The sequence below is a fragment of the Eriocheir sinensis genome, chromosome 62 (assembly GCF_024679095.1).
Source record: "Eriocheir sinensis breed Jianghai 21 chromosome 62, ASM2467909v1, whole genome shotgun sequence".
Classification (NCBI taxonomy): domain Eukaryota; kingdom Metazoa; phylum Arthropoda; class Malacostraca; order Decapoda; family Varunidae; genus Eriocheir; species Eriocheir sinensis.
In genome coordinates, this window is record NC_066570.1 from 10821683 (window position 1) to 10893771 (window position 72089).

The following is a 72089-nucleotide window of genomic DNA, read 5'->3' on the forward strand; positions in this document are numbered from 1 at the left end:
TTCCTTACCGAAACACAGGTTTCTGAGGCTACTGACAGCAATCTCTACTCTGTTCCCTCCTACTATCTCTATCCTTAAATTTCAATCCAAAGCTGGATGTTGCGCCTACGTGCGCAACGACATCACTTGCTATTGTGCCCACAACCTTGACTCTTCTGAATTTTCTACCATCTGGCTAAGACTTCATTGTCATTCTGTTACTTAATACATCTGTTCTGTTCATCTCTCACCTAACTCTACTAACTTGTAATTTTTTTTTACTATTTGAACTCTAAAGTGGAGCACATCTTGACCCACTCCCCCTTCGCTGAAATCTCCATCCTAGGAGATTTCAATGTTAACAATAATCTTTGGCTTTCATCCTCTTTCACTGATCATCCTGGTGAACAAGCCTACAACTTTGCTATCCTCAACGACTTAGAGCAGTTGGTCCAGCACCCTACACGTATTCCCGACCGTCTTGGAGACCGGCCCAACATTCTTGACCTCTTCCTTATCTCAAACCCTTCTGCTTATTCTGTCAAACTGTTCTCTCCGTTGGGCTCCTCCGATCACAATCTTATTTCAGCATCCTGTTCTATCGCTCCTGTACACCCTCTGGACCCACCGAAGAGGCGATGCTTCTGGCATTTTGCTTCAGCTCGGTGGGACGACCTGAGGATGTACTTTTCCGATTTCCCGTGGAATGATTATTGCTTCCAGGATAGAGACCCCTCTGTGTGCGCTTAGCGCATCACAGAGGTGATTGTCTCTGGAATGGAGGCATACATTCCTCGTTCTTTCTCTTCTCCTCACACTAAAAAGCGTTGGTTTAATCACGCTTGTTCTCGTGCTGTCAATGATAGAGAGGCAGCTCATAAAAGGTACCAGAGCCTTCAAACTAATGCTAATTATGAACTTTACATTTCTGCCCGGAGTCATGCCAAATTTATTCTCCGACTAACCAAAAACTCTTTCATTAATAGAAAATGCCAAAACCTTGCTTTCTCTAACTCTTCCCGTGACTTCTGGCATCTAGCCAAAAACATATCCTCCAACTTCACTTCTTCATCTTTCCCTCCACTCCTTAGTCCTGACGGCAACACTGCCGTCTCATCTATCTCTAAGGCTGAACTCTTCTCTCAAACTTTTTCTAAAAACTCCACTCTGGACGATTCTGGGCATATTCCTCCTACTCATCCCCCCTCTGACTCCTTTATGCCTGTTATAAAGATTCTTCAAAATGATGTTTTCTATGCCCTCTCTGGCCTCAATCCTCAGAGGGCTTATGGACCTGATGGAGTGCCTCCTATTGTCCTTAAAAACTGTGCCTCCGTGCTGTCACCTTGCCTGGTCAAACTCTTTCGCCTCTGCCTGTCAACATCTACCTTTCCTTCCTGCTGGAAGTATGCCTTCATACAGCCTGTGCCTAAGAAGAGTGACCGTTCCAATCCCTCAAACTACCGTCCTATAGCTTTACTTTCTTGTCTATCTAAAGCTTTTGAATCAATCCTTAACCGGACGATTCAAAAGCACCTTTCCACTGCTGACCTATCTGATCGCCAGTATGGGTTCTGCAAGGGGCGTTCGACTGGTGATCTCCTAGCCTTCTTAACTAACTCTTGGTCATCCTCTCTTAGCCGTTTCGGTGAAACCTTTGCTATTGCGCTGGACATATCAAAAGCTTTTGATAGGGTCTGGCACGAATCTTTGCTTTCCAAAGTACCCTCCTACGGTTTCTATCCTTCACTCTGTACCTTTATCTCCAGTTTCCTTTCTGACCGTTCTATTTCTGCTGTGGTAGACGGTCACTGTTCTTCCCCAAAACCTATTAACAGTGGTGTCCCAGAGGGTTCTGTCCTATCTCCCACTCTCTTTCTGTTGTTCATTGATGTTCTTCTTTGCAAAACTAACTGTCCTATCCATTCCTACGCCGATGGTTCCACTCTGCATTACTCAACTTCTTTTAATAAAAGACCCACCCTACAGGAACTTAACGACTCAAGGCTGGAGGCTGCAGAACGCTTAGCCTCAGACCTTACTATTATTTCCGATTGGAGCAAGAGGAACCTGGTGTCCTTCAACGCCTCAAAAACACAGTTTCTCCACCTATCCACTCGACACAATCTTCCAGACAACTATCCCCTATTCTTTGACAACACCCAGCTATCACCTTCCTCAACACTAAACATCCTCGGTCTATCCTTAACTCAAAATCTCAACTGGAAACTTCATATCTTATCTCTTACTAAATCAGCTTCCTCGAGGCTGGGCGTTCTGTACCGCCTCCGCCAGTTCTTCTACCCCGCACAGTTGCTGTACATTTACAGGGGCCTTGTGCGCCCTCGTATGGAGTATGCATCTCATGTGTGTGTGTGTGTGTGGGGGGGGGGGGTCCACTCACACAGCTCTCCTTGACAGAGTGGAATCAAAGGCTCTTCGTTCCATCAGCTCTCCTCCTCATACTGATAGTCTTCTACCTCTCAAATTCCGCCGCCATGTTGCTTCTCTTTCCATCTTCTGTCGATATTTCCATGCTGACTGCTCTTCTGAACTTGCTAACTGCATGCCTCCCCCTCCGCGGCCTCGCTGCACAAGACTTGCTACTCATGCTCATCCCTATACTGTCCAAACCCCTTATGCAAGAGTTAACCAGCATCTTCACTCTTTCATCCCTCACGCTGGCAAACTCTGCAACAATCTTCCTTCATCTGTATATCCTCCTGCCTATGACTTGAACTCTTTCAAGAGGAGGTATCAGGACACCGCTCCGCCCGAAACTGACCTCTGATTACGAACACCCCTGTAACCTTTGTTCTGGAGCAGTAAGTAGCATGCGTTTTTTTTATTTTTCATTACGCCCTTGTACTGTCTCCATAGCTGTAAAAAAAAAGAATATATATATATATATATAGATATATATATATATATATATATATTTATATATATATTTATATATATATATTTATATATTTATATATATATATATTTACGTCGTGGCCTATTGCGCCGGTAGGCTTCTTCCCGGTGGATCCTGAATTCCTGGTGGTCGGTTTAAGGCTTCATCCCGGTGGGGCCTGTTGGTTGGCCCAGCCCGTTCTGGCGCAGGCGAGTGTTTATAGTAGCGCCATCTTGCATTAGCTCATGCTGCCCTCCCGGAGTCATCTTTAATCCTAGAATCTAGAGTTCGGGTCCATAGGTAGTCTTCTGGACAGCATGTGGGTAGTTTTAAGCCACTCGGCGGCGGCTGAAAAATCCCAGCTTGGTGGCACCGGGCGGGGATTGAACTCGTGTCGTCCTGAAAGCGGGGCCGTCACGCTATCCATTTAGCCACCACTAGAGAGAGAGAGAGAGAGAGAGAGAGAGAGAGAGAGAGAGAGAGAGAGAGAGAGAGAGAGAGAGATCCACGTGTTTATGTGGGCGGAGTCCATAGTCCGTTTCAATAAGATATTACAGGCGGCCATACCTTATCTTTTTTTTCAGTTGAATTTGATTAGCTCTGTGGCAGCCAGTCACCGCGCAGAACCCGTCAGTTTGCTTCCGCCTTTGCCGCTTCTTAGTTTTCTAATAATATCTGCAATACTACAAGGCCTACCTGTTTTTTCTTAGTAGCATTACCATCCTTGAGTCATTATCTATAACATTAATTATGTAACAGAAGACGACTATTTTTTTTTTTTTCGTATATATCATGTGATGAATGAAGACATTTTTTTTTTTTTGTCGATAAAAGTAGTTTATGCTTGTCTATATCCAAATTAACAGCCCACCCGGAAATTTGGTGTTTTATGAGAGTATGTTGAGCGTTTCCTGGCAGCGCGCAAACCTATGGTCGTGAACCTGAAATGAGCTCTGAAAACAACAATTTTTGTAAACAAAAAATCGCTCAAAGAACGTTTTACGAACGTTCGTGAATGCTTCAAACAAACCTTAAACATACCTTTCCGAATGCTTCAAACAAACCTTAAACATACCTTTCCGAATGCTTCAAACAAACCTTAAACATACCTTTCCGAATGCTTCAAACAAACCTTAAACATACCTTTCTTCTAATAACCAATATATATATATATATATATATATATATATATATATATATATATATATATATATATATATATATATATATATATATATATATATATATGTACTGGGTATTGAGAGCAAGTGATCACAGAATGCTGTAGTATATGGCGGGGATCAGGTGGCAAGACAGGGTGTCCAATGTAGACGTAGCTAACAGATGTGGAGTAGAGGATCTGGAAACTGTGAGCTAGATGGATGAGCAGTCTTCTTTTACACTCTTTCACAGCCTGTGTTCACCTAACAGTACAACAGTGACCTGATATCAGTGAGCCATTATGGACAAATACCACTTTGTATATACATGCATCTATGCAATATTCTGTACATCTATGTTGAATGATACTTGTATTTAAACATACAATTTATTAATCATGATACATTTATGAAAATAATCCTTTTTATTGTACAATAATAAATAGCTAAATAAACTGGGCAAAAAACAATGTTATATTTTTGTTTCTTTATTTTACATGTAAAGGAAACAGGCTAAGGACAAACACATGAGGGAAGGAATATCTCACTAAGGGCTGCTCCCATAAAAAAAAAAAAAAAAAAAAAAAAAAAATTCAAGTGCAACAAAAAAATTAAATAGTGTGTGTTTGTGTGAGAGAGAGAGAGAGAGAGAGAGAGAGAGAGAGAGAGAGAGAGAGAGAGAGAGAGAGAGAGAGAGAGATAGAGTAGACTATTTCCTCTATAATGAAGGAAGAAAGAACAGAGACAGCGGGATGGATGTGAGAGGGAGGCAGGGAGGGGAGGCCGCAGCTCCCGTGTCCCAGAGCCGAGGTGGTGGTGAGACAATGCACTCACTAGCTAGCCACTTGGCAACTCGAGAAGAGGAACTCCTCATATACATATATATTATTCCCACATATACACATATATTATTTCTATATCATTATTTTTGTTATTTTCTGTTAGAATTGATTGTTGCTGTCAATTACAAATGAGCGCAAGACACATTTACGTTATTACACAATAATAACATTGAAAGTCAAATAGGATACCGTATCATATCCGACCTACATCATAAAAACAATCGTACAATATCCGGAAAGAAATAACTCATGTATCTGAGTCATCAGATATTTCTAATATATCCAGTAGACACTGATTCTTCACTGCTACTGCCAGCCACTCTTCCCCCTGAATGATCAATTGCCAGTTGGGCTCCTCCATTCTCAACATTGGTATGTAACTGTAGGTTATGGCGCCCACCTACCCCAAACTTTTGTCTGTGTTGTTTAGCTGATGCTCTGGTGCTGGTGTTTTTGAAGTAGATCGACAGAGCAGCTGTTGCTTCTTTTGGATCTACTGATAGGGTCTTACAAGCAGTTAGATGAATAATGTCCATGACTTGAGGCATCATACTGCTCCTGGACATCTTTGTCCCCGATCTTCCTGTGGCACAAACATCTTGCCAAATCCAATCACCAGCAAGTCTCTGCATGGACACTCAAATTATGTATAATGCAGAGATCTTGCTGCCATGTTTTGGCTTTGGCGCCAACTCCATTAGGATCTTCAGCAAGGTGGCACGGTTCTTCTCCCCATTTTGGTGTTCCTCTGAGAACTACTGTTCCTGCTCAAGTAGCTGTTGATAGAGCAAATATTTATGATTTTTTTTTTAAATATTGTCTCCTGTATTTATAATTAAATTACAAACAAAACTGAGGATATGCCTTGAAGGAACTCTTGGTGATGCTTTCATCCTTTAACAATCTGATGGTTAAGGTAGTTTGAATATGGCAGTGTTGTATTTTACTTAAACAAGTGCTCTTCTGGGGGTAATTCTTGGCAACAACAGTACAGCGCAATTTCTGCAAGTTCAATCTGCTCATCCATTTAATTATCTATAATAGAGAGCAGCTAAATCTTGCAACACATTAGGAGTAAGAACACACCAGAATGTTATATAAAATACACTAACGTGTATTTACATTATTTATTAACGTTACTGTTGTATTTTTTTATACGATTTTACATTGTTCTATTTATTGTTTTTGTATATAATATTTTTTATACATATTTATTATTTAATAGTATTTTGTATATATATTTTATACAAATTTACGTTAATTTAAAGTGTATTTGTTTATATGTTTTATTCAAATTTACATTTATTTTATTATTATATTTTGTATATGTATTCCAATACAAATTTACCCTAATTTTATGTATTTTGTATATTTATTTTTATTCAAATTTAATTTATTTTTTGTGTAGTTTTTATATATAGTTTTTATACAAATTTACGTTATTTTATGTATTTTATACATGTATTTTCATACAAATACACATTCTTATTGATATTCTCTTTGTTTATTTTGTCACGAATTTACATTATTTAATGTGCCTTGTTTTATATATATTTCTATAGCCAATCTACCGTTTATTTTAAGTGTATTCATATATATTTTGAAACAAATCTTCATGTATTACTATGTGTATTTTGTTTACTCACTATTTCCATTACAAATTGCACTTATTTGTATGTTTATTTTAATATCTATTTTCCATTGAAAATTCAAAATTATTTTATGTGTATATTGCCATTTATTTGTATATGGACGTTCTTTTATATTTTATTTTCTATATATTTTTCATTCAAATTACATTATTTTATCAAGTATTTTGTTCATTTTTTTTCGATACAATTTGGGTTATTTCATGTGTATTTTCTATACATATACATATAGAGTAATTTCTGTGAAAATATATATTGAAAATACATATAAAATTATATGTAAATAAGTATAAAATATATATATCAAATACACCTAAAAAATGAAAATTCAATATAAATTTACCTTATTGTATATTGCATTTTGTATATTTATTTTCAATACAAATTTAAATATTTTATGTGTATTTTGGTATATTCTTCTTTTTATAAGAAATGCGCTATTTTGCTTGGGAATTTCATACTTTATTTATACTAAACTTACATTATTTTACTTTCATGAAATTTTCTATTTTATGAGTATTCGTATATATATTTTGATACAAATTTACGTATTATTGATGTGTATTTTTTGTATCTATTTCAATACAGATTTACCTTCTATTGTATGCTTCTGTATTTTGTATATTTATTTTTAATACAAATAAAATTTTTTATGTATATTTTGTATAAATATATTTCTATATAAAAAATGCATTTATTTTATGGGTATTTTAAATGCATCTTTATTTTCACTTTCAAATTTACATTATTTATTAATATTCTGTGTATTTATTTTGACATGATTTTACATTATTCTATTTGTGTTTTTTGTATATTTTTTATTCAAATTTACGTTATTTTAAGTGTATTTGTTTATATTTTCATTCAATTTACATTATTTTTATATATATTTTGTGCCTTGTATTTCCAATACTAAATTTACCTAATTTATGTATTGTATTTTGTATATTTATTTTCATACAAATATAAATTATTTTTATGTATTTTGTACATAACATAGTTTTATACAAATTTATATTTATCTTATGTTATATTTTAGAATATATATTTTATACAAATACACATTCTTTTATCAAATATTTTATTTATTTATTTTGACACATTTACAATATTTAATGTGTATTTTGTATATATATATTTATACTAATTTAAATCATATCATTTGTATTTTTTACATTTATAAAAAATGATTTATTTTATAAATTATTTGCATCTTTATTTTTCATACAAATTTACATTATTTTATTTACATTCTATGTATTTTATTATGATACGATTTTGCATTATTCCTATTTGTGTTTGTACCTATGTAACATACATATTGCAATAGAATAAATCTATAAATAATGTAAATTTGTATGAAAATTAAGATGCAAAATACCCATAAACAACTTTTATTTTATAAAAATATATACGAAAACACATAAAATATCTGATTTGTGACAAAATAAAGTATACAAAATGCACACACAATAATGTAAATTTGCTTATTGAAATAGATGCGCATTTTACCATACATATAAAACAATCATAAATTTGTTCAAAATATATAAGGAATACACCTAAAATAACATGGTAAATATACATTCAATTCCAAATTTAGCTTATTTTATCTGTATTTTTGTATATCTATTTTCTATATAGATTTAATAACTTCTGTATTGTATTTTTTGTATATAGTTTTATAAAAAATTTACGTTATTTTATGTGTATTTTTGTATATTTATATTTATACAAATACACATTCTTTAGTATTTAGTTTATTTGTTTTGATACTGAATTTGCATTATTTTGTATGTGTATTTTGTATACATTTTCTTATACGTATTTACTTCATTTTATGTATATTTGTATATATATTTTGCTTTGATACAAATCTACATTATTTTATGTGTATTCGTATATATATTTTCAAAACAAATTTACATTTAACTTTATATGTATTTTGCATATCTATTTCAATAGATTTACCTTATTGTATGTGTATTTTACATATATTTATTTTAATACAAATTAATTTTTTTCATGTGTGTTATTTTGGTATATATATTTTTATAAAAAATAGAATACGTTATTGTGTGTATTTTGCATCTTTATTTTCCTACAAATTTACATTGTTTTGTTAATATTCAATGTATTTTATTTTTGATACGATTTTACATTATTCTATTTGTGTTTTGTATATATTTTTTATACATATTTGTTATTTAATATATTTTGTATATTTTATTTACAAATTTACGTTATTTTATGCGCATCTGTTAAAATATTTTTGATACAGAAATTTACATTATTTTATGTATTTTGTATATATATTTTTAATACAAATTTGGTTATTTATATATTGTTTTGTATATCTATTCTCATTCGTATCAAAATAAATAAACAAAATAGCAATAAAATAATGTAAAATTTGTATGAGATAACATATACAAATACACATAAAATAACATAAATTTCTAAAAAAAATATATGTACAAAATGCACATAAAATAAAAAGTAAATTATAAAAATATATACAAACTACGATAGAAAAAAATAATCGTCGCGTACATAAAATAAACTAAATTTGGCAGCAAAACCTATATGCAAAAATGCCTAAAAATTTTAAAATTTGTATGAAAAGAAATATACAAAATACACGTAAAATTAAATGAAATTGTGATAGCTTATACAAAATACACATAAAATAATGTAATTTGAATGAAAAATATATAAACAAATACTTAAAATAACGTAAATTTACTTATAAATATGTATACTGAGATGCACATTAAATAAATGATAAATGTGTATAAAAAATATATACAAAAAGAAAGGCTAGAATAATGTAAATCTATCATGGTATAAATACACAGAATATCAATAAAATAATGTAAATTTATTATGAAAAGAAAATTTTAAAATTCCATAAAATAGCGCATTTTTATAAAAATATAACATACCAAAATACAAATAAAATATTTGAAATTGTATTGAAATAAATATATAAAATGCATATACAGTAAAGGTAAATAACTGTATTGAAAAGAGATATTCAAAATACTATATAAAACAAAAGGTTAATTTGTTTCAAAATATATATACCAATACATATAAAATAACGTAAATGGTTCTATAGAAATATAACAAAATACTCATATTATGTAGGCTTTAACAAGTATAAAGCATATATAGCCTACAAAATACATATCTAGGTAAATTCGTGTCAAAACAAATAAACAAAATATCCATGAAAAGAATGTGTATTTACATGAAAATATATAATTGATATTTAATTTGTATGAAATTTATATGGAAGATACACTTTAATTAATATAAATATGTAAAAAAAATATATACAAAAAACAAATAGAATAATGTGAAATCATGAAACAAAATAAATACACACTGAGAATATTAATAAAAATAATGTAAATTTGTAAAAATAAAGATGCAAAATTCCATCAAATGTGCACATTTCTTATAAAAATATATATATACCAAAAATACACATAAAATATTTAAATTTGTATTGAAATAAATATACAAAATGCACATACAATTAAGGTAAACTTGTATTGAAAAGAGATATGCAAAAATACATATAAAAACAATGTAAATTTGTTTCAAAATATATATACGAATACACATAAAATAACGTAATTTCTATAAAATATATATACAAAATACACATAAAATTAAGTAAATACATTATAAATATAGATATACAAAATACACATATAATAATGTAAATTATTTTAAAAAAAAATAAACATAATATAAATAAAATAATGTAAATTTGTATGAGAAATAAAAAAATGCAAAATACCCATAAAATAAAGCATATTTTTATAAAATACATATACAAAATACACATAGCATAATTAAATTTGTATTAAAATTAATATACAAATGTATATATAATAAAAGGTAAATTTGTATTGAAAAAATATGCAAAATACCAATAAAACAGTGTAAATTTATTTCAAATCTATATACGAATACTCATATAAATCAACGGTAGATTTTCTATAGAAATATATATACAAATACACATCAATGATGTAAACACATATAAAATATATATATATATATATATATATATATATATATATATATATATATAGTATATATATATATAGTATATATATATAGTATATATATATATATAGTATATATATATATACTATATATATATACTATATATATATATATACTATATATATATACATTAAATATTAACGTCAAAATAAATAAAACAAAATATCAATAAAGTCTGCATTTGTATGTGAAATAGATATACAATATACACTTTATTTTATGCATGTATTCGTATATATATTTTGAAATAAATTTACACTATTTTATTTATTATTTGCGTTTTTTCAATACAAATTTACCTTTTTGAATGTGCATTAATATATGAAATTTTAATACAAATTTAATTTATTCTATATTGTATTTTTGTATATGTATTTAAAAAAATATGCTTTATCTTATGGGTATTTTACGTCTTTATTTCATACAAATTTAAATAATTTCTCTAAATATTCTGTGTACTTATTTTGATACGATTTTACATTATTCTATGTATAACAAAAAAAAATATATACAAAAATACACAAAAATAGTCTAAATTTGTTTGAAAATAGATATGCAAAATATGTATATTTTGTATATATATTTCAATTCAAATGTAACATTTATTATATATTTTAGCATATGTTTTCATAAACCATTCATTACTTCTGTGTTATATAGTTTTATATAAATTTACGTTATTGCTTATGTATTTTGTACAATATTTATATTATACACATTCTGTTATTGGTATTTTGTTTATTATTTTGATACGAATTACATACTAAACTTTCATATTTACATTTTTCTTATACGCTTACTTCAACTATGTGTATTTGTATACATATATTTACTTTAATATACGTTATATAGAAATATTTATTTCTCTTTTGAAAACAAATTTGATTGTTTAATATTATTTACATATCTATTCAATACAACATTACTATTATATCAATGCATTTATGTATATATAAATATTTATACAGCCTCTCATTATTTCTCAAATTTTTTGTCAACTACTAAATTCTAACCATAAAATATGCGTTATTTGTTTATTAACATACAATATTCTATTTGTATTTTGTATACTTTTTATACATATTATATTATTTAATATGTATTTTCTATATATATTTCATACAAATTTACGTTATTTAAAATAATTCATTTATATATTTTCATTCAAATTACATTATTTTACTGTGTATTTGAGATATATTTCAATCAGAAATTTACTTCAGTTTGTCCTTATTTTGTCATATCTCTTATACAAATTTAAATTATACAATTTTTGTGTATTTTTTTAATAAAGGTTTATACAAATTTACAATATTTTTATGTGTATTTTGTATATATCTATTTTCATACAAATACACATTCTTTTATTGATATTTTGTTTATTTATTTTGATGCAGAATTTATTATTTAAATATTGTATTGTGTATATATATTTTTGTACGTATTTACGTCATTTTCATGTGTATTTTTATATACTATTTCTACGTATACGTTATACATTTATGTGTATTCGTATATATATTTTTAAACTCAATATATGCATTGTTTATCATATTTTATATTTTTCAATACAAATTTCCCTTATTGGCGTGCATTACATTTGCTATATTAATTTTTATTACCATTTAGTTAAATATAATGTATTCTTGTATATGTATTTTAAAAAATATAACTTTATTTTAATGGGTATTTTGCATCTTTATTTTTCATACAAAATTACCATTTATTGATAATTACTGTGTGTATTTATTTTTGATACGATTTTACATTTATTCATTATATTTTGTATACCTATTTTATATAAATGTACGTTATTTTATGTCAATTTGTTTTTCATTTCACTACAAATTTTTCATTATTTTGCTGTGTATTTTGTACATATATATTTAAATACGTTAACTAATTATATGTATTATTTTGTATCTATTTTCATACAAATTGAAATTTATTTTTTGTTTTGTATATATATTTTATTCAAATTTCCGTATTACATATGTGTATTTTGTATTATTTATTTTCCTGCAAATATACGTTCTCTTTTATCAGAATTTTGAACTGTTTCATTTTATTTTAAATGCAATTTTCTCATTTTTGATTGTATTTGATATATGCTATTTTATGTATTTACATAATTTTATATGTATTTTGAAAATATATTTCATGAAATTTATATATGTATATACAAAAACTTACAAAAATAATTTAAATTGTGATATGAATATAAATGTAAAATACACATAAATTAGGTAATTTATTGTTAATACATTTTTTTTTTTTTTTTTTTTTTTTTTTTTTTACATTTACGGCCTATTGCGTCAGTGAAAAGCTTCCTCCAGTGGATCCTGATGGTCGGTCAAAAGGCTGCTTTCCGGTAGAGTCTTGATGGTCTGGCCCAGCCCGTTACTAGCGCAGGCGAGTGTTTATAATTGGCGCCATCTTGCATTGACTCTTTGCCCTCCCAGAGCTCATCTTTTGATCCTAGAATCTAGATGTCCGGGTTGATGGGTGGTCTTCTGGACAGCATGTGTGGGTAGTTTTAAGCCACTCGGCGGCTGAAAAATCCCAGCTTGGTGGCGCAGGGCAGGGATTGACGACTCGCGTCCTCCTGAACACGAGGGGTAATTGCTTTGACGACTCAGCCACCGCCTCCCCATAAAATACACACTTAAAATAATGTAAATTTGAATGAAATTATATAAACAAATACACTTAAAATGAGCGTTAATTTGTATAAAATATATATAAAAATACATTAAATAATGAGAAATATGTATAAAAAAAATATATACAAAACACAAATAGTATAATATAAAATCGTATCAAAATATATACACAGAATATTAATAAAATAATGTACATTTGTACTTAAAAAGACTAAGATGCAAAATACCTATAAAATAACGCATTTTTATAAAATTATATATATGCCAAAATACACATAAAATATTTGAATTTGTATTAAAATAAATATACAAAATGCACATACAATAAATAAATTTGTATTGAACATAGATATGCAAAAAACATATAAAACAATGTAATTGTTTCAAAATATATATATACAGAATACACATAAAATAACGTAGATTTCTATAAATATATATATATACAAAATACAAATAAAATTAAGTAAATACGAATCAAAAATGTATACAAAATACATATAAAATAATGTAAATTCGTATAAATATAAATAAACAAAATACCAATAAGAGAATGTGTATTTGTATAAATATAAATATACAAAATGCACATAAAATAACGTAAATTTGTATAAAACTATATACAAAAAATACATAGAAATAATTAAATTTGCATGAAAATAGATATACAAAATACACACAAAATAAGCTAAATTTGAATTGAAATATATATACAAAATACATAAAATAAAGTAAATTCGTTTCAAAATATTTTTAACAAATACACATATAATAACGTAAATTTGTAAAAAAAATATATAAACAAAATACACATTAAGTAATGTAAATACGTATAAAAAAATATTTACAAAATACACCAATAATCTAGTCATTCGTATCAAAATAAATAAACAAAAAACTAATTAAATAATGTAAATTTGGATGAGAAAACATATACAAAATACACATAAAATAACGTTTTAAGTTTCTATAAAAATATATGTACAAAAATGCACATAAAATTAGTTTGCATAAAAAAATATATACAAAACACACATAAGATAATGTAAATGAGTATAAAAATATGTATACAAAATACCTGAAATAATCTAAATTCGTATCGATTTAAATTAAAATAACAATAAAATAATGTAATTTTGGATGAAAATATATAGAAAACACACATAAAATAACTAAATACAAATACAAATATACACATTAAATAATTTTAAAATTGAATGAAATAAATATACAAAATAAACATAAAATAAGGTAAATTTGTAATAGAAATATATGTAAGAATACATAAAAAATAATATAAATTTGTATGAAAATATATATACAAATACATAAAATAACATGAATTTGTATAAAATGTTTTAAAATATATACGAATACACACAATAAAATAACGTGAATTTTTATTGTAAGAAAATGTATATATAAAACACATAACATGTAAATAGTTTAAAATACGTAGAAAATATATATACAAAATACACATAAAATAATGTAAATTCGTAAAAATTAAATACACAAAATTCCAATAAAAGAATGTATATTTGTAGGAAAATATATATACAAAAATAAATAAAATAACTAGAACTTGTATAAAATATATACAAAAATACTCAAAAATAATTTAAATTTGTTTGAAAATAGATATGCAAAATACACATAAAGTTAGACAAATTTGTATTGAATACATATACAAAACTCACATAAATAATGTAAATTTGTATGAAAATATATAAACAAATACATATAAAAATTCCACGTAAATTTGGATAAAATATATATACAAAATTTACATTAAATATTTTAAATATGTATAAAATATATTATATTATATATATTTTTATTGATATTTTACGTTATTTATGTGTATTTTATATGTTTTCTCATAGAAATTTACATTATTTTATTGGTATTTTGTCTATTTATTTTGATACGAATTACATAAATTATTTATTATTTTGTACATTTTTTTATACGTATTTACATTATTTAATGTGTATTTTGTTTATATATTTTTATACAAATTTACGTTATTATATTTGATACAGAAATTTACATTATTTTATGTATTTTTGTATATATTTCAATTCAAATTAGCTTATTTTATGTATTTTGTATATCTATTGTTAATACAAAATCAAATATTTTATGTTTTTTCGTATATATTTTGCATAAAAATGCGTTATTTTATGGGTATTTTGCATCTTAATTTTATACAAATTTACATTATTTTATTAATATTTTCTGTATTTATTTTGATACGATTTTACATTATTTATTTGTGTTTTGTATATATTTTTTTTATACATATTTACATTATTTAATGTGTTTTTTGTATATATATTTGAAACAAATTTACTTTATTTTAAGTCTATATGTTTATATATTTTCATTCAAATTTACATTATTTTATGTGTATTTTGTATATGTATTTCAATACAAATATCCCTAATTTATATGTTTTTTGTATATTTATTTTCATACAAGTTTAAATTATTTTTGTGTATTTTTTGTTTATAGTTTTATACAAATTTAGAGTTATTTATGTGTATTTGTATATCTATTTTCTCATACAAATACACATTCTTTTCATGATATTTTGTTTATTTATTTGACACGAATTAACATTATTTAAATGTGAATTTTGTATATATATTTTTATACATGTATTTACATTATTTCAAGTGTATTTTGTATATAAATTTCTATAGAAATCTGCGTTATTTTATGTGTATTCGTATATATATTTTGAAACAAATTTACATTGTTTTATGTGTATTTTGTATATTTTTTCAATACAAATTACCTTTATGTATGTGTATTTTGTATATTAATTTTAATACAAATTTGATTAATCTATGTGTATTTTTGTATATGTATTTTTATAAAAATATGTAATTGGATTAAATTTGTATTTAAATACATGTACAAAATACACATAAATAATGTAAATTTGTATGAAATGTAAAACAAATTCACATAAAATAACGTACATTATGTATAAAATAGATATACAAAAAATAATTTTATATGTATTTTGTATATTTATTTTCATACAAATTCTAAATTATTTTGTGTATTTTTGTATATAGTTTTATACAAACTTAGAGTTATTTTATGAGTATTTTGTATATCTATTTTCACAAATACACATTCTTTTATTGATATTTACATTTATTTGTTTTGACGAAATTTAAATTATTTAATTTGTATTTTGTATATATATTTTTATACGTATTTGCATCATTTCATGTGTTATTTTGTATATATCTTTCTATAGAAATCTACGTTATATTATGTGTATTCGTATATCGATTTTTAAACAAATTTACACTTTTACTTGTGTATTTTGCATATTTTCAATACAAATTTACCTTATTGTATATGCATTTTGTATATTAATTTTAATACAAATTTAATTATTCTATGTGTATTTTTTGTATATGTATTTTATAAAATATACTTTATTTGTAAATTATTTTGCATCTTTATTTTCATACAAATTTACGTTATTTTATTGATATTCTGCTCATTCATTTTGATACGATTTGACATTATTCCATATGTATTTTGTATATATTTTGCAAACAAATTTACGTTATTTTATATGTATTTGTTTATATATTCTGACACAAATTTACAATATTATATAGGTATTTTGTATATATATTTCAAAGAAAATTTACCTATTTTTATGTGTATTTTGAATATCTATTTTCATACAAACTCAAATTATTTTTTTATGGATTTTTGTATATATTTCAATACAAATTTAGTTATGTTATGTGTATTTGTAAATCTATTTTCAATCAAATATATATATTATTTTATTGTTATTTTGTTTATTTATATTTATAAGAATTTACATTATTTTATATATGTAATTTTTATATATATTTTTATAAGAATTTAAATTATATAATATTTATATTTAATATATAATTTTATAAAAATTCATGTTATTTATGTGTATTTGTATATATATTTTCATATAAATTTACATTATTTTATGTGTATTTTGTACATATATTTCATTAAATTTACCTTATTTTATGTTTTATTTTATGTGTATTTTGTTCATTTATATTTATACATTTACATTCTTTTATTTATTTTTGTTTATTTATTTTATTTTCAATTTATATTATTTTATGTGTATTTTTGTTTACATTTTGTTATACGTATTTACCTCAATTTTATGTGTATTTTGTATATATATTTTTAGCAAAGAGATCCTACGTTATTTTATGTGTATTCATTACATATATTTTAGAAACTTTCTAAATTTACTTTGTTTTATATGTATTTTACATATCTCTTTCAATAGAAGTTTATATTATTGTATGTGCATTTGTACATTTATTTCAATACAAATTTAAATATTTTATGTATTTTGGTATATATATTTTTATAAGAAATGTACGCTATTTGATGGAAATTTTGCATCTTTATTTTCATACAAATTTGCATTATTTTATTAATATTCGGTGTATTTATTTGATACGATCTTACATTTATTCTATTTGTTTTTTGTATATATTTTTTATACATATTTACATTATTTTAATGTATATCTTGCATATATATTTCATACAAATTTATTATCTATTATTTATTTTTCGCACAAATACAGATTCTTTTCATGATATTTGTTTATTTATTTTGACCTATTACATTACTTAATTTGTATTTTATATATATATATATATATATATATATATATATATATATATATATATATATATATATATATATATATATATATATATATATATATATATATATATATATATATATATATATATATATATATATATATATATATATATATATATATATATATTTATACGTATTTACATAATTTCATTTTGTATTTTGTATATATATTTCTATAGAAATCTACGTTATTTTATGTGTGTTCATATATATATTTTAAAACAAATTTACAATGTTTTATTTATTATTTTGCGTTTTTTCAATATAAATTTACCTTATTGTATGTGTGCATTTTGTATATTAATTTAATGCAAATTTAATTATTCTATGTGTATTTTTGTATATATTTAAGAAAAAAAATGCTTTATCTAATGGGTATTTTCCATCTTTGTTTTCATGGAAATTCAATTATTTTATTGATAATTCTGTGTGCTTATTTTGATACGATTTACATTATTCTATGTATAACAAAAATAAATAGAATACACAAAAATGAATATACCAAATACATATAAACAATGTAAATTTGTTTCAAAATATATATACGAATACACATTACATGGGTATTTGAATCTTAATTTTCATACAAATTTACATTATTTTATTAATATTTTTCTATGAGGCTATTTGATAAGATTTTTAGATTATTTTATTTGTGTTTTGTATATATTTTTTATACATATTACTTTATTTAAAGTGTTTTGTATATATATTTGATACATATTTACGTTATTTTTAAGTCTATATATTTATATATTTTCATTTCAAATTTACATTATTTTATGTGTATTTTTGTATATTTCAATAAATTTACTATTTTATATGTTTTTTTTTGTATATTTATTTTCATACAAGTTTATGTTCTTTTTGTTTATTTTTGAATATAGTTTTATACAAATTTAGGTTATATTATGTGTATTATGTAAATCTATTTTAATACAAATACATTCTTTCATGATATTTTTTTATTTATTTGGCACAGATAACATTATTTAATGTGTATTTCATATATATATTTTATACGTATTTACATTATTTCAGAGTGTATTTGTATATATATTTCTAGAAATCTACGTTATTTATGTGTATTCATTATATATATTTTGAAACAAATTTACATTGTTTTATGTGTATTTTGCATATTTTTCAATACAAATTTACATTATTGTGTGCATTGTATATTAATTTTAATGCAAATTTGATTAATCTGTAACGTATTTTTTGACATATGTATTTTTTTATAAAAAGTATGCTTTATTTTATGGGTATTTTATACCCATAAAATAAAATACATATAAAATTGAAAATATATGTATGTATATGCGCATGAGTGGACACATGGAATAATGAATTTATGTGAAATATATGCAAATACACACAAAATGCCATGAATTTGTGTAAATTGTATGTTCAAAATAAGTATTAAATAGTAAATGCGTATAAAATATATAAAATTGTGTAAAATATGAATTTAAACATCAATATATAGTCCTTAAAATTCCAGTAAAAATATATTTGATTGAAAATAATTTACAAATACATACACACACACATATTTATGTGCATTATTTGTTTTATTTGTTTCTTGAATACAAAATAAAATAACAAATTTGTAAGCAAGAAATGCATAATTTAATCAAATATACAAAACATATAAATTAGGTATATACAAAATATACACATAAAATGAAATTTAGTGAAAATGTAAACATAGACTTAAAATTTGTTTGAATATATACAAAACACGATGAAATGAAATGTATATACAAATAAAGTGTGAAATTTGCTGAGGCACAAAATACCCACATGAGCCAACACTTGTTTTTATAAAATGTTATACGAAAAACATAAAACTGATTTTAATGATAAAACAAATGGATATATAATGCACATAAATGAAGCTGAAATTTGAGTTGGAAATATGTGCAAAATGCATAGGGTAGTGTGATTTGTGTGAGTATGTGTGTGGGGTTGTGTAAAAGTATATAGTAAAATACGTTAAATAATGTAAATGCCGTATAAAAAATGTAAAAATACACAGAATAATATTATTCATCAAAATAAATAGACAAAATACCAATAAATAATGTAAATTTCTAGCAGAAAACATATACAAAATACACAATAACACAAATATCAATAAAAATATATATGTACAATATATTTTTTATACATATTAAAATATTTAATGTAAATTTTGTATATATATTTATCAAATTTGCATTGATTTTATATGTATTTGTTATATATTTCATACAAATTACATTATTTTTATGTGAGTTTTGTATATGTATTTCAATACTAAATTGCCTAACTTTATGTGTATTTTATATCTGTTAAACAAATTTAAATTATTTAGTATTTTTGTATATATTTACTATACAAGTTCTAATTTATTTTATTTGTTTTTGTATATATATTTTCTACAAATATACATTCTTTATTGGAATTTTGTATATTTAATTTTTTACGAATTACATTATTTTATGTGTATTTTGTATATATTTTCTGCATATTTAAACTATTTATGTGTATTTTATATATACATTTTCACTTAAAAATTCACGTTATTTTTGTTATGTGTATTCGTATATATTTTAAAACATTTATACAAATTCATATTATTTTATGTGTATTTGTATATATATTTTTCATGAATTTCATTATTTTATGTGTATTCTTACATATATTTCATTACAAATTTACCTTATTTTGTATTTTCTTTTGTATATTTATTTCATTCAATTTAAATTATTTAATGTGTATATTTGTTGTATTTAGGTTATTTTATGTGTTTTCTATATATATTTCATCCAAGTACATTATTTGTTGTTATTTTCTTAATTTAAATCGATACAATTTAGATTATTTCATAAATTATTTTGTATACATATTTTTATACTCATTACGATATCTTATGTGTATTTTGTATATATTTTTTATGCAAACTAATTTTATGTGCATTTTGTACATATATTTTTTATAGAAACTTAAAGCAATTATTTTTATATTGTATTTTGTATATGTTTCTCATCCAAATTTACATTATTTTAATTAGTTTTTTGTTTATTTATTTTAATACGAATGACTAGATTATTTGTTGTATTTTGTATCTTTTCTACACTTATTTACATTTAGCAATGTATATTTTGTTTATATATTTTTTTTACAAATTTACGTTATTATATGTATTTATTTAAAATATTTTAAAAGAATTTACTTTTATTTTATATTTGTATATATTTCAATTCAAATTTAGCTTATTTGTGTATTTTGTATATCTATTTTCATCTTACCGTTAATTACTACAATATATTTGTATATAGTTTTTATACAAACTTACGTTATTTTATGTGCATTTGTATATTTATATTTATACATTACATTTCTCTTTTAGTAAGTAATTTTGTTTCAATTCATTTACTTCAAATTTACATTTATTTATACATTTTGATTATTATATTTATTTGTATTTTGTATATATATATTTATAAATACGTTATTTTATGTGTATTCGTATATATTTGAAACAAATTTACATTATTTTTATATTTTTTGCATATCATTTCAATACAAATTTACCTTGTTATATTTATTATATTTATTTTAATACAAATTCAAATATTTTATGTGTGTATTTTAGTATATATAATTTTATAAAAAATACGTTATTTTATAGGTATTTTGCATCTTAGTTTTCATACAAATGTACATTTTATTAATATTCTGTGTATATATTTTTGATACGTTTATATTATACTATTGTGTTTTTGTATATATTTTTTATACATATTTTCTATTTAATGTATTTTTATATATATTTTATACAAATTAACATCATTTTAAATTGTATTTGTTTTAATTTACATTCAAATTTACATTATTTTTAAAGTACTGTTTATGGGAGGCGGTGGCTGAGTCGTCAAAATGTTGGCCTCGTGTTCAGGAGGACGCAGGTTCAATCCCCACTTAGTGCCACCAGCTGGGATTTTCAGCCGCCATCGGTGGCTTAAAACTGCATATCCAGAAGTACCTATCAACGGACTCCTGGATTCTGGGATCAAAGATTGAGCTCTGGGAGGCAGCATGAGCAATGCAAAGATAAACCTATAAACACTCATGCACCAGAACAGGCTGGAATGACCATCAAGACCTACCGGAAGAAGCCTTGGATGACCATCAGGATCACCAGGGAAAGCCTACCGACACAATGAAACTGCAATGTAAAAAAAAAAAAAAATGTTCAATACAAATTTACCTAATTTATGTGTATTTTGTATATATACAAATTTAAATTATTTTTTGTGTTTTTTATATGCATAGAGTAAATTTCTATGAAATATATTTCCAAAATACATATAAAATTGTAAATAAATATAAAATATATATCAATACACCTAAAAAAGAGTAATTCGTATCAAAATAAATGAACAAAATTCCGATAAAAGAACGTATATTTGTAGGAAAATAATATACAAAATACATAAATACGGAAATTCGAATATAAAAATATATACAAAAACAAAAAATAAATTTCAATTTGTATGAAAATATTTGACACATATAATTGAATTAATTTGTATTTAAATATATGTACAAAAATACATAAAAATAATAATTTATGAAATGAAAACAAATTCACATAAAATAACACATTTGTATATAAAATAGGTATACAAAATATACATAGAATAATGTAAAATCAATGTGAAATAAATACACAGAATATCAATAATGTAATTTGTGTAAATAAAGTGCAAATACCCATAAAATGAAAGCATAATACTTAAAATACATATACAGAATACTATAGACTAATGGAAATTTATTAAAATTAATACAAAATGCACATTATTAAAAATTTGTATTGAAAAATATAAAAAAAAGCACAAAATGAAATATATTTGTTTTCAAAATATATATACGAATACTTTTGTAAAATAACGTATGTTCTATAAAATATATATAAAAATACGCATGAAATGACGTAAATACGTACAAAATATATACACAATACACATTAAATAATATAAATTCAACATCAAAATAAATAAAACAAAATATCAATGAGTGTGTGTTAACTATGCAAAATGAATATATAAAATACACATAAAAATATTGTAAATTTGTATAAACTCTATTAAAAAATACACAAAATAATTTAAATTTGTATAAAAAATATATACAAAATACACATAAAACTAGTTAGATTTCAACCCCAAATACATATTCAAATACACACATAAAATAATGTAAATTGAATGAAAATGTATAAACAATTCATAAAAATAACATAAATTTGTATGAAATATATAAATACATTAAATAATATAAATATGTAAAAAGTATGCTAAAACACAAATGAATAAATAAAATAGTATAAATATTTTAGAATATTAATAAAATAATGTGATTTAATATGAAAATAAACACATAATACCCATAAAACAACGCATTTTTTAACGAAAATATATATACCAAAATACGCAAATAATTTAAATTTATTATTACAATAAATATACAAAATGCACATACAATAAGGTAAATTACAGTATTAAGAAATAGATATACAAAATACACATAAAAAACAATGTAAAATTTGTTTCTAGGAGCATATATATACACAAAGAATACACATAAAATAACATGAATTTCTGCTAAAAATAATATATATAAAATACACACATAAAGGCCAAGTGAAATACGTATAAGAAAATGTATACAAAATACACATAAAATAATGTATAGTTCGTATCAAATAAATAAACAAAATACTCCCAATAAAAGAATGTGTATTTGTTGTAAATATAAATATACAAAATACACATAAAATAACCTTAACAAATTTATATAAAATATATATAACACATATTAGAGAATTTGTGTGAGAAATATATACCAAAATACACACAAAATAAGCTAAATTTGAATTGAAATATATATACAAAATACACATATTTTGCATATCTATACAAAACAATTTAAACTATTTTGCAATATTTTAATATATTATTTTGTTATACATAGAATAATTAAAATCGTATCGTAAAATAAGTGCACAGAATATCAATAAAATTATTTAAATTTGCATGAAAATAAAGATGCAAAATACCCGCCAGATAAAAGCATATGTTTTTTAAATACATCATACAAAATACACATGAATAAAATTAAATTTGTATTAAAATTAATAGCTTTATAATACACACGATTCAGGTAAATTTGTGACCAGAAAAAAAAAAAACGCAAAATACAAATAAAACAGTGTAAATTTGTTTAAAATATATATACAGATGCAAATAAAGTGTATATTGTATATCTATTTTCATACAAATGCAGATTCTTTTATTGATATTTACACATTTATTATTTAACACAATTTACATTATTTTAATGTGTATATATATATATATATATATATATATATATATATATATATATATATATATATATATATATATATATATATATATATATATATATATATATATATATATATATATATATATGATATATATATATATATATATATATATATATATATATATATATATATATATATATATATATATATATATATATATATATTTACATCAAATTATTATATATATTTCTATAAATCTACGTTGGTTATGGTGTTCGTATATAGTTTAAGGAAATAAATTTACACTGTTTTTATGTGTATTTTGCATATTTTTCTATACTAAATTTACCTTACAACTATATATACATTTTGTATATTAATCTTAATAAATTTAATTATGCTATGGATTTTTGTATATGTATTTTTATAAAAATATATTTTATTTTATAGGTATTTTGCATTTTATTTTCATACAAATTTACATTGCCTATTATATTCTGTTTATTTTTTTAAACAATTTTACATTATTCTATGTGTATTTTGTATATCTATATTTATACAATTATTTACTTAATTTTATTATTTTTTATATATATATTTTATAAATCTACGTTATTTTATGTTGTATTCGTATATATATTTCAGAAACAAATTTACATTGTTTTTTATATGTATTTTGCATATCTCTTTCAATACAAGTTTACCTTATTGCTTGTATGTGCATTTTTGTATATTTATTTCATATACAAATTTAAATATTTATGTGTATTTTAGTATATATATTTTTTATAAAAAGAAATGCGCTATTTGATAGGGAAGATTTTGCATCTTTTATTTTTCATACAAATTTGATGACTAATATTCAGTGTATTTATTTTGTTACGCATTTCACATTATTCTATTATTTGTTTTTTTGTATATATTTTTTTACATATTTACATTATTCGAAAGTGTTATCCTTGCATATATATTTCATTTAAATTTATTATCTATTAACTTATTTTCATTACTGAAATACACATTCTTTTCACTGATATTTTTGTTTATTTTATTCTGACTGAATTTACCTAGATATGTGTTTTAACCTATATATATTTTATACCGTATTTACATAATTTTCATGTATATTTTATACGCCTATTTCTATAGAAATCTACGTTATTTTATATGTATTAGGTATATATATTTGGAAACAAATTAACTTTGTTTTATATGTATTTGAATATCTCTTTTCAATACATATTTACCTTACTGTATATGCATTTTTGTATATTTATTTCAATACAAATTTAAATATTTTACCTTGTATTTTTTGGTATATATATTTTATAAAAAATGCGCATTATTTATAGAATTTTGCATCTTTCTTTTTCATACAAATTTACATTATTTTATTGATATTCTGTTGTATTTATATTGATAGTGATTTTACATTATTCTATTTCTTTTTGTATATATTTTTTTACTTACACATTTGCATTATTTAATGTGTATCTTGCATCATATATTTTATACAAATTTACGTTCCCCATTTTAAGTGTATTTGTTTTATATTTTCATTCAAATTTACATTATTTTATGTATTTTATGTATATTTATTAAATTTACCTATTTTACGTGTATTTTGTATATTTCTTTTCATACAAATTTAAAAATTTTTGTGTATTTTTGTATATAGTTATATAAAATTTAGTTTTATTTTATGTACACATTTACATTATTTAAATATGTGTTTTGTATATATATTTTTATGCAAATTTACTTTTATTTATGCGTTTTGGCCTGTGTTTTAGAAATTTGCGTTTATTTTGTGTGTATTTGTATATGTTATCTCATACAAATTTACATTTATTTTATTACTATTTTGTTTATTTATTTTGATACGAATGAGAATATATATATATATATATATATATATATATATATATATATATATATATATATATACAAAATACATCAAATAATGTAAATTTGTGTCAAAATATTTATACAAATACACATATAATAACGTAAATTTGTATAAAAACACATAAACAAAATACACATTAAAAAATGTAAATACGTATAAAAAAATATGTACAAAATACACATATAATCATGTAATTCGTATCAAAATAAATAAACAAAATACCAATAATATGATGCAAATTTGTGTGAGAAAACATATACAAAATACACATACAAAATGAACAAACAATATGGTAAATTTGTATTCAAATAGATATGCAAAACACACATAAAACAAGGTAAATTTATTTCAAAATATTTTTACGAATACACATAAAAAAACGTAATTTTCTATAAAAATATATATAAAAAATACAATATTTTTGTATTTGTATGAAAATAGATATACCAAATAAACATAAAATTAGGTAAATTTGTATTGAAATACATATACAAAATACACATAAAATAATGTAAATTTGAATGAAAATATATAAACAAATAAACTTTATATAACGTAAATTTGTATAAAATATACATACAAAATACACATTAAATAATGCAAATATGAATGAAAAAAATATATACAAAACACAAATAGAATAGGGTAAAATCGTATCAAAATAAATACACAGAATATTAATAAAATAATGTAAAATTGTATGAAAATATAGATGCAAAATACCCATAAAATAAGGCATTTTTTAGAAAAAAAAAAAAAATATATATATATATATATATATATATATATATATATATATATATATATATATATATATATATATATACATATGTATATATATATATATATATATATATATATATATATATATATATATATATATATAAATATAAATGCACATTCATTAAGGTAAATTTGTATTGAAATAGATATGCAAAATACATATAAAACTATGTAAATTTGTTTAAAAATATATATACGAATAAACAAAATAACGTAGATTTCTTTAAAAATATATATAAAAAATACACATAAAATTAAGTAAATACGTATAAAAAAATGTATACAAAATACACATCTAAATTTGTATGAAAATATTTATACAAATACACATAAAATAACATGAATTTGTATAAAATTTGTATCAAAATATATACGAATACACACAAGAAAATAACGTAAATTTTTATGAAAATGTATAAACAAAATACATATAAAATAATTTAAATACGTAGAAAAGTATATATACAAAATACACATAAAAAAATGTAAACTCGTATCAAAATAAATAGACAAAATTCCAATAAAAGAATGTATATTTGTAGGAAAATATATATATACAAAATACAAATAAAATATCTAAAATTTGTATAAAAATATATACAAAAATACACAAAAATAGTTTAAATTAGTTTGAAAATAGATATGCAAAATACACATAAAATTAGGCAAATTTGTATTAAAATACATATAGAAAATACACATAAAATTATGTAAATTTTAATGAAAATATATTAACAAATACACATAAAACAACGTAAATTTGGATAAAATATATATACAAAATAAACATTAAATAATGTAAATATGAATAAAAAAATATATACAAAATACTCATAGAATAATGTTAAATCGTATCAAAATAAACAGAATATCAATAAAATAATGTAAATTTGTATGAAAATAAAGATGCAAAATACCCATATAATAACGCATATTTGCATAAAAATATATATAAAAAAATACACAAAATAATTTAATTTGTATTAAAATAAATATACAAAATGCACACACAATAAAGTAAATTTGTATTAAAATAGATATGCAAAATACACATAAAAAATGTAAATTTGTATCAAAAGAAATATACGAATACACATAAAATAGAGTAAATTTCTATGAAAATATGCATACAAAATACATATAAAATGATGTAAATAAATATAAAAATATATATACCAAATACCCCTAAAATAATGTAATTTTGTATCAAAATAAATAACCAAAATTCCGATAAAAGAAATATATATTTGAAGGAAAATAAATATAGAAAATACACATAAAATAGCGAAAATTTGTATAAAAATATATACAAAAAAACCCCACAACAATAATTTCAATTTGTATGAAAATAGATATACAAAATACACATATAATTAGTTAAATTTGTATTTAAATACATGTACAAAATACACATAAAATAATGTAGATTTTTATGAAATGAACTCAAATACACATAAAATAACGTACATTTGTATAAAATATATAAACAAAATACACATAGAATGATGTAAAATCGCATCAAAATATATACAGAGAATATCAATAAAATAATATAAATCTGTATGAAAATAAAGATGCAAAATAACCATAAAATTAACCATATTTTTATAAAAAAAGAAATACAAAAATACATATAGAATAATTAAATTTGTATTAAAATTAATATACAAAATGCAGATACATTAAGTTAAATTTGTATTGAAAAAATATGCAAAATACACATAAAACAGTGTAAATTTGTTTCAAAATATATATACGAATACACATAAAATAACGTAGATTTCTATAGAAAAATATATACAAAATACACATGAAATGATGTAAATACGTAAAAAAATATATATACAAAATACACATTAAATAATGTAAATTCGCGTCAAAATAAATAAACAAAATATCAATAAAAGAATGTGTATTTGTATGAAAATAGCTATACAAAATACACATAAAATAACCTAAAATTATATAAAACTATATACAAAAATACACAAAAATTATTTAAATTTGTATGAAAATAAATATAAAAAATACACCTAAAACTAACAAAATTTGTATTGAAATACATATACAAAATACACATAAAATAATGTAAATTTGAATAAAAATACATAAACAAATACACTTAAAATAACGTAAATTTGTAAAAAATATATATACTAAATACAAATTAAATAATGTAAATAAGTATAAAAAATATATACAAAACACAAATAGAATAATGTAAAATCGTATAAAAATAAATACACAGAATATTATTAAAATAATGTAAATTTGCATGAAAATAAAGAAGCAAAATAGTCAATAAATAACGCTTTTTTTTAATAAAAAAATATATATACATATATACACATAAAAAATTTAAATTTGTATTAAAATAAATATACAAAATACACATACAATAAAGTAAATTTGTATTGAAATAGATATGGAGAAAACATATAAAACAATGTAAATTTGTTTAAAAATATATATACGAATACACATAAAATAACGTAGATTTCTATAAAAATATATATACAAAATACACATAAAATGAGGTAAATACGTATAAAAAATGTTTACAAAATACACATAATTTAATGTAAATTCGTATCAAAATAAATAAACAATATACCAATAAAAAAAGTGTATTTGTATTAATATATATATACAAAATACACATAAAATAACGTAAATTTATATAAAACTATATACAAAAATACACAGAAGTAATTAAATTTGTATGAAAATAGATATACAAAATACACACAAAATAAGCTAAATTTGAATTGAAATATATATACAAAACACATAAAATAAAGTAAATTTGTATCAATATATTTATACAAATGTAAATACGTATAAAAAAATATGTACAAAATACACATATAATCATGTAATTCGTATCAAAATAAATAAACAAAATACCTATAAAATAATGTAAATTTGTGTGAGAAAACATATACAAAATACACATAAAATAACGCAAATTTCTATAAAAATATATGTACAAAAATGCACATAAAAAAAAGTAAATTTGCATAAAAATATATATACAAAACACACATTACATAATGTAAATGAGTAAAAAAATATGTACACAAAATACCTATGAAATAATCTAAATTCATATCGAATTAAATTAAGAAACTACCAATAAAATAATGTAATTTTGGATGAAAATATATATAGAAAATACATATAAAATAACCTAAATACAAATAGAAATATACACATAAAATAATTTAAAATTAAATTAAATAAATATAAAAAGTAAACATAAAATAAGGTAAATTTGTAATGAAATATATGTAAAAATACACAAAAAATAACATAAATTTGTATGAAAATATATATACAAATACACATAAAGTACCATGAATTTGTATAAAATTTGTATCAAAATATATACGAATACACACAATAATTATTATTAGTTAAATTTGTATTTAAATAAAACACATAAAATAAAGTAAATTTGTATCAAAATATTTATACAAATACACATATAATAACGTAAATTTGTATAAAAATATATAAACAAAATACACATTAAATAATGTAAGTACGTATAAAAAATATTTACAAAATACACATATAATCATGTAATTCGTATCAAAATAAATAAACAATATACCAATGAAATAATATAAATTTGTATGAGAAAGCATTTACAAAAAACACATAAAATAACGCAAATTCCTATTAAAATATATGTACAAAAATGCACATCAAATAAATTTGCATAAAAATATATATACAAAACACAGATTAGATAATGTAAATGAGTATAAAAATATGTATACAAAATACCTATGAAATAATCTAAATTCGTTTCGAATCAAATTAAGAAAATACCAATAAAATATGTAGGAAAATATATATACAAAATACAAATAAAGTAACTAAAATTTGTATAAAAATATATACAGAAATACATGAAAATAATTTAAATTTGTTTGAAAATAGATATGCAAAAATACACATAAAGTTAGGCAAATTTGTATTGAAATACATACAATGTAAAATAACGTAGATTTCTATAAAAATATATATACAAAATACACATAAAATTAAATAAATACGTTTAAAAAATGTATACAAAATAAAAAAAAAATGATGTAAATTCGTATAAATATAAATAAACAAAATACCAATAAAAGAATGTGTATTTGTATAAATATAAATATTCAAAATACACATAAAATAACGTAAATTTATATAAAACTATATACAAAAATACACAGAAGTAATTAAATTTGTGTGAAAATAGATATACAAAATACACACAAAATAAGCTAAATTTGAATTAAAATACATATACAAAATACATGAAATAAAGTAAATTTGTATCATAATATTTATACAAATACACATATAATAACGTAAATTTGTATGAAAATATATAAACAAAATACACATTAAATAATGTAAATACGTATAAAAAAATATGTACAAAATACACATATAATCATGTAATTCGTATCAAAACAAATAAACAAAATACCAATAAAATAATATAAATTTGTATGAGTATACGTGTATGTTGCATATTTTTTCAATACAAATTTACCTTATTATATACGCATTTTGTATATTAATTTTAATACAAATTTAAATATTCGATGTGTATTTTTTGTATCAGTATTTTTATAAACATATGCTTTATTTTATGGGTATTTTGCATCTTTATTTTCATACAAATTTACATTATTTTATTGATATTGTGCTCATTCATTTTGATATGAATTGACATTATTCTGTGTGTATTTTGTATATATTTTTCATACAAATTTACGTTATTTTATGTGTATTTGTTTATATATTTTGACACAAATTTACAATATTTTATGGGTATTTTGTATATACATTTCAAAAGAAATTTACCTAGTTTTATGTGTATTTTGTATATCTATTTTCATACAAACTCAAATTATTTCTATGTATTTTTGTATATATTTTAATATAAATTTTAGTTATGTAATGTGTTTTTTGTAAATTTATTTTCATTCAAATATATATTATTTTATTGGTGTTTTGTTGATTTATATTGATACGAATTTACATTATTTTATATGTACTTTGTATATATATTTTTATACGCATTTACATTATTTAATATTTATTTTGAATATATATTTTTATACAAATTCATGGTATTTTATGTGTATTTGCATTTTTTTTTTTTTTTTACAGCAAAGGAGACAGTTCAAGGGCACAAAAAAAGTAAACATTAATAAAAAAAAAGCCCGCTACTTGCTGCTCCTAAAAAGAATCCAAAGAGGTGGCCGAAAGATAGGTCAGTTTCGGGAGGAGAGGTGTCCTGATACCATCCAATTGAAAGAGTTCAAGTCGTAGGCAGGAGGAAATACAGATGAAGGAAGATTGTTCCAGAGTTTACCAGCGTGAGGGATGAAAGAGTGAAGATGCTGGGTAACTCTTGCATAAGGGGTTTGGACAGTATAGGGATGAGCATGAGTAGAAAGTCGAGTACAGCGGGGCCGCGGGAGGGGGGGAGGCATGCAGTTAGCAAGTTCAGAAGAGCAGTCAGCGTGGAAATATCGATAGAAGATAGAAAGAGAGGCAACATTGCGGCGGAATTTAAGAGGTAGAAGACTATCAGTATGAGGAGGAGAGCTGATGAGACGAAGAGCCTTAGCCTCCACTCTGTCCAGAAGAGCTGTGTGAGTGGAGCCCCCCCACACATGAGATGCATACTCCATACGAGGGCGGACAAGGCCCCTGTATATGGACAGCAACTGTGCAGGGGAGAAGAACTGGCGGAGACGGTACAGAACGCCCAGCCTCGAGGAAGCTGATTTAGTAAGAGATGAGATATGAAGTTTCCAGTTGAGATTTTGAGTTAAGGATAGACCGAGGATGTTTAGTGTTGAGGAAGGTGATAGCTGGGTGTTGTCAAAGAATAGGGGATAGTTGTTTGGAAGATTGTGTCGAGTGGATAGGTGGAGAAACTGTGTTTTTGAGGCGTTGAAGGACACCAGGTTCTTCTTGCCCCAATCGGAAATAATAGTAAGGTCTGAGGCTCAGCGTTCTGCAGCCTCCAGCCTTGAGTCGTTAAGTTCCTGAAGGGTGGGTCTTCCATTAAAAGAAGTTGAATAATGCAGAGTGGAATCATCGGCGTAGGAATGGATAGGACAGTTCGTTTTGGAAAGAAGATCATCAATGAACAACAGAAAAAGAGTGGGAGATAGGACAGAGCCCTGTGGGACACCACTGTTAATAGATTTAGGGGAAGAACAGTGACCGTCTACCACGGCAGAAATAGAACGGTCAGAAAGGAAACTGGAGATAAAGGTGCAGAGAGAAGGATAGAAACCGTAGGAGGGTAGTTTAGAAAGCAAAGATTTGTGCCAGACCCTATCAAAAGCTTTTGATATGTCCAGCGCAATAGCAAAAGTTTCACCGAAACGGCTAAGAGAGGATGACCAAGAGTTAGTTAAGAAGGCTAGGAGATCACCAGTAGAACGCCCCTTGCGGAACACATACTGGCGATCAGATAGAAGGTCAGAAGTGGAAAGGTGCTTTTGAATCTTCCGGTTAAGGATTGATTCAAAAGCTTTAGATAGACAAGAAAGTAAAGCAATAGGACGATAGTTTGAGGGATTGGAGCGGTCACCCTTCTTAGGTACAGGCTGTATGAAGGCATACTTCCAGCAAGAAGGAAAGGTAGATGTTGACAGGCAGAGGCGAAAGAGTTTGACCAGGCAGGGTGACAGCACGGAGGCACAGTTTTTAAGGACAATAGGAGGCACTCCATCAGGTCCATAAGCCTTCTGAGGATTGAGGCCAGAGAGGGCATAGAAAACATCATTTTGAAGAATCTTTATAACGGGCATAAAGGAGTCAGAGGGGGATGAGTAGGTGGAATATGCCCAGAATCGTCCAGAGTGGAGTTTTAGAAAAGTTTGAGAGAAGAGTTCAGCCTTAGAGATAGATGAGACGGCAGTGTTGCCGTCAGGACTGAGAGTGGAGGGAAAGATGAAGAAGTGAAGTTGGAGGAGATGTTTTGGCTAGATGCCAGAAGTCACGGGAAGAGTTAGAGAAAGCAAGGTTTTGACATTTTCTATTAATGAAAGAATTTTTGGTTAGTCGGAGAATAGATTTGGCACGATTTCGGGCAGAAATGTAAAGTTCATAATTAGCATTAGTTTGAAGGCTCTGGTACCTTTTGTGAGCTACCTCTCTATCATTGACAGCACGAGAACAAGCGTGATTAAACCAAGGCTTTTTAGCGTGAGGAGTAGAGAAGAACGAGGAATGTATGCCTCCATTCCAGAGACAATCACCTCTGTGATGCGCTGAGCACACACAGAGGGTCTCTATCCTGGAAGCAATAATCATTCCACGGGAAATCGGAAAAGTACATCCTCAGGTCGTCCCACCGAGCTGAAGCAAAATGCCAGAAGCATCGCCTCTTCGGTGGGTCCAGAGGGTGTACAGGAGCGATAGGACAGGATGCAGAAATAAGATTGTGATCGGAGGAGCCCAACGGAGAGAACAGTTTGACAGAATAAGCAGAAGGGTTTGAGGTAAGGAAGAGGTCTAGAATGTTGGGCCGATCTCCAAGACGGTCGGGAATACGTGTAGGGTGCTGGACCAACTGCTCTAGGTCGTTGAGGATAGCAAAGTTGTAGGCTTGTTCACCAGGATGGTCAGTGAAAGAGGATGAAAGCCAAAGCTGGTGGTGAACATTGAAATCTCCTAGGATGGAGATTTCAGCGAAGGAGAGTGGGTCAAGATGTGCTCCACTTTAGAATTCAAATAGTCAAAGAATTTTACATAGTTGGTAGAGTTAGGTGAGAGATAAACAGCACAGATGTATTTAGTAATAGAATGACAGTGAAGTCTTAACCAGATGGTGGAAAACTCAGAATAGTCAAGGTCGTGGGCACGAGAGCAAGTGATGTCGTTGCGCACGTAGGCGCAACATCCAGCTTTGGATTGAAATTTAGGATAGAGATAGTAGGAGGGAACAGAGTAGAGGTTGCTGTCAGTAGCCTCAGAAACCTGTGTTTCGGTAAGGAAGAGAAGGTGAGGTTTAGAGGAGGAGAGATGATGTTCCACAGAATGAAAATTAGAGCGAAGACCGCGAATGTTGCAGAAATTGAGAAGAAAGAGGTTCGAGGAGTTATCAAGACACCTCTCAGGTCGGCAGCCAGAAGGGAGTTCTCCTGGGGAATTTGTGGTCCCCCAGGCGGGGACTCCGAGGCTTGGTGTATGTGCGCCATTTTGAAATATTAATTTTGGGAAATGGTGTATATGTTGTGTGAATGTAGTGTGGTGTGGATAAAGAGAGGATCTGTCTTTAGAGAGCATGCTGAACTACTCTCCGGTGTTGGTGAGACAATAGGGAAACGGTTAGTGAGGACATGGGAAGGGTCTTTGGAGGGCTTCAGCTCCCTTCTCACCTCCCATATATACCTCACCGGGAGTGGCTTGCGCCCGTTCGGTAGGTGTCTTCCTACCTACTACCAGTATATATATTTTCAAATAAATTTACATTATTTTATGTGTATTTTGTACATATATTTTATTACAAATCTACCTTATTTTATGTTTATTTTGTATGTGTATTTTGTATATTTATATTTATCCAAATACACATTCTTTTATTGGTATTTTGTTTATTTATTTTAATTCGAATTTACATTATTTTATGTGTATTTTGTATACATTTTTTTATACGTATTTACTTAATTTTATGTGTATTTTGTATATATATTTTTATAGAAATCTACGTTATTTTATTTGTATTCGTATATATATTTTGAAACAAATTTATATTGTTTTATATGTATTTTTGCAAATCTCTTTCAATACAAATTTACCTTATTGTATGTGCATTTTGTATATTTATTTCAATACAAATTTAGGTAAAGATTCGTAATAGGTCCGTGCCAGTATCTCATAATCTACTTTATGAAACATCACTATCTCTTCATATATTTTTTCTACAAACCTTCAACAGTCATGGAAACGCTTTGAAAATCCAATATCAGGACTTTTTTTTTACTCATGAAAATAGGGGATAATGTTTACGAAAGCGCGTCGCCTCCTCTGCTGGCCGCGGCGACGCTGCAGCCGCAAAATAGCTCGCACAAGGCTTAGGGTCGGGGAGCATATTTAAACTACTCCAACCGAGCTTTACGACCTACTAACGGGGGGGCTGCGCCCCCCTCGACCCCCCCTCATGTATATGTGACTTATTTCAGCGAGGAGGTATTTCTCGCAACACCCGCCGCGGCCAGCACCAGAGGAGGCGACGCGCTTTCGTCAACATTATCCCTTATTTTCAGGAGTAAAAAAAAGTCCTTGAATTGGATTTTCAAAGCGTTTCCATGACTGTTGAAGGTTTGTAGAAAAGATATATGAAGACATACTGATATTTCATAGGTATGTCATGAGATACTGGCACGGACCTAAAACGAATCTTAACCTAAATTTAAATATTTTGTGTATTTTGGTATATATATTTTTATAAGAAATGCGCTATTTTATGGGAATTTTGCATCTTTATTTTCATACAAATTTACATTATTTTATTAGTATTCGGTGTATTTATTTTGATACGATTTTACATTATTCTATTTGTTTTTTGTATATACTTTTTTATACATATTTACATTATTTAATGTGTATCTTGCATATATATTTTATACAAATCTATTATCTATTATCTATTTTCATACAAATACACATTCTTTTCATGATATTTTGTTTATTTATTTTGACACGAATTTACATTATTTAATATGTATTTTGTATATATATTTTTATATGTATTTACATAATTTCATATGTATTTTGTATATATATTTCTATAGAAATCTACTTTATTTTATGTGTATTCGTATATATATTTTGAAACAAATTTACATTGTTTTATATGTATTTTTGAATATCTCTTTCAATACAAATTTACCTTACTGTATATGCATTTTGTATATTTATTTCAATACAAGTTTAAATATTTTATGTTTATTTTGGTATATATATTTTTATAAAAAATGCGATATTTTTTGCATCTTTATTTTCATAAAAATTTACATTATTTTATTGATATTCTGTGTATTTATTTCGATTTTACATTATTCTATTTGTTTTTTGTATATATTTTTTTATACACATTTAAATTATTTAATGTGTATCTTGCATATATATTTTATACAAATTTACGTTATTTTAAGTGTATTTGTTTATATATTTTCATTCAAATTTACATTATTTGATGTGTATTTTGTATATGTATTTCAATACAAATTTACCTAGTTTTATGTGTATTTTGTATATTTCTTTTCATACAAATTTAAATTATTTTTGTGTATTTTTGTATATAGTTTTATACAAATTTAGGTTATTTTATGTACGCATTTACATTATTTAATGTGTGTTTTATATATATATTTTTATGCAAATTTACTTTATCTTATGTGCATTTTTGTACATATATATTTATAGAAATTTGCGTTATTTGTATATGTTTTCTCATACAAATTTACATTATTTTATTGCTATTTTGTTGATTTATTTTGATACGAATTACATGATTATATGTGTATTTTGTACATATTTTTTATACGTATTTACATTACTTAATGTTTATTTTGTTTATATATTTTTAAACAAATCTACGTTATTATATGTATTTGTATAAATATTTTGATACAAATTTACATTATTTTATGTATTTTGTATGTACATTTCAATTCAAATTTAGCTTATTTTACCTGTATTTTGTATTCCTATTTTCGTACAAATTTAATTACTCCTGTGTATTTTTGTATATAGTTTTATACAAATTTACGATATTTTATGAGTATTTTGTATATTTATATTTATACAAATACACATTTTTTTATTGGTATTTTGTTGATTTATTTTGATACGATTTTACATTATTTTATGTGTATTTTGTATTCATTTTTTTATACGTATTTACTTCATTTTATGTGTATTTTGTATATATTTTTATAGAAATCTACGTTATTTTATGTGTATTCGTATATATATTTTGAAACAAATTTACATTGTTTTATATATATTTTGCATATCTATTTCAAATCAAATTTAGCTTACATTTTTATAAAATATATATGCAAAATACACATAGAATTATGTAAAATTGTATCAAAATAAATACACAGAATGTCAATAAAATAATGTAAATTTGTATGAAAATAAAGATGCAAAATACCCATAAAATAAAGCATATTTTTATAAAAATACATATACAAAAATACACAAGGGATAATTAAATTTGTTTCAAAATTAATATACAAAATGAACAAACAATATGGTAAATTTGTATTGAAATAGATATGCAAAACACACATAAAACAAGGTAAATTTTTTTCAAAATATATATACGAATACTCATAAAAAAACGTAATTCTCTATAAAAATATATATAAAAAACACTTACAAAAATACACAAAAATAATATAAATTTGTATGAAAATAGATATACAAAATACACATAAAATTAGGTAAATTTGTATTAAAATACATATACAAAATACACATAAAATAATGTAAATTTGAATGAAAATATATAAACAAATACACTTTAAATAACGTAAATTTGTATAAAATACATATACAAAATACACAATAAATAATGCAAATATGAATGAAAAAAATATATACAAAACACAAATAGAATAGGGTAAAATCGCATCAAAATAAATACACAGAATATTAATAAAATAATGTAAAATTGTATGAAAATAAAGATGCAAAATACCCATAAAATAAGGCATTTTTTAGAAAAAAAAAAATATATATATATATATATATATATATATATATATATATATATATATATATATATATATATATATATATATATATATATATATATATATATATATACACACACACATAAAATATTTAAATTTGTATTAAAATAAATATACAAAATGCACATTCATTAAGGTAAATTTGTATTGAAATAGATATGCAAAATACATATAAAACTATGTAAATTTGTTTAAAAATATATATACGAATACACAAAATAACGTAGATTTCTATAAAAATATATATAAAAAATACACATAAAATTAAGTAAATACGTATAAAAAAATGTATACAAAATACACATCTAAATTTGTATAAAAATATTTATACAAATACACATAAAATAACATGAATTTGTATAAAATTTGTATCAAAATATATACGAATACACACAAGAAAATAACGTAAAATACACATAAAATAATTTAAATACGTAGAAAAGTATTTATTCAAAATACACATAAAATAATGTAAATTCGTATCAAAATAAATAGACAAAATTCCAATAAAAGAATGTATATTTGTAGGAAAATATATATACAAAATACAAATACAATATCTAAAATTTGTATAAAAATATATACAAAAATACAATTAGTTTGAAAATAGATATGCAAAATACACATAAAATTAGGCAAATTTGTATTAAAATACATATACAAAATACACATAAAATAATGTAAATTTGTATGAAAATATATTAACAAATACACATAAAACAACGTAAATTTGGATAAAATATATATACAAAATAAACATTAAATAATGTAAATATGTATATAAAAATATATACAAAATACACATTTACGTATAAAAAATATGTACAAAATACATATATAATCATGTAATTCGTATCAAACTAAATAAACAAAATAGCAATAAAATAATGTAAATTTGTATGAGAAAACATATACAAATACATATAAAATAGCGCAAATTTTTGTAAAAAATATATGTACAAAAATGCACGTAAAATAAAGTAAATTTGCATAAAAATATATTTACAAAACACACATTAAATAATGTAAATGCGTACATAAAATAACCTAAATTTGTATAAAACTATATACAAAAATACACAAAAATAATTTAAATTTGTATGAAAAGAAATATACAAAATACACATAAAACTAGGTAAATTTGTATTGAAATACATATACAAAATACACATGAAATAATGTAAATTTGAATGAAAATATATAAACAAATACACATAAAATAACGTAAATTTGTATGAAATATATATTCAAAATACACATTAAATAATGTAAATATGTATAAAAAAATATATACAAAACACAAATAGAATAATGTAAAATCGTATCAAAATATATACACAGAATATTAATAAAATAATGTAAATTTGTATGAAAATTAAGATGCAAAATACCTATAAAATAACGCATTTTTTATAAAATTATAGATACCAAAATACACATAAAATATTTGAATTTGTATTAAAATAAATATACAAAATGCACATACAATAAGGTATATTTGTATTGAAATAGATATGCAAAATACATATAAAATAGTGTAGATTTGTTTCAAAATATATATACGAATACACATAAAATAACGTAGATTTCTATAAAAATATATACAAAATACACATAAAATGAAGTAAATTTATTTATTTTGATACGAATTACATGATTATATATGTATTTTGTACATATTTTTTTATACGTATTTACATTATTTAATGTGTATTTTGTTTATATATTTTTATACAAATTTACGTTATTATATGTGTATTTGTATAAATATTTTGATACAAATTTGCTTTATTTTATGTATTTTGTATATATATTTCAATTCAAATTTAGCTTATTTTGTGTGTATTTTATATATCTATTTCCATACAAATTTAATTATTGCTGTATATTTTTGTATATTGTATTATATAAATTTACGTTATTTTATGCGTATTTTTTATATTTATATTTATACAAATACACATTCTTTTATTGGTATTTTGTTTATTTATTTTGATACGAATTTACATTATTTTATGTGTATTTTGTATACATTTTTTTATACGTATTTACTTCATTTTATGTGTATTTTGTATATATATTTTCATAGAAATCTACGTTATTTTATGTGTATTCGTATATATATTTTGAAACAAATTTACATTGTTTTATATATATTTTGCATATCTATTTCAATACAAATTTAAATTAGTGTATGTGTATTTTGTATAATTATTTTAATACAAATTAAAAAAAATTATGTGTATTTTGGTATATATATTTTTATAAGAAAATGCGTTATTTTATGGGTATTTTTCTTCTTAATTTTCATACAAATTTACATTATTTTATTAATATTCTGTGTATTTATTTTGATACGATTTTACAATATTCTATTTGTGTTTTCTCTATATTTTTTTATACATATTTACATTATTTAGTTTGTATTTTGTATACATATTTTATAAAAAAATTACATAATTTTAAGTGTATTTGTTTATGTATTTTCATTCAAATTTACATTATTTTATGTGTATTTTGTATACGTATTTCAACACAAATTTACCTAATTTTATGTGTATTTTGTATATTTATTTTCATACCAGTTTAGATTATTTTTATGTATTTTTGTATATATTTTAATACAAATTTATGTTATTTTATGTGTATTTTGTATATCTATTTTCATACAAATACACATTCTTTTATCGATATTTTGTTTATTTATTTTGACGCGAATTTACATTATTTAATGTGTATATATATTTTTATACGTATTTACATCATTTCATGTGTATTTTGTGTATATATTTCTATAGAAATCTACGTTGTTTTATGTGTGTTCGTATATATATTTTGAAACAAATTTACACTGTTTTATGAGTATTTTGCATATTTTTTCAATACAAATTTTCCTTATTGTATGTGCATTTTGTATATTAATTTTAATACAAATTTAATTATTCTATGTGTTTTTTTGTATATGTAATTTTATAAAAATATGCTTTATTTTATGGGTATTTTGCATCTTATTTTCATATAAATTTACATTATTTTATTGATACTCTGTGTATTTGTTTTGATACGATTTTACATTATTCTATGTGTATTTTGTATATATATTTTATACAAATGTACGTTATTTTATGTGTATTTGTTTTCATTTCATACAAATTTACATTATTTTATGTGTATTTTGTACATGTATTTAAATACAAATTTAACTAATAATATGTGTATTTTGTATATCTATTTTCATACAAATGGAAATTATTTTTGTGTTTTTTTTTGTATATATTTTAATACAAATTTTCGCTATTTTATCTGTATTTTGTATATTTATTTTTTAACAAATTTACGATCTTTTATCGGAATTATGTTTATTTATTTTGATGCGAATTTACACTATTTTAGGGGTATTTGGTATATATATTTTTATACTTATTTACATCATTATATATGTATTTTGTATGCATATTTTCATAGAAATTTACTCTATTTTATGTGTATTCGTATATATCTTTTGATACAAATTTACATTATTTATGTGTATTTTGCATATCTATTTTAATATAAATTTACTTTATTGTATGTGCATTTTTTATATTTATTTTAATACAAATTTAATTATTTTATGTGTATTTTTGTATATCTATTTTTATTACATTTACATTATTTTATTGATATTCTGTTTATTTATTTTAATACGAGTTAACATTATTCTATGTGTATTTTGTATATATATATATATTTTTTATACATATTTACATTATTTAATGTTTATTTTGTATATATTTTATCCAAATTTACGTTATTTTATGTGTATTTCTTTATATATTTTCATACAAATTTACATTATTTTATGTGTATTTTGTATATGTATTTCAATACAAATTTGCCTAATTTTATGTGTATTTTGCATATCTATTTTCAAACTAATTTAACTTATTTTTGTGTATTTTTGTATATATTTTTATACAAATTTTAGTTATTTTATTTGTATTTTGTATATATATTTTCCTACATTCTTTTATAGGAATTTTGTCTATTTATTTTGATACGAATTTACATTATTTTATGTGTGTTTTGTATATATACTTTTCTACGTATTTAAATTATTTTATGTGTATTTTGTATATACATTTTCATAAAAATTTACGTTATTTTCTTGTGTGTATTCGTATATATTTTGATACAAATTTTATACAAATTCATGTTATTTTATGTGTATTTGTATAAATATTTTCATACAAATTTAAATGTGTATTTTGTAATATATATTTTTATAGAAATCTACGTTATTTTGTGTATTCATATATATATTTTTATACAAATTTACATAGTTTTATATGTATTTTGCATATCTATTTCAATACAAATTTACCTTAATGAATGTGCATTTTGTATATTTATTTTAATACAAATTTAAATATTTTATGTGTATTTTGGTATATATATATTTTCTAAAAAATGCGTTATTTTATGGGTATTTTGCATCTTTATTTTCATACAATTTTACATTATTTTATTAATATTCTGTGTATTTATTTTGATACGATTTTACCCTATTCTATTTGTGTTTTGTATATATTTTTTTCATTCTTATTTGCATTATTTAATGTGTATTTTGTATATATATTTTATACAAATTTACGTTATTTAAAGTGTATTTGTTTATATATTTTCATTCAAATTTACATTATTTTATGTGTATTTTGTATATGTATTTCAATACAAATTTACCTAATTTTATGTGTATTTTGTATATTTATTTTCATACAAATTTAAATTATTTTTGTGTATTTTTGTATGTATTTTTTATATATATTTTTATAGAAAATTACGTTTTTTTATGTGTATTCGTATATATATTTTGAAATAAATTTACCTTGTTTTATGTGTGTTTTGCATATCTAATTCAATACAAATTTACCATATTGTTTGTTCATTTTGTATATTAATTTTAATACAAATTTAATTATTCTATGTGTATTTTTGTATATGTATTTTTATAAAAATATGCTTTATTTTATATGTATTTTGCATCTTTATTTTCATACAAATTTACACTATTTTATTGACATTCTGTGTATTTATTTTGATACAATTTTACATTATTCCATGTGTATTTTGTATATATATTTTATAAAAATGAATTGAAATATATATACAAAATACATAAAATAATGTAAAATTGTATCAAAATATTTATACATATACAGATATAATAACGTAAATTTTTTTAAAAAATATATGAGCAAAATACACATTAAATAGTGTAAAAACGTATCAAAAAATATGTACAAAATACACATATAATCATGTAATTCGTATCAAAATAAATAAACAAAATACCAATAAAATAATGTAAAATTGTGTAAGAAAAAATATACAAAATACACATAAAATAACGTAAATTTCTATAATAATATATGTACAAAAATGCACATAAAATAAAGTAAATTTGCATAAAAATATATATACAAAACACACATTAGATAATGTAAATGAGTAAAAAAATATGTATACAAAATACCTATGAAATAATCTAAATTCGTATCGAATTAAATTAAGAAAATACCAATAAAATAATGTAATTTTGGATGAAAATATATATAGAAAGTACATATAAAATAACCTAAATACAAATACAAATATACACATAAAATAATTTAAAATTAAATGAAATAAATATAAAAAATAAACATAAAATAAGGTAAATTTGTAATGAAATATATGTAAAAATACACATAAAATAAAATAAATTTGTATGAAAATATATATATATAAATACACATAAAATAACATGAATTTGTATAAAATTTGTATCAAAATATATGCGAATACACACAATAAAATAACGTAGTTTTTTATGAAAATATATATACAAAATACACATAAAATAATGTAAATATAAACAAATATTTTAAAATAACGTAAAAAAATATATATACAAAATACATATTAAATAATGTAAATATGTATAAAAAATATATTCAAATACACCTAGAATAATGTAAAATCGTATCAATATAAATACAGAATATCAATAAAATAATGTAAATTTGTATCAAAACAAAGATGTAAAATACCCATAAAATAACTCATTTAAAAAATATATATACAAAGACACACATAAAATATTTAAATTTATTAAAATAAATATACAAAATACACATACAATAAAAATATATTTATATAAATACACATGAAATAATTAAATTTGTTTTGAAATATATATACAAAATGAACCTACAATAAAGTAAATTTGTATTTAAATAGATATGCAAAATACAAATCAATAATGTAAATTTGTATCAACATACATATATATATATATATATATATATATATATATATATATATATATATATATATATATATATATATATATATATATATATATATATATATATATATATATATATATATATATATATATATATATACATAAATAATATAAATTTATTAATAAATAAACAAAAAATTAGGTAAATTTTAAGAAAAATACATATACAAAATATATATATATATATATATATATATATATATATATATATATATATATATATATATATATATATATATATACAATATATAATATAAATGAATATATATACAAAATACATATAAATAATGTAAATATGTAGAAAAATATATATACAAAATACACATAAAATAATGTAAATTTGTATTAAAATAAATAAACAAATTCCAATAAAGAATATATTTGTAGGAAAATAAATATACAAAATACACATAAAATAAGAAAATTTGTATAAAATATATACAAAATACACAAAAATAATTTAAATTTGTATGAAAATAGATATACAAAATACATATATAATAAGTAAAATTTGTATTTAAATACATATACAAAATACAAATAAAATAATGTAAATTCTATGAAATTATATACAAATTCACATTAAATAACGTACATTTGTATAAAATGTATATACAAAATATACATAGAATAATGTAAAATCGTATCAAAATAAATACACAGAATATCAATAAAATTATGTAAATTTGTATGAAAATAAAGATGCAAAATACCCATAAAATAAAGCATATTTTTATAAAATTACATATACAAAAATACACATAGAATAATTAAATTTGTATTAAAATTAATATACAAAATGCACATACAATAAGGTAAATTTGTATTGAAAGAATATGCAAAATACACATAAAACAATGTAAATTTGTTTCAAAATATATATACGAATACATATAAAATAACGTAGATTTCTATAGAAATATATATAAAAAATACATATGAAATGATGTAAATACGTATAAAAATATATATACACAATACACATTAAATAATGTAAATTCATGTCAAAATAAATAAACAAAATATCAATAAAAGAATGTGCATTTGTATGAAAATAGATATACAAAATACACATAAAAAATTGCAACTTTGTATAAAAGTCTATACAAAAATACACAAAAAATAATTTAAATTTGTATTAAAATTTATATACAAAATACACATAAAATTAGGTAAATTTGTATTGAAATACATATACAAAATACACATGAAATAATATTTATATTTGAATGAAAATATATAAACAAATACATAAAATAACGTAAATTTTAATGAAATATATATACAAAATACATTAAATAATGTATATATGTACAAAAAATATATACAAAATACACATAGAATAATGTAAAATTGCATCAAATTAAATAAACCAAATATCAATAAAATAGTGCAAATTTGTATGAAAATAAAGGTGCAAAATGCCCATAAAATAACGGATATTTGCTTAAAAATATATATACAAAAAGACACATAAAATAATTAAATTTGTATTACAATAAATATACAAAATGCACATACAATATGGTAGTTTTGTATTGAAATAGATATGCCAAATACATATAAAACAATGTAAATTTATTTCAAAATATATATACGAATACACATAAAATAACGTAGATTTCTATAAAAATATATATACAAAATACACATAAATGATGTAAATACGTATCAGAAAATATATACAAAATACACATAAAATAATGTAAATTATATCAAAATAAATATATATATAAAAATACATCAAATAACGTAAATATATAAAACTATATACAAAAATAAACAAATAATTAAATTTGTATGAATATAGATATCATAAAATAATGTAAATTATGAAAATATATAAACAAATACACATAAAATAACGTAAATTTATAAAATATATATACAAAATACATTAAATATTTTAAATATGTATAAAATATATATATAAATACACATAAAATAATGTTAAATCATATAAAAATAAACAAACAAAATATCAATAAATAATGCAAATTTGTGTGAAATAAATTTACAAAATACACATAACATAACTAAAATTTGTATACAAATATATATACAAAAAAAACATAAAACAATTAAATATGTTTTAAATAAATATACAAAATGAACATACAATAACGTAAATTTGTATTGAAATAGATATGCAAAATACACATAAAATAATATAAATTTGTATCAAAATATATACAAATACACATAAAATAACGTAAATTTGTTTAAAAATACAAAATACACATTAGATAATGTAAATACTTATAAAATATATATACAAAATACACATTAAATAATGTAAATTCGTATCAAAATAAATAAACAAAATTCCAATACAATAATATATATTTGTATGAAAATAAATATACAAAATGCACATAAAATAACGACAATTTATATAAAATATATACAAAAATACACAAAAATAATTTTAATTTGTATGAAAATAGATATACAAAATACACATGTAATTAGTTAAATTTGTATTTAAATCCATGTACAAAATTCACAAAAAATAATGTAAATTTGTATGAAATGAAAACAAATACACAAAGTAACGTACATTTGTATAAAAAATATATATATATATATATAATATAGAGTAAATTTCTATGAAAATATACATACAAAATACATATAAAATGATGTAAATAGTGTAAAAATATATATACCAAATACACCTAAGATAATGTAAATTTGTATCAAAAATAAATAAACAAAATTCCGATTAAAGAACGTATATTTGTAGGAAAATAAATATACAAAATACACATAAAGTAAGGAAAATTTGTATAAAAATATATACAAAAATACACAAAATTAATTTCAATTTCTATGAAAATAGATATACAAAATACATATATAATAAGTAAAATTTGTATTTAAATAGATGTACAAAATACAAATAAAATAATGTAAATTTCTATGAAATTAATACAAATTCACATAAAATAACGTACATTTGTATAAAATATATATACAAAATATACATAGATTAATGTAAAATCGTATCAAAATAAATATACAGAATATCAATAAAATAATGTAAATTTGTATGAAAATATAGATGCAAAATTCCCATAAAATAAAGCATATTTTTATAAAATTACATATACAAAAATACAAATAGAATAATTAAATTTGTATTAAAATTAATATACAAAATGCACATACAATAAGGTAAATTTGTATTGAAAGAATATGCAAAATACACATAAAACAATGTATATTTGTTTCAAAATATATATACGAATACATATAAAATAACTTAGATTTCTATATAAATATATGTACAAAAAATAGATGAAATGACGTAAATACGTATAAAAATATATATACACAATACACATTAAATAATGTAAATTCGTGTCAAAATAAATAAACAAAATATCAATAAAAGAATGTGCATTTGTATGAAAATAGATATACAAAATATACATTAAATATTGCAAATTTGTATAAAACTATATACAAAAAGACACAAAAAATGATTTAAATTTGTATGAAAATTAATATACAAAATACACATAAGATTAGGTAAATTTGTATTGAAATACATATACAAAATACACATAAAATAATGTAAATTTGAATGAAAATATATAAACAAATACACTCAAAATAACGTAAATTTTAATGAAATATATATACAAAATACACATTAAATAATGTAAATATGTATAAAAAAATATATACAAAAGACAAATAGAATAATGTAAAATAGTATCAAAATAAATACACAGAATATTAATAAAATAATGTAAATTTGTATGAAAATAAAGATGCAAAATACCTATATAACAACGCATTTTTTATGAAAATATATGTACCAAAATACACATAAAATATTTAAATTTGTATTACAATAAATATACAAAATGCACATACAATATGGTAAATCTGTATTGAAATAGATATGCAAAATACATATAAAACAATGTAAATTTATTTCAAAATATATATACGAATACACATAAAATAACGTAGATTTCTATAAAAAAATATATACAAAATACACATAAATTAAAGTAAATACGTATCAGAAAATGTATACAAAATACACATAAAATAATGTAAATTCGTATCAAAATAAATATAAATATAAAAAATACACATCAAATAACGTAAATTACTATAAAACTATATACAAAAATAAACAAAAATAATTAAATTTGTATGAATATAGATATCATAAAATAATGTAAATTTGTATGAAAATATATAAACAAATACACATAAAATAACGAAAATTTGGATAAAATATATATACAAAATATACATTAAATATTTTAAATATGTATAAAAATATATATAAAAATACTCATAAAATAATGTTAAATCGTATCAAAATAAATAAACAGAATATCAATAAAATAATGTAAATTTGTATGAAAATAAAGATGCAAAATACCCATATAATAACGCATATTTCTATAAAAATATATATACTAAAAAAAATTAAATTTGTATTTAAATAAATATACAAAATGCACATACAATAAAGTAAGTTTATATTGAAAAAGATATGCAAAATACACATCAATAATGTAAATTTGGATATAAATATATATACGAATACTCATAAAATAGAGTAAATTTCTTTGAAGATATACATACAAAATACATATAAAATGATGTAAATAAGTATAAAAATATATATACCAAATATACCTGAAATAATGTAAATTCGTATCAAAATAAATAAACAAAATTCCAATAAAAGAACGTATATTTGTAGGAAAATAAATATACAAAATACACATAGAGTAACGAAAATTTATATAAAAATATATACAAAAATACACAAAAATAATTTTAATTTGTATGAAAATAGATATACAAAATACACATGTAATTAGTTAAATTTGTATTTAAATCCATGTACAAAATTCACAAAAAATAATGTAAATTTGTATGAAATGAAAACAAATACACAAAGTAACGTACATTTGTATAAAAAATATATATATATATATATATATATATATATATATATATATATATATATATATATATATATATATATATATATATATATATATATATATATATATATATATATATATATATATATATACAGAATACACATAGAATAATGTTAAATCGAATCAAAATAAATACACAGAATATCAATAAAATAATGTAAATTTGTATGAAAATAAAGATGCAAAATACCCATAAGATAAAGCACATTTTAATAAAAATACATATACAAAAATACACATAGAATAATTAAATTTGTATTAAAATTAATATTTAAAATGCACATACAATAAGGGGAATTTGTATTGAAAAAATATGCAAAATACACATAAAACAGAGTAAATTTATTTCAAAATATATATACGAATACACATATATTTCTATAGAAATATATATACAAAATACTCATGAAATGATGTAAATACGTATAAAAATATATATACAAAATACACATTAAATAATGTAAATTCGCGTCAAAATAAATAAACAAAATATCAATAAAAGAATGTGTATTTGTATGAAAATAGATATACAAAATACACATGAAATAACCTAAATTTGTATAAAACTATATACAATAATACACAAAAATAATTTAAATTTGTTTGAAAATAAATATACAAAATACACATAAAATTAGGTAAATTTGTATTTAAATACATATACAAAATACACTTAAGATAATGTAAATTTGAATGAAAATATATAAACAAACACACTTAAAATAATGTAAATTTGTATAAAATATATATACAAAGTACACATGAAATAATGTAAATATACATAAAAAAATATATACAAAACACTAATAGAATAATGTAAAATCGTATCAAAATAAATACACAGAATGTTAGTAAAATAATGTAAATTTGTATGAAAATTAAAATGCAAAATACCCATGAAATAACGCATTTTTTATAAAAATATATATACCAAAATACACATAAGATAATTGAATTTGTATTAAAATAAATATACAAAATGCACATACAATAAGGTAAATCTGTATTTAAATAGATATGCAAAATACATATAAACAATGTAAATTTGTTTCAAAATATATATACGAATACACATAAAATAAAGTAGATTTCTATAAAAAATATATATACAAAATAAATATAAAATTAATACGTATTAAGAATGTATACAAAATACACATAAAATAAAGTAAATTCGTATCAAAATAAATAAACAAAATACCAATACAAGAATGTGTATTTGTATAAATATAAATATACAAAATACACATTAAATAACGTAAATTTGTATATAACATAAAATAACGTAAATTTGGATAAAATATATATACAAAATATACATTAAATAATGTAAATATGTATAAAAATATATATACAAAATACACATAGAACAATGTTAAATCGTATCAAAATAAACAAACAGAATATCAATTAAATAATGTAAATTTGTATGAAAATAAAGATGCAAAATACCCATATAATAACGCATATTTGCATAAAAATATATATACAAAAATACACATGAAATAATTAAATTTGTATTGAAATAAATATACAATAAAGTAAATTTGTATTGAAATAGATATGTAAATCGATAATGTAGATTAGTATCAAAATATATATACGAATACACATAAAATAGAGTAAATTTCTATGAAAATATACATACAAAATACAAATACACGTATGTAAATAGTAAAAAATAGATATACCAAATACACCAAAAATAATGTACATTCGTATCAAACTAAATAAACAAAATTCCGATGAAAGAACGTATATTTGTAGGAAAATAAATATACAAAATATACATAAAATAAAGAGAATTTGTATAAAAATTTATACAAAAAAAAAAACACAAAAATAATTTCAATTTGCATGAAAATAGATATACAAAATACACATATAATTAGTTTAATTTGTCTTTAATTACATGTACAAAATACATATAAAATAATGTAAATTTTTATGAAAGGAAGACATATAAACATAAAATAACGTACATTTGTATAAAATATATATACAAAATACACATAGAATAATGTAAAATCGTTTAAAAAAAATAAACAGAATATCAATATAATAATGTAAATTTGTATGAAAATAAAGATGCAAAATACATATAAAATAAAGCATATTTTTATAAAAATACATATTCAAAAATACACATAGAATAATTAAATTTGTATTAAAATTAATATACAAAATGCACATACAATAAGAATGTGTGTTTTGTATATATATTTTGATGCAAATTTACTTTATTTGATGTGCATTTGTGTATATATATTTTAAAAAGAAATTAGCGTTATTTTATGTGTATTTTGAAAATGTTTTCTCATACAAATTTACATTATATTATTGGTATTTTATTTATTTATTTTGATATGAATTACATGATTATATGTGTATTTTGTACATATTTTTTTATTCGTATTTACATTATTTAATGTGTATTTTGCTTATGTGTTTTTATACAAATTTAGGTTATTATATGTGTATTTGTATAAATATTTTGATACAAATTTACATTATTTGATGTATTTTGTATATATATATATATATATATATATATATATATATATATATATATATATATATATATATATATATATATATATATATATATATATATATATATATATATCTATATATATATATATATCTATATATATATATAGAGATATATATATATATATAGATATAGATATAGATATAGATATAGATATATAGATATATATAGATATATATATTTCAATTCAAATTCAGTTTTTTTTATGTGTATTTTGTATATCTATTTTCATACAAATTTAACTACTTTTGTGTATTTTTGTATATAGTTTTATATAAATTTACGTTATTTTATGTGTATTTGTATATTTATTTTTAAACAAATACACATTTTTTTATTGGTATTTTGTTTATTTATTTTGATACGAATTTACATTATTTTATGTGTATTTTGTATACATTTTTTTATACGTATTTACTTCATTTTATGTGTATTTTGTATATATATTTTTATAGAAATCTTCGTTATTTTATGTGTATTCGTATATATATTTAGAAACAAATATTACATTGTTGTATATGTATTTTGCATATCTATTTCAATTTTTATGTGTATTCCTTTATATATTTTGAAACAAATTTACATTGTTTTATATGTATTTTACGTATCTATTTCAATACAAATTTACCTTATTGTATGTGCATTTTGTATACTTATTTTAATACAAAATCAAATATTTTATGTGTTTTCGTATATATATTTTTATAAAAAATGCGTTATTTTATGGGTATTTTGCATCTTAATTTTCATACAAATTTACATTATTTTATTAATATTTTCTGTATTTAGATACGATTTTACATTATTCTATTTGTGTTTTGTATCTATTTATTTATAAATATTTACATTATTTAATGTGTATTTGTATATATATTTGATACAAACTTACGTTATTTTAAGTGTATATGTTTATATATTTTCATTCAAATTTACATTATTTTATTTGTATTTTGTATATGTATTTCAAAACAAAATTTTATGTGTTTTTTGTCTATTTATTTTCATACAAGTTTAAATTATTTTTGTATATTTTTGTATATGGTTTTATACAAATTTAGGTTATTTTATTTGTATTTTGTATATCTATTTTCATACAAATACACATTCTTTTCATGATATTTTATTTATTTATTTTGACACGAATTTACATTATTTAATGTGTATTTTGTATATATATTTTTATACGTATTTACATCATTTCATGTGTATTTTGTATATATATTTCTATAGAAATCTACGTTATTTTATGTGTATTCGTATATATATTTTGAAACAAATTTACATTGTTTTATGTGTATTTTGCATATTTTTTCAAAACAAATTTACCTTATTGTATGTGCATTTTGTAGATTAATTTTAATACAAATTTGATTATTCTATGTTTATTTTTGTATATCTATTTTTATAAAAATAAGCTTTATTTTATGGGTATTTTGCATCTTTATTTTCATAAAAATTTACATTATTTTATTGATATTCTGTGTATTTATTTTGATATGATTTTACATTATTCTATGTGTATTTTTTATATATATTTTATATAAAATATACGTTATTTTATGTGTATTTTTTTTCATTTCATACAAATTTACATTATTTTATGTGTTTTTTGTACATGTATTTAAATACAAATTTAACTAGTTATATGTGTATTTTGTATATCTATTTTTTATGTATATTTTCATAAAAATTTACTCTATTTTTATGAGAATTCGTATATATATTTTCATACAAATTTACATTATTGATGTGTATTTTCCATATCTATTTCAATACAAATTTACTTTATTGTACGTGCATTTTGTATATTTATTTTAATACAAATTTAATTATTTTATATGTATTTTTGTATATATATTTTTATGCAAATATGCGTTATTATATGGATATTTTGCATCTTTATTTTCATACAAATTTACATTATTTTATTGATATTCTGTTTATTTATTTTGATACGATTTAACATTATTCTATGTGTATTTTGTATATATATTTTTTATACATATTTACATTATTTAATGTTTATTTTGTATATATATTTTATCCAAATTTACATTATTTTATGTGTATTTGTTTATATATTTTCATACAAATTTACATTATTTCATGTGTATTTTGTATATATATTTTTCTAGGTATTTAAATTATTTTATGTGTATTTTGTATATACATTTTCATGAAAATTTACGTTATATTATTGTGTGTATTCGTATATATTTTGATACAAATTTCATACAAATTCTTGTTATTTAATATGTATTTGAATATATATTTTCACACAAATTTATATTATTTTATGTGTATTTTTACATATATTTCATTACAAATTTACCTTATTTTATGTTTATTTTGTATATTTATTTCATTCAATTTCAAATTATTTTATGTGTATATTTGTATTTGTATTTAGGTTATTTTATGTGTATTTTCTATATATATTTTCATCCAAAATTCCATTATTTTATTGGTATTTTCTTAATTTAATTCGATACGAATTTAGATTATTTCATAGGTATTTTGTATACATATTTTTATACTCATTTACATTATCTAATCTCTGTTTTGTATATATATTTTTATGCAAATTTATTTGATGTGCATTTTTGTACATATATTTTAATAGAAATTTGCGTTATTTTATGTGTTTTTTGTATATGTTTTCTCATACAAATTTATATAATTTTATTGGTATTTTGTTTATCTATTTTGATACGAATTTCACGATTATATGTCTATTTTGTACATATTTTTTATACATATTTACATTATTTAATGTGTATTTTGTTTATATATTTTTATACAAATTTACGTTATTATATGTGTATTTGTATAAATATTTTTATACAAATTTACTTTATTTTATGTATTTTGTATATATATTTTAATTCAAATTTAACTTATTTTGTGTGTATTTTTTATATCTATTTTCAAACAAATTCAATTACTTCTGTGTATTTTTGTATATAGTTTTATATAAATTTACGTTAATTTATGTGTATTTTGTATATTTATATTACACAAATACACTTTTTTTTATTGGTATATTGTTTATTTATTTTGATACGAATTTACATTAAATTATGTGTATTTTGTATACATTTTTTATACGTATTTACCTCATTTTATGTGTATTTTGTATATATATTTTTATAGAAATCTACGTTATTTTATGTGTATTCGTATATATATTTTGAAACAAATTTACATTGTTTTATATGTATTTTGCATACCTATTTCAATACAAATTTACTTTATTGTATGTGTATTTTGTATATTTATTTTAATACAAATTTAATTTTTTTATGTGTATATTTGTATATATATTTTTATAAAAAAAGGCGTTATTTAGTGAGTATTTTGCTTCTTTATTTTCATACAAATTTACATTATTTTATTAATATTCTGTGTATTTATTTTGAAACGATTTTACATTATTCTATTTGTGTTTTGTATATATTTTTTTTATACATATTTACATTATTTAATTTGTATTTTGTATATATATTTTATACAAATTTACCTTATTTTAAGTGTATTTGTTTATGTATTTTTATTCAAATTTACATTATTTTATGTGTATTTCAATACAAGTTTAGCTAGTTTAATGTGTATTTTGTATATTTATTTTCATACAAATTTAAATTATTTTTGTGTTTTTTGTATATAGTTTTATATAATTTTAGTTTATTTTATGTGTATTTTGTATAGCTATTTTCATTCAAATACACATTCTTTTATTGATATTTTGTTTATTTATTCTGACGCGAATTTCCATTATTTAATGTGTATTTTGTATATATATTTTTATACGTATTTACATCATTTCATGTGTATTTTGTATATATATTTCTATAGAAATCTACGTTATTTTATGTGTATTCGTACATATATTTTGAAAGAAATTTACACTGTTTTATGTGCATTTTGCATATTTTTTCAATACAAAATTACCTTATTGTATCTGCATTTTGTATATTAATTTTAATACAAATTTAATTATTCTATGTGTATTTTTGTATTTGTATTTTTATAAAAATATAGTTAATTTTATGGTTATTTTGCATCTTATATTATTTTATTTATATTCTGTGTATATATTTTGATGCGATTTTACATTATTCTATGTTTATTTTGTTTATACATTTTATACAAATGTGTGTTATTTTATGTGTATTTGTGTTCATTTCATACAAATTTACATTATTTTATGTGTATTTTGTACATGTATTTAAATACAAATTTAACTAGTTATATGTGTATTTTGTATATCTATTTTCATACAAATTCAAATTATTGTTGTGGTTTTTTTTTGTATATATTTTTATACAAATTTTCGATTTTTTATGTGTATTTTCTATATTTATTTTCCTACACATATACGTTCTTTCATCGGAATTTTGTTTATTTATTTTGATACGAATTTTCATTATTTTAGGTGTATTTGGTATATATATTTTTATACTTTTTACATCATTTATATGTATTTTGTATGTATATTTTCATAGAAATTTACTCTATTTTATGTGTATTCGTATATATATTTTGATACAAATTTACATTATTTATGTGTATTTTGCATATCTATTTTAATACAAATTTACTTTATTGTATGTGCATTTTGAATATTTATTTTAATACAAATTAAACTATTTATGTGTATTTTCGTATATATATTTTTATGCAAATATGCGTTATTATATGGGTATTTTGCGTCTTTATTTCCATACAAATTTACATTATTTTATTGATATTCTGTTTTTTTTATTTTGATACGATTTAACATTATTCTATGTGTATTTTATATATATATTTTTTATACATATTTACATTTAATGTTTATTTTGTATATATATTTTGTCCAAATTTACGTTATTTTATGTGCATTTGTTTATATATTTTTATACAAATTTACATTATTTTATGTGTATTTTGTATATGTATTTCAATACAAATTTGCCTAATTTTATTTGTATTTTGCATATATATTTTCAAACAAATTTAAATGATTTTTTGTGTATTTTTGTATATATTTTTATACAAATTTTAGTTATTTTATTTGTATTTTGTATATATATTTTCCTACAAATATACATTCTTTTATTGGAATTTTGTTTATTTATTTTTATACGAATTTACATTATTTTATGTGTATTTTGTATATATATTTTTCTACGTATTTAAATTACTTTATGTGTAATTTCTATATACATTTTCATTAAAATTTACGTTATTTTATTGTGTGTATTCGTATATATTTTGATACAAATTTTATACAAATTCATGTTATTTTATGTGTATTTGTATATATATTTTCATACAAATTTATATTATTTAATGTGTATTTTTACATATATTTCATTACAAATTTACCTTATTTTATGTTTATTTTGTATATTTATTTCATTCAATTTTAAATTATTTCATGTGTATATTTGAATTTGTATTTAGGTTATTTTATGTGTATTTTCTATAAATATTTTCATCCAAAATTACATTATTTTATTGGTATTTTCTTAATTTAATTCGATACGAATTTAGATTATTTCATAGGTATTTTGTATACATATGTTTATACTCATTTACATTATGTAATGTGTGTTTTGTATATATTTTTTAATGCAAATTTATTTTATGTGCATTTTTTTACATATATTTTTATTGAAATTTGCGTTATTTTATGTGTATTTTGTATATGTTTTTTCATAAAAATTTACATTATTTTATTGGTATTTTGTTTATTTATTTTGATACGAATTACATGATTATATGTGTATTTTGTACATATTTTTTTATACGTATTTATATTATTTAATGTGTATATTTTTTATATATTTTATATAAAATTTACGTAATGATATGTGTATTTGTAAAAATATTTTGATACAAATTTACTTTATTTTATGTATTTGTTACATATATTTGAATTGAAATTGAGCCTATTTTGTGTGTATTTTGTATATCTATTTTCATACGAATTTACTTACTTCTGTGTATTTTTGTATATAGTTTTATACAAATTTACGTTATTTTATGTGGATTTTGTATATTTATATTTATACAAATACACATTCTTTTATTGGTATTTTTTATTTTATTTTGATACGAATTTACATTATTTTATGTGTATTTTGTATACATTTTCTTATACGTATTTACTTCATTTTATGTGTATTTTGTATATATATTTTTATAGAAATCTACGTTATTTTATGTGTATTCTTATATATATTTTGAAACAAATTTACATTGTTTTATATGTATTTTGCATATCTATTTCAATACAAATTTACCTTATTGTATGTGCATTTTGTATATTTATTGTAATACAAATTTAAATATTTTATGTGTATTTTGGTATATATATTTTTTTTATAAAAAATGCGTTATTTAATGGGTATAATGTTAAATCGTATAAAAAATAAATGCACAGAATATCAATAAAATAATGTAAAATTGTAAGAAAATAAAGATGCAAAATAATCATATAAAAAGCATATTTTTATGAAAATATATATACAAAAATACATATCAAATAGTTAAATTTGTATTAAAATAAATATACAAAATACACATACAATATGGTAAATTTGTATTGAAATAGATATGCAAAACACACATCAAACAATGTAAATTTGTTGCAAAATATATATACGAATAAACATAAAAAACGTAAATTTCTATAAAAATATATATAAAAAATACACATAAAATGATATAAATACGTATAAAAATATATATACAAAATACACATAAAATAATGTAAATTCGTACCAAAATAAATAAACAAAATACCAATAGAAGAATGTGAATTTGTATGAAAATAACTATACAAAATATACATAAAATAACGTAATTTTATATAAAACTCTATACAAAAATACACAAAAGTAATTTAAATTTGTATGAAAATAGATATACAAAATATGTATAAAATAAAATAAATTTGTATTGAAATATATATAAAAAATACATAAAATAATGTATATCTTTATCAAAATAATTGAACAAATACGCATAAAATAACGTAAATTTGTTTTAAAATATATATAAATATACAAAATATACATAAAATAACGTAAATTTGTATAAAACTCTATACAAAAATACACAAAAAATAATTTAAATTTGTATGAAAATTAATATACAAAATACACATAAAATAATGTAAATTTGAATAAAAATATATAAACAAATACACTTAAAATAACGTCAATTTGTTTGAAATATATATACAAAATACACATTAAATAACGTAAATATGTTTTAAAAAATAAATATAAAAGACAAATAGAATAAAGTTAAATAGTATCAAAATAAATACACAGAATATTGATAAAATAAGATAAATTTGTATGAAAATAAAGATGCAAAATACCCATAAAACAACGCATTTTTTATGAAAATATATATACCAAAATACACATAAAATATTTAAATTTGTATTACAATAAATATACAAAATGCACATACAATAAGGTAAATTTGTATTGAAATAGATATGCAAAATACATATAAAACAATGTAAATTTGTTTCAAAATATATATACGAATACACATAAATTAACGTAGAATTCTATAAAAATATATATACAAAATACACATAAAATGAAGTAAATACGTATAAGAAAATGTATACAAAATACACATAAAATAATGTAAATTCGTATCAAAATAAATAAACAAAATGCCAATAAAAGAATGTGTACTTGTATAAATATAAATATACAAAATACATATAAAATAACGTAAAATTGTATAAAACTATATACAAAAATAAACAAAAATAATTAAATTTGTATGAAAATAGATATTACATGTATTTCAATTAAAATTTGCCTAATTTTATGTGTAGTTTGCATATCTATTTTCAAACAAATTTATATTATTTTTGTGTATTTTTGTATATATTTTTATACAAATTTTAGCTATTTTATTTGTATTTTGTATATATATTTTCCTACAAATATACATTCTTTTATTGGAATTTTGTTTATTCATTTTGATACGAATTTACATTATTTTATGTGTATTTTAAATATGTATTTTTCTACGTATTTACATTATTTTATGTGTATTTTGTATATATATTTTCATAAAAATTTACGTTATTTTATTTTGTGTATTCGTATATGTTTTGATACAAATTTATATTATTTTATGTGTATTTAGCATATCTATTTCAATAAAAATTTATCTTATTGTGTATGTATTTTGTATATTTATTTTAATACAAATTTAATTATTTGATGTGTATTTTTGTATATATATTTTTTTTTAAATGAGTAATTTTATGGGTATTTTACATCTTTGTTTTCATTTTTACATTACTTTATTGATATTCTGTACATTTATATTGATACAATTTTACATTATTCTTGGTGTATTTTGTATATATTTTCCTTACATATTTACATTATTTACATTTTTATAAAATATATATAGAAAATACACATGGAACAATGTAAAATTGTATCAAAATAAATACACAGAATGTAAGTAAAATAATGTAATTTTTTATGAAAATAAAGATGCAAAATACCCATAAAATAAAGCATATTTTTATAAAAATACATATACAAAAATACTCATATAATTATTAAATTTGTATTAAAATTAATATACAAAATGAACAAACAATATGGTAAATTTGTATTGAAATAGATATGCAAAACACACATAAAACAAGGTAAATTTTTTTCAAAATATACATACGAGTACACATAAAAAAATGTAATTTTCTAAAAAAATATATATAAAAAATACATACAAAAATACACAAAAATAATTTAAATTTGTATGAAAATAAATATACAAAATACACATAAAATTAGGTAAATTTGTATTGAAATACATATACAAAATACACATAAAATAATGTAAATTTGAATGAAAATATATAAACAAATACACTTTAAATAACGTAAGTTTGTATAAAATACATATACAAAATACACATTAAATAATGCAAATATGAATGAAAAAAATATATGCAAAATACAAATAGAATAGGGTAAAATCGTATCAAAATAAATACACAGAATATCAATAAAATAATGTAAATTTGAATGAAAATAAAGATGCAAAATACCAATATAATAACGCATATTTGTTTAAAAATATATATACAAAAATACACATAAAATAATTAAATTTGTATTAAAATAAATATACAAAAGGCACATACAATAAAGAAAATTTGTTTTGAAATAGATATGCAAAATACACATAAATAATGTAAATTTGTATCAATATATATCAATATATCAAAAAAACGTAATTTTCTAAAAAAATATATATATAAAAAATACATACAAAAATACACAAAAATAATTTAAATTTGTATGAAAATAAATATACAAAATACACATAAAATTAGGTAAATTTGTATTGAAATACATATACAAAATACACATAAAATAATGTAAATTTGAATGAAAATATATAAACAAATACACTTTAAATAACGTAAGTTTGTATAAAATACATATACAAAATACACATTAAATAATGCAAATATGAATGAAAAAAATATATGCAAAATACAAATAGAATAGGGTAAAATCGTATCAAAATAAATACACAGAATATCAATAAAATAATGTAAATTTCAATGAAAATAAAGATGCAAAATACCAATATAATAACGCATATATGTTTAAAAATATATATACAAAAATACACATAAAATAATTAAATTTGTATTAAAATAAATATACAAAAGGCACATACAATAAAGGAAATTTGTATTGAAATAGATATGCAAAATACACATAAATAATGTAAATTTGTATCAATATATATAATGAATACACATAAAATAGAGTAAATTTCTATGAAAATATATATTCAAAATACATATAGAATTATGTAAATAAGTATAAAAATATATATATATCAAATACACCTAAAATAATGAAAATTCGTATCAAAATAAATAAACAAAATTCCGATAAAAGAATGTATATTTGTAGGAAAATAAATATACAAAATACACATAAAACTACGAAAATTTAAATAAAAATGTATACAAAAATACACAAAATTTATTTCAATTTGTATGAAAATAGATATACAAAATACACATATAATTAGTTAAATTTGTATTTAAATACATGTACAAAATACACATAAAATAATGTAAATTTGTATGAAATGAAAACAAATTCACATAAAATAATGTACATTTTTGTGAAATACATATACATATACATAGAATAATGTAAAATCGTATCAAAATAAATACACAGAATATCAATAAAATAACGTAGTTTTGTATGAAAATAAAGATGCAAAATACCCATAAAATATTGCATATTTTTATAAAAATACATATACAAAAATACACATAGAATAATTAAATTTGTCTTAAAATTACTATACAAAATGCACGTACAATAAGGTAAATTTGTATTGAAAAAATATGCAAAATATCAATAAAAGATTGTAAATTTGTATAAAACTCAATACAAAAATACACAAAAAATAATTTAAATTTGTATAAAAATATATATACAAAATACACATAAAATTAGGTAAATTTCTCTTGAAATACATACACCAAATACACATAAAATAATGTAAATTTGAATGAAAATATATAAACAAATACACTTAAAATAACGTAAATTTGTATGAAATATATATAGAAAATACACATTAAATATTTATTTTATGTGTAAATTTGTATTTGAAAATACGTAGAAATACGTAGAAAAATACGTAGAAAAATATATATACAAAATACACATAAAATAATGCAAACTCCTATCAAAATAAGTAAACAAAATTATAATAAAAGAATGGATATTTGTAGGAAAATATATTTTCAAAATACAAATAAAATTACTAAACTTTGTATAAAAATAAATACAAAAATACACAAAAATAATTTAAATTTGTTTGAAAATAGATATGCAAAATACATATAAAGTTAGGCAAATTTTTATTGAAGTACATATACAAAATACACATAAAATAATGCAAATTTGTATGAAAATATATAAACAAATACACTTAAAATAACGTAAGTTTATATCAAATATATATACAAATACACATTAAATAATGTAAATATTTATAAATGAATAGATACAAAACACAAATAGAATAATGTAAAATCGTATCTAAATACACAAAATATTAATAATTAGGATAAAATATATATACAAAGTATACATTAAATAATGTAAATATGTATAAAAATATATATACAAAATACACATAGAATAATTTTAAATCGTATCAAAATAAATAAACAGAATACCAATAAAATAATTTTAAATTTGTATGAAAATAAAGATGCAAAATACCCATATAATAACGCATATATGCATAAAAATATATATACAAAAATACACATGAAATAATTAAATTTGTATTGAAATAAATATACAAAATGCATATACAATAAAGTAAATTTGTATTGAAATACATATGAAAAATACACATCAATAATGTAAATTGTATCAAAATATATATACGAATACACATAAAATAGAGTAAATTTCTATGAAAATATACATACAAAATACATGTAAAATGATGTAAATAGTATAAAAATATATATACGAAATACCCCTAAAATAATGTAAATTCGAATCAAAATAAACAAACAAAATTCCGAAAAAAGAACGTATATTTGTAGGAAAATGAATATACAAAATACACATAAAATAACGAAAATTTGTATAAAAATATATACAAAAACAAAACAAAAATAATTTCAATTTTTATGAAAATTAATATACTTTAAATAAATGTTCAAAATACACATAAAATAATGAAAATTTGTATGAAATGAAAACAAATACACATAAAATAACGAACATTTATATTAAATATATATACAAAATACACATAGAATAATGTAAAATCGTATCAAAAGTAAATACACAGAATATTAATAAAATAATGTAAATTTGTATGAAAATAAAGACGCAAAATACCCATAAAAAAACGTATTTTTTATAAAAATATATATACAAAAATACACATAAAATATTAAAATTTGTATTAAAATATATATAAAAAATGCACATACAATAAGGTAAATTTGTATTCAAATAGATATGCAAAATACATATAAAACAATGTAAATTTGTTTCAAAATATATATACGAATACACATAAAATAACGTAGATTTCTATAAAAATATATACAAAATACACATAAAATGAAGTAAATACGTATAAAAAAATGAATACAAAATACACATAAAATAATGTAAAATCGTATCAAAATAAATAAACAAAATACCAATAAAAGAATGTGTATTTGTTTAAATATAAATATACAAAATACACATAGAATATCGTAAATTTGTATAAAACTATATACAAAAAGACACAAAAGTAATTAAATTTGTATGAAAATAGATATAGAAAATACAGCTAAAATAAGCTAAATTTGATTTGAAATGTATATACAAAATACATAAAATAGTGTAAATTTGTATCAAAATATTTATACAAATATATATAATAACGTAGATTTGTTTAAAAATATATAAACAAAATACACATTAAGTAATGTAAATACGTATAAAAAATATGTACAAAATACATATATAATCATGTAATTCGTATCAAAATAAATAAACAAAATAGCAATAAAATAATGTAAATTTGTATGAGAAAACATATACAAATAACGCAAATTTTTATAAAAATATATGTACAAAAATGCACATAAAATAAAGTAAATTTGCATAAAAATATATATATATATATATATATATATATATATATATATATATATATATATATATATATATATATATATATATATATATATATATATATATATATATATATATATATATATAGAAAACACACATTAAATAATGTAAATGCGTACATAAAATAACCTAAATTTGTATAAAACTATATACAAAAATACACAAAAATTATTTAAATTTGTATGAAAAGAAATATACAAAATACACATAAAATTAGGTAAATTTGTATTGAAATACATATACAAAATACACATCAAATAATGTAAATTTGAATGAAAAAATATAAACAAATATTTGTATAAATTTGTATAAAATATATATACAAGATACACATTGAATAATGTTAATGTGTATAAAAAAGATATATATACAAAAAACAAATAGAATAATGTAAAATCGCATCAAAATAAGTACACATAATATCAATAAAATAATGTAAATTTGTATGAAAATAAAGATGCAAAATTCCCATAAAATAGCGCATTTTTTATTAAAATATACATTCCAAAATACACATAAAATATTTAAATTTGTATTGAAATAAATATACAAAATGCATATACAGTAAGGTAAATTTGTATTGAAAGAGATATTCAAAAATACATATAAAACAATGAAAATTTGTTTCAAAATATATATACGAATACACATAAAATAACGTAGATATCTATGGAAATATATATACAAAATACATATGAAATTATGTAAATACGTATTAAAATATATATACAAAATAAATATTTAATAATGTAAATTCGTGTCAAAATAAATAAACAAAATATCATGAAAAGAATGTGTGTTTGTATGAAAATAGATATTAGATAATAAATTTGTATGAAATATGTATGAAAGATACACATTAAATAATGTAAATATGTATAAAAAAGTAGATACAAAAAACAAATAGAATAATGTAAAATCGTATCAAAATAAATACACCGAATATTAATAAAATAATGTAAATTTTTATGATAATAAAGATACAAAATTCCCATAAACTAGCGCATTTCTTATAAAAATATATATACTAAAATACACATCAAATATTTAACTTTGTATTGAAATACATATACAAAATGCACATACAATAAAGTAAATTTGTATTGAAAGAGATATGCAAATATACATATAAAGCAATGTAAATTTGTTTCAAAATATATATACGAATACACATAAAATAACGTAGATTTCTATGAAAATATATATACAAAATACACATAAAATTAAGTAAATACGTATAAAAAAATGTATACAAAATACACATAAAATAATGCAAATTCGAATTAAAATAAATAAACAAAATACCAATAAAAGAATGTATATTTCGATAAATATAAATATACAAAATACACATACAAAATAAACATAAAAAAAGGTAAATTTGTAATAAAATATATGTACAAAATACACATAAAGTAATGTAAATTTATATGAAAATATATATACAAATACACATAAAATACCATGAATTTGTATAAAAATATATATTCAAAATAAATATTAAACAATGTAAATGCGAATAACAATATATATACAAAGTACATATAAATTAATGTAAATTCGTATCAATATAAATCAAGAAAATACCAAAAAAATAATATATTTTTGAGTGAAAATAAATTTTAAAAATACACATAACATAACTAAAATTTGTATTAAAATATATACAAAAATACATAAAAATAATTTGAGTTTGTATGAAAATACACATAAAACTAGGTAAATTTCTTTTGAAATACATGTACAAAATACATATAAAATAACGTAGATTTGTATAAAATTATATACAAAAATACACAAAAATAATTTAAATTTGTATGAAAATAAATATACAAAATACACATAAAATTAGGTAAATTTGCATTGAAATACATATACAAAATACACATAAAATAATGTAAATTTGAATGAAAATATATAAACAATTACACGTAAATTAACGTAAATTTGTATAAAATATATATACAAAATACTCATTAAGTAATGTAAATATGTATAAAAAAAATATTTACAAAACACAAATAGAATAATGTAAAATCGTATCAAAATAAATACACAGAATGTTAATAAAATAATGTAAATTTGTATGAAAATTAAGATGCAAAATAACCATAAAATAACGCATTTTTTATTAAAATATATTACCAAAATACACATAAAATATTTGAATTTGTATTAAAATAAAAATACAAAATGAACATATAATAAGGTAAATTTGTATTGAAATAGATATGCAAAATAAATATAAAACAATATAAATTTGTTTCAAAATATATATACGAATACACATAAAATAACGTAGGTTTCTATAAAAATATATATTCAAAATACACATAAAATTAAGGAAATACATATAAAAAAATGTATACAAAATACTCTTAAAATAATGTGAACTCGTATCAAAATAAATCAACAAAATACCAATAAAAAAATGTGTATTTCTATAAATAAAAATATACAAAATACACATAAAATAACGTAAATTTATATAAAAGTATACACAAAAATACACAGAAGTAATAAAATTTGTATGAAAATAGATATACAAAATACACACAAAATAAGCTAAATTTGAATTGAAATATATATACAAAATACATAAAATAATGTAAATTTGTATCAAAATATTTATACAAATACATATATAATAACTTAAATTTGTCTAAAAATATATAAACAAAATACACAATAAATAATGTAAATACGTATAAAAAAAATATGTACAAAATACACATATAATCATGTAATTCGTATCAAAATAAATAAACAAAATACCAATAAATTAATGTAAATTTGTATGAGAAAACATCTACAAAATACATATAAAATAACGCAAATTTCTGTAAAAATATATGTAAAAAATGCACATAAAATAAAGTAAATTTGCATAAAAATATATATTCAAAAAACACATTAAATAATGTAAATGCGTATAAAAATAAGTTTACAAAATACCTATGAAATAATCTAAACTCGTTCCGAATTAAATTAACAAAATATCAATAAAAAAATGCAATTTTGGATGAAATTGTATAGGGAAAAAAACATAAAATAATGATGTAAATTTGTATCAAAATATATACGAATACACACAATAAAATAACGTAAATTTTAATGAAAATATGAATACAAAATACACAAAAAATAATGTAAATACGTAGAAATATATATATACAAAATACACATAAAATAATGTAAATTCGTATCAAAATAAATTAGCAAAATTACACTAAACGAATGTATATTTGTAGGAAAATATGTATACAAAATACAAATAAAATAACTAAAATTTGAATAAAAATATATACAAAAATACACAAAAATAATTTAAATTTGTTTGAAAATAGATATGCAAAATACACATAAAATTAGGCAAATTTGTATTGAAATACATATACAAAATACACATAAAATAATGTAAATTTGTATGAAAATATATAAACAAATACACATAAAATAAAGTAAATTTCCATAAAATATATATACATAATATACATTAAATAATGTAAATATGTATGAAATATATATACAAAGTACACATAGAATATTGTAAAATCGTATCACAATAAATAAACAGAATATCAATAAAACAATGTAAATTTGTATATGAAAATAAAGATGCAAAATACCGATAAAATAAAGCATATTTTAATAAAAATACATATACAAAAATACACTTTGAATAATTAAATTTGTATTAAAATTAATATACAAAATGCACATACAATAAGGTAAATTTGTATTGAAAAAATATGCAAAATACAAATAAAACTGTAAATTTGTTTCAAATATATATACGAATACACATAAAATAACGTAGATTTCTATAGAAATATATGTACAAAATACACATGAAATGATGTAAATACGTATAAAAATATATATACAAAATACACATTAAATAATGTAAATTTGCTTCAAAATAAATAAACAAAATATCAATAAAAGAATGTGTATTTGTATGAAAATAGATATACAAAATACATATAAAATAACCTAAATTTGTATAAATCTATATACATAAATACACAAAAATAACTTAAATTTGTATGAAAATAAATATACAAAATACACATAAAATTAGGTAAATTTGTATTTAATTACTTATACAAAATACACTTAAAATAATGTAAATTTGAATGAAAATATATAAACAAATACACTTAAAATGATGTAAATTTGTATAAACTATATATACAAAATACACATTAAATAATGTAAATATGTATAAAAAAATATATACAAAACACAAATAGAATAATGTAAAATCGTTTAAAAATAAATACACAGAATATTAATAAAATAATGTAAATTTATATGAAAATTAAGATGCAAAATACCCATAAAATAACGCATTTTTTATAAAAATATATATAACAAAATACACATAAAATATTTGAATTTGTATTAAAATAAATATACAAAAGCACATGCAATAAGGTAAATTTGTATCGAAATAGACATTCAAAATACATATAAAACAATGTAAATTTGTTTCAAAATATATATACGAATACACATAAAATAACGTAGATTTCTATAAAAATATATATACAAAATACACATAAAATTAAGTAAATACGTATAAAAAATGTAAACAAAATACACATAAAATAATGTAAATTCGAATCAAAATAAATAAACCAAATATAAATAAAAGAATGTGTATTTGTATAAATATAAATGTACAAAATACACATACAAAATAAACATAAATAAGGTAAATTTGTGATGAGATATATGTACAAAATACATAAAATAATGTAAATTTATATGAAAATATATATACAAATACACATAAAATACCATGAATTTGTATAAAAATATATATTCAAAATAAATATTAAATAATGTAAATGCGTATAAAAATATATATACAAAGTACATATAAAATAATGTAAATTCGTATCAATATAAATCAACAAAATACCAATAAAATAAAATATATTTGAATGAAAATAAATTTACAAAATACACATAACATAACTAAAATTTGTATTAAAATATATACAAAAATACATAAAAATAATTTGAGTTTGTATGAAAATAGATATACAAAATACACATAAAACTAGGTAAATTTCTTTTGAAATATATATACAAAATACCCATAAAATATTGTAAATTTGTGTCAAAATATATAAACAAATACACATAAAATAACGTAAATTTGTATGAAAAATATATTCAAAATACACATAGAATAATGTCAAATCGTATCAAAATGAATGAGCAGAATATCAATAAAATAATGTAAATTTGTATGAAAATAAAGATGCAAAATACCCATAAAATAAAGCATATTTTTATAAAAATACATATACAAAAATACACATAGTATAATTAAATTTGTATTAAAATTAATATACAAAATGCATATACAATAAGGTAAATTTGTATTGAAAAAATATGCAAAATACACATAAAAGTGTAAATTTGTTTAAAAATGTATATACGAATACACATAAAATAACGTAGATTTCTATAGAAATATATATACAAAATACACATGAAATGATATAAATAAGTAAAAATATATATACGAAATACACATTAAATAATGTAAATTCGCGTCAAAATAAATAAACAAAATATCAATAAAAGAATGTGTATTTGTATGAAAATAGATATACAATATACACATAAAATAACCTAAATTTGTATAAAACTATATACAAAAATACACAAAAATAATTTAAATTTGTATGAAAATAAATATACAAAATACACATAAAATTAGGTAAATTTGTATTGAAATACATATACAAAATACACATAAAATAATGGAAATTTGAATGAAAATATATAAACATATACACTTAAAATAACGTAAATTTGTATCAAATATATATACAAAATACACATTAAATAATGTAAATATGTATAAAAAAATATATACAAAACACAAATAGAATAATGTAAAATCGTATCAAAATAAATACACAGAATATTAATAAAATAATGTAAATTTGTATGAAAATAAAGATGCAAAATAGCCATAAAATAACGCATTTTTTATAAAAATATATATACCAAAATACACATAAAATATTAAAATTTGTATTAAAATAAATATAAAAAATGCACATACAATAAGGTAAATTTGTATTGAAATAGATATGCAAAATACATATAAAACAATGTAAATTTGTTTCAAAATATATACGAATACACATAAAATAACGTAGATTTCTATAAAAATATATACAAAATACACATAAAATGAAGTAAATACGTATAAAAAAATGAATACAAAATACACATAAAATAATGTAAAATTGTATCAAAATAAATAAACAAAATACCAATAAAAGAATGTGTATTTGTATAAATATAAATATACAAAATACACATAAAATATCGTAAATTTGAATAAAACTATATACAAAAATACACAGAAGTAATTAAATTTGTATGAAAATAGATATACAAAATACAGCTAAAATAAGCTAAATTTGAGTTGAAATGTACCTACAAAATACATAAAATAATGTAAATTTGTATCAAAATATTTAAACAAATACATATAATAACGTAGATTTGTTTAAAAATATATAAACAAAACACACATTAAGTAATGTAAATACGTATAAAAAATATGTACAAAATACACATATAATCATGTAATTCGTGTCAAAATAAATAAACA